Source organism: Camellia sinensis, chromosome 14 (genome assembly GCF_055761805.1).
Source record: "Camellia sinensis isolate YWXY chromosome 14, ASM5576180v1, whole genome shotgun sequence".
Classification (NCBI taxonomy): domain Eukaryota; kingdom Viridiplantae; phylum Streptophyta; class Magnoliopsida; order Ericales; family Theaceae; genus Camellia; species Camellia sinensis.
Genome location: NC_138974.1, coordinates 33,636,126 through 33,708,214, shown reverse-complemented (window position 1 = coordinate 33,708,214; position 72,089 = coordinate 33,636,126). Strand labels below are relative to the sequence as shown.

Sequence of the window (72,089 nt, the reverse complement as noted above, 5' to 3'; positions counted from 1 at the left end):
AAAACCCTACACGAGCATATATATACGGAAGGGCAAATTAGTAATTTTACATCGGGGATTATTCGGGGCGGGGATCGGGGTCGGGGTCGGGCCGGGTCCGGGACTGAAACACGTATCCCCGTCCCCGGCCCGAAGATCACCGGGGATACATTTTTTAATACCGTCCCCGGCCCGTCGGGGGTATTTTTCGGGGAATCACCACTTAATTCGGGACCGGGGGGTCGGGTCCTCGTCGGGCCGGGTTCCGATTTCCATCTCTATGCTCAAGTGCTTTTCTCATAAGCCCATGCATATTAATGGACCCAAGGATCCTCTGTCCAACTTTTTCACAACTTTGGAAGCTGTTAAACCCTTTTCATTAATAGTAGTGTTAGGAATATAGATGCTAAACACAAAATAAGACACAAATATGTGTGAAATTCATATGTGGGACGCACTCTTTGTACATCTGTGTCTGATTCTATATTTGGGCTATGTGTTTCTAGCATTATTGTTAATGAAACAATAAGTTTATATCTATACACAAAATGAGACACAAGTCTTACAAAAGGTGGGTCTTACATTTGGATCTCAAATCATATGGCCCTATCTCTTGTGAGACATTTGTGTGCTACTTCTGTGTATATAAACTTACTGTTTCATTAACAATAATGTTAGAAACATAAAGGTCAAATACAGAATGAGACACAAATATCTCACAAGGGGTGGTTCCCACATTTGGATCCCAAATCATGTGAGCTCCCCCCACTTTGTGAGACATTTGTGTGCTGCTTCTATACACATAAACTTTCTTTCTTTTTTTTGTTAGAAGATATGGTAGATCCTAATATGTCATATAGTGTAGGTTACTTTGAGAAGTGTCAAATAAATTGATTTTATTGTTTATTATGAAAAAAATGTTCAAAAAGTAAAAAGGTAATATGATTCAAATAAGCTAAAAAACAAATAAATTAACTTATAAGTCACTTCTCAAAAAAGACCTAAAATATCTCAAGAAAAATATATAATATTTATAAAAACACGACTTTAAATTTATTTAAAAACGGGAGTTATTGCATGTATTTATCAATTAAGATCAAATCATGCCAAGTCATTATGGATAGATTAGTAATCATGTTTTAAAATTTTTTAACATTACTCTATAAGGTTTGGGTCTATATTTGGTGGATTATTGGATATAGTAGCATAATATTTTATAGCTTTTAAATGATGCATTTTAGGTAAAATAACAAAATTTACATCAAACCATTTAAATTTTTTCCTAGTCTAGAGCAAGATAAGCGCGTAAAAAAAAATTATTAAATAATTCTTAACAAATATTATTGAGGCACTTATTAGAAAAAATTTAATAAATGCTCTCAAAATTGCTCTATATAAATAAATTATAGTGTGAAAAAAATGTAAACTACTAATAGATTCTAATAGTTGGACTTAATTCCCATCAAGTTCTATTAAAAATAAGTGCTACTAAAATCGCCGTTAATAATTATTTTTTCTGACGATTTTTTGCGTATGTCGCTAAAAATTAATAATATGTGACTTTTTTTGTCATGATTTTTAGAAATTGTCGCTAAAAATTATAATTAGTGACGTTTTTCTATGACGAATTTTTTAAACTGTCATTGAAAGTTGAAAATTATTAATTTTTTTGTGACAATTTTTTTAAATTGTTCATAAAATTTATAATTAGTGATATTTTTTGTAATAAAATTTTTAAACTCTCACTGAAAATTAATTATTAGCGACATTTTTTAATAATATTTGAAGAAATATATCAGTAATTATTATAAGATCTATTAAATAATAAGTTTACCTATTGAAACCTACACGTAAATTCCTATTTAAAAACTTGGAAAATTAGTAGTCAATAAATATGGCGAAACCTATAATCCGTTCAACTTTTTATTAATTTTTGTTGTTATGGTGTTGGGTCAATATTTCTTCCAATTATTTGTACCATAAAAAATAACTTCATATGAAAATTTTATTTCTGTAATAATCCTTGCTTGTTGTTTCGCATTGTCGTCGGTTATTATATTCTTGATAAATTATAAATACACTTCTTAAAATTTGATTAAAATATAAATCGCCCCTGTGATTCTGAAAATTATATTTCACCCTCTAAGGTTTCTAATTTCATAATAAATCGCCCTTTTTATTAATAAATCATTAAGTCGATTAACAGTTTTTAATGATGTTATAAATATGCTTCAATTAATAATTTAGGTAATTTTATTATGAGAGCAGCTTGCCTCCAGTCCGAGATCAGACTGGACGGTGTTATTCGGCGCATGGGAGCCCACCACGGATCCCATTTTGATAATTTGAACCATTCAATGTGTAGAATTTGTCAAGTACTATATGCTTATAAAAAATCATGTTGATCGGATATCGATAGCTATCTCATTGGATCAGTTTTTTGTCAACCGTTAATTTATTCACCGTACATTTTTTTATATACAAAACTGATTTGATCACATAGCTATTAATATCTGATGAACATGATTTTTTACAGACATATAGTGCTCGACGAGTTCTAAACATGAACGGTTCAAATTATCAAAATGGAACCAGGGGTGAGCCCCCATAGGCCGAATAGCAGCGTCTAGTCCGATCTCGGACTAGAGGCAAGCTGTATCATTTTATTATTGTATGGGAGAGCAATTATGCATTTCTTTTTTTTAGTTAATTCAGTTAAATAAAAAAATTTCACGAAGGGTATTTGTAATTTTTCAAAATACAGGTACAATCTGTACTTTAAGCAAACCTCAAGGGGTGTATTTGTAATTTACCCTGTATTTTTTGAATTCTTTGTTTGCTGTTGTTGTTGTATTTTTTTTTTTTTTTCATTTGACAGTTATGCCTATTGTAACCACCGCCGAGGCAAAGGAAGTGTGTTTCGACAGATTTGCATCTCCAAGCTCATTTGATTACAACAAAGACCACTTGATCAAAGTATTCCCTCCTAATTTCCCTGAGCATATTGTTGGACAATCTTCACTGTATTTAAATAGATTAATTCTGTTGTGTACTTAACAACAACTAGAATATAAAAAGAAATAAAGGAAATATGAGAATTTGTTTGACTACAAAAATCAAACTAGAAATTAAAAAAAATAAAAATAAAAACAGATTTTATTTTGTTACAAAAACAAAATGAGAATCGGATTTAAATAAACAAATAAAACAGAATAATAAATTAAATAACTTACTTGATTAATTCTTGAATATTATTCTGATCAAGTCCAGTGTTTGACACTGTGTCCTTAAGACAGATTCGTCCTCTCCACGGTGCTTTCAGAATGTAGACGTCTATCTCCTAGGATGAAATGATCAATTACAAACAATAGCAGCACTACAAATTGTTTGCCTAACGAACACACTAAGTGTTTATACTCTTTCTCACAAAAATTAAATGCAGCAAAATGAAGAATAAATTTGCAGAGGTGAAGTACGAAATTTCTGAATTGTAAAACATCAAATGAGGGCTGTCCTATTTATAGATGTATTGATGGCTGCAGGTTTTGAATTAAACAGGTGCAAACCTGTTTAAATAGGTACAGTACCTGTTGGGTTTTGAATTAAATAGATTTAAATCTGTTGGGTTCAAAATTCAAACAGATAAAAACGGGAAGGGCCCTGTTTGGGTGTACAGTAAAATCGGACCAGTTTATTTCCGGAATTAATTTGAATTCTGGATTTTATTTTACCAAAAAATAAAATTAAATTCAAATGTTTTTGACCCAAAAAGATAGGTATTGGGCCGGACAAGCCCAACCCAACCTCACACCACACACCACACACCTGCGTCCAAGCCTAGCCCAGCCCGCCCGACCGACCGGACGGACGGCGACGGCGGCGCACGCGCGTATGTGGTGATTTTTGGGTCCAATGGGTCTAGCCCATTTTGTCCATAATCTCCATCTCTAAAACACTTGGGTATCCCTTGAGGCACACCCCATGTTCCAATCTCATGCCTTATAAACCCATGCAAAACTTCCCACCAAATCAATGTGGGACAAGCCTTATTCAAACCTTTAAAGATTTTCCATCAAAACTCCATTTCCATGGAGAATACTTTGGCTTCAATTTTTCATTCACTCGGTAATGGTTTTGAGCAACCAAATATACCACGTGAATCACAACGCGGCATAGAATGCGTTACCACTTTGACCCGTGAAAATCGACGCACGGGTCCCACCTAAATATTATACCAAAGTTAGGAAAAAATCTGTTTTTTACCTAGATTTTCCAAACCATTTTCCAACAATCCCCCACATGAATGGAATTTGATGACAACGAAAATGCAACAATATGCAGACTGTATCGAAAGAGTATAAGTCGAAAATATCTTACATCAGGATAGATAGCTTTCGGCCTTGAACCTTCCCTAGTGATAACCTATCGGACGTACTGGCTAACCAATGGGCGTGATGTCTTGAATTGTTCAGCTGTTTGTGTAAGCCAAGACAATAGATTTCACACAAAATATCTTCTAACACATCGTGGTTCTCACTGTTGTGTTCATTTTGGCCTTGAACGCTCCTGATTTTCATAAGTGTTTATAGAGAATTTAGCCTCTTCATTTTCATAGAACTGATCCCAGTTGGACACTCATATAGGTGATTCGTATTGTGAGTATCTCCTTATACTCGTCTTGATTTTCATGTCTAAATCAAGATATAAGTAATCATTAAAAACTAAGCTTATCCTTCTACCCCTGCCGACAACACATGTTGCAGATATCACTTTCATCATAGGAATGGGTAGGAAATTTTAATCTCTTGGTGATTTCTGGCGAGCCACACATAATTTAGTTGTCCCTTTGAACTTAGTTCTTGCGATCTCCAGTCATATAAGTAGGGTTACCATTATGACGACTCTTATGTAATAGGCTTTAATCACATCCCCTTTGATGAACTATACACTAGCTCTTTTGTCAAACCTTTTGTTAACGGATCCGCAATATTCTCTTTAGATTTTATATAATCTATTGAGATTATTCCATTTGACAACAATTGCCTTACGGTATTATGTCGACGGCGAATATGTCGTGACTTACCGTTATACATATGATTTTATGCCCTGCCTATTGCAGATTGACTATCACAATGAATGCAAATAGCTGGCACAGGTTTTGGCCACATTGGAATGTCTTCTAAAAAGTGACAAAGCCATTCTGCTTCTTCTCCTGCTTTGTCTAAAGCAATAAACTCGGATTCCATTGTGGATCGCGTAATGCATGTTTGTTTCGTGGATTTCCAAGAAACAGCAGCGCCTCCCAGAGTAAAGACATATCCACTTGTGGATTTTGAATCTTTAGTATCCGATATCTAATTTGCATCACAATAACCTTCGAGTACTATTGGATATCGAGTAAAATTCAAACCATGATTATGGGTGAATCTTAGATATCTAAGAACCCGAATGATCGTCTTCCAATGGTCTTTTCCGAGGTTACTAGTGTACCTACTCAATTTGCTGATAGCATAAGCTATATCAGGACGAGTACAATTCATTAGGTACATTAGGCTTCCAATGATTTGGGAGTATTTTAATTGAGACACCGCATCACCTTTATTTTTTGATAAATAAAGATTAACGTCTACAGGTGTTCTAACTAAATTCATATCATCCTTGATAAATTTACCAAGAATTTTCCCAATATAATGAGATTAAGACAATGCATATCTGTCAGATGTTTTAGTAATTTTCATTCCTAATATAACATCTGCGACCCCCATATCTTTCATATCAAATCTTTTGTTAAGCATTTGCTTAGTTAATTTGATCATGTTTTGACTGCTTCCAATGATATGCATGTCATCCACATAAAGAGAAACTATGACATATCCTTGGTCAATGTTTTTAACATAGACGCATTTGTCACATCGTTTATCTTAAACCCATCAGTAAGCATGGCATGATCAAATTTTTCATGCCATTGCTTAGGTGCTTGTTTTAATTCATAAAGAGACTTTACAAGCCGACAAACTTTCTTTTCTTGCCCCGACACTACAAACCCTTCGGGTTGCTCTATATAGATCTCTTCATTTAGATCACCGTTTAAGAAAGCTGTCTTAACATCCATTTGATGTATTTCTAAATTTAACAACGCTGCTATAGAAATAAGCATGCAAATATATGTTATTCTTGTCACATGGGAATATGTGTCAAAATAGTCCAGACCTTCCTTTTGTCTGTAACCTTTAACTACAAGTCATGCTTTATACTTGTCAATTGAACCATCTGCTTTCATTTTTTTCTTGAATATCCATTTATATCCAAGAGGTTTAGAACCTGATGGAAGATCCACCAATTCCCAAGTATAATTTTGCATAATGGATTCAATTTCATTATTAACAGCCTCTTTCCACAAAGGTGCTTTAGGACCTGTCATTACTGTTTTAAAGCTTTAAGGTTTAACAGGTATGTCAGAAAATCTGGGCCGAAGGATTTTGATGTTCTTGCTCTCTTAGTTCTTCTTGGTTCATCATCAGTTAAATCTTGTTAGTCGAGACCATTACTAGTCTCTTGTGTTTGATTATCATTAGTCTCTTGACTTTGTGTAAAATCATAAGTTCTTTTTTGTGAACTTAATTCATGTCCTTTCTTGTAAGGAAAGACATGTTCAAAAAATACAGCATTCCTTTATTCTATAATAGTGTTCACATTTATATCACGTATTTCTGATTTATAAGTCAGAAACCGATATGCACTAATATTCCGAGCATAACCAATAAACACACAATCTACTGTTTTTTGTCCAATCTTAGTCTTTTTAGGAACAGGAACTTCAACTTTTGCCAAATACCCCTACACTTTTAAGTATTTGTAGGAAGGCGGTTGACGTTTCCACAATTCATAAGGAGTGCTGTTGGTTTTCTTGTGGGGTATTCTGTTAAGAACATAATTAGCAGACAATATTGCTTCCCCCCACAAGTTCTGTGGTAAGCCTGAACTTAGTAACATGGCATTCATCATTTCTTTTAGGGTTCTATTCTTCCTTTCAGAAATTCTATTTTGCTGTGAAGAATAAGGTGCTGTAGTTTGGTAAATAATGTCATGTTATGCACAAAATTCATTTAATGGTGCATCATATTCACCACTCCTATCACTTCTAACCATTTTAATGGTTTTACCAAATTGATTTTCAACTTCTGTTTTGTAGAGTTTTAACATTTCTAAGGCTTCATCTTTACTTCTAAGTAAATAAACATAACAATATCTTGTGCAATCATCGATAAATGTTATGAAATACTTTTTGTCCCCTCTAGTTTGAACAAATTTTAGATCACATACATCAGTATGAATTTATTCTAGAGGTTTGGTTTTTCTTTTAACCGATTTAAATGGAGCCTTAGTTAGTTTTGCTTCTACACAAACTTCACATTTATGATTAAGATTAATTTCAAACTTTGGTATATAATACAAACCAATTAATCTACGCAAGGCATCATAATCCACATGTCCTAATCTACCATGCCATAAATTCGACTCAAGAATATAAGCCAAAGATGTGTTATTCTTATTCATAGCAACTTTCGGTACAACTGTCATTACATTCAATTTAAAGAGACCATCACTCATGTATCCCTTACCAACATACATACCACTCTTTGTTAATACAAATTTATCAGACTCAAAAACAAGTCTAAAACCATTTTTACTTAACAAAGAACCAGAAACTACATTCTTCCAGATGTCAGGTACATGCAGTACGTTGTTGAGGGTCAGTTCTTTCCCTGATGTCATCTTCAAGATCACTTTTCCTTGTCCAACCACAGTATATGTAGAAAAATTTCCCATGAAAAGTTGTTCACCATTTGCAGCCTCAATGTAGATAGTGAACATCTTTTTGTTTGCACATATGTGACGAGTTGCTCCAGTGTCAACCCACCACTCTTTGGGATTTCCAACCAAGTTAGCCTCAGACACTACAGCAGAGAGGTTAATGTCATTCACCCCGTCAGAGATGTAATCTAATTTAGTTACATTGACCTGATTTGTAGTCTTCTTACTTGTACTTCCATGATCCTTCTTAGGGCGACGGCAGTCAGAAGCCCGATGTCCAGTCTTGCCACAATTATAGCATTTTCCTTTGAACTTCTTGTTGCCATCGTTGTTGCCTTGTTTAGGACCATCTCCAGTAAACTTCCTCTTTTTGTTATGTGGTTTTTTAACTTGTTAAACCACATTAGCCTTGGACTCAATGGGATTTTTCCCAATCTTCTTTTCAGCCTTTCGGTTATCTTCCTCAATTCTTAATCTTACAATCAATTCATCTATGGTCATCTCTTTGCGTTTATGTTTTAAATAATTTTTGAAATCTTTCCAAGCCGGCGGTAACTTTTCCACTAAAGCAGCGACTTGGAAAGACTCACTTAGAGACATACCCTCAGAATGAATATCATGTAAAATTAATTGAAAATTTGAACTTGAGAAATTACCGTTTGAGAGTCTATCATAACGAAGTCCAAAAATTTACCGACAACAAATTTCTTCGGGCTGGCATCCTCTGTCTTGTAATTCTTCTCCAAAGAATTCCATAATTCTTTTGCTGACTTCAGAGGACTGTAAACATTATACATCATGCTGTCAAGGCCATTAAGGATGTAGTTTCTGCACAGGAAATCTGAATGTTTCCAAGCATCTACAGCGGCAACAACTTCCCGATCACTTTCACCCTCTTTAAATGCTGGAGCCTCTTCATGGAGAAACCGGGCCAAATTAAGAGTTGTAAGATAGAACAGCATCTTCTGCTGCCATCTCTTAAACTCAGTACCGTTGAATTTTTTCAGTTTTTCTCCACGATTGATTGGTACTTGAACATGGTTCTGGATAGGGACCGGTGTTGGTGTAACAATCGGAGTACCACTTCCAGTTGCAGTAGCCATAATCTTTGATTACAAAAATCAGAAAAATTAAAATACAAATTAATTTTCTAGTTACTAAAATCAGAAAATAAATTATAACACAAAATAATTTTATTTTCCTTGTTACTTAAACTAGAAAAATAAAATACCATAATAATTTTCTGTAACACAAATTAATATTCTACAATTGTTAATAACACCAGTATATTACTACTAGTTGTCAAAGAAAAGAAACAGTATATTACTACTATCTGTCAAATAGCATAAACCACTATTTGTTTTTCTAACCAGAATATGTCTTTATGAAATTACAGAAAATTAAATACAATGAAGATACCAAAGCGACTTTGTCTTAAGATTGTTGGACAATCTTCACTGTATTTAAATAGACTAATTCTGTTGTGTACTTAACAACAACTAGAATATAAAAAGAAATAAAGGAAATAAGAGAATTTGTTTGATTACAAAATCAAACTAGAAATAAAAAATAAATAAATAAAAACAGATTTTATTTTGTTACAAAAACAAAATGAGAATCTGATTTAAATAAACAAATAAAACAGAATAATAAATTAAATAACTTACTTGATTAATTCTTGAATATTATTCTGATCAAGTCCAGTGTTTGACACTGTGTCCTTAAGACAGATTCGTCCTCTCCACGGTGCTTTTAGAATGTGGACGTCTATCTCCCAGGATGAAATGATCAACTACAAACAATAGCAGCACTACAAATTGTTTGTCTAACGAACACACTAAGTGTTTATACTCTTTCTCACAAAAATTAAATGCAGCAAAATGAAGAATAAATTTGCAGAGGTGAAGTATGAAATTTCTGAATTGTAAAACATCAAATGATGGTTATCCTATTTATAGATGTATTGGTAGCTGCAGGTTTTGAATTAAACAGGTGCAAACCCGTTTGAACAGGTACAATACCTGTTGGGTTTTGAATTAAACAGATTTAAATCTGTTGGGTTCAAAATTCAAACAGATAAAAACGGAACGGGAAGGGCCTTGTTTAGGTGTACAGTAAAACCGGACCAGTTTATTTCCGGAATTAATTTGAATTCTGGATTTTATTTTACCAAAAAATAAAATTAAATTCAAATGTTTTTGACCAAAAAAGATAGGTATTGGGCCGAACAAGCCCAACCCAACCTCACACCACGCACCCACGCCCAAGCCCAGTCCAGCCCGCCCGACTGACCGGACGGACGGACGGCCGCGAGTGTGGTGATTTTTGGGTCCAATGGGTCTAGCTCATTTTGCCCATAACCTCCATTTCTAAAACACTTGAGTACCTCTTGGGGCACACCCCAAGTTCCAATCCCATGCCTTATAAACCCATTCAAAACTTCCCACTAAATCAATGTGGGACAAGCCTTCTTCAAACCTTTAAGGATTTTCCACCAAAACTCCATTTCCATGGAGCATACTTTGGCTTCAATTTTCCATTCACTCGGTAATGGTTTTGAGCAACCAAATATACCACGTGAATCACAACGCGACATAGAACGCGTTACCACTTGACTCGCGAAAATCGACTCACAGGTCCCACTTAAATATTAGACCAAAGTTAGGAAAAAATCTGTTTTTTACCAAGATTTTCCAAACCATTTTCCAACACATATTACCAACTATGTTTGTGAATACAAATGTTTCCCGGTGAACGAGTCAAGTCAGTGCTTGTGCGCACCCTCCGATCAAGTATTTTAAGAGGGTACGAGATATTGTATTCCTATTCTTTTTAGTTGTATGGTCTCTTTAAATTTGAATTTGTAATAGAGAGGTCGTTTGAAATAAGAGAACTGTCACGCCCCAAAATTCAAACTTCTTTCTCCCAAAAGTGATACTTACTGAACTTAGCATATAACTGTTGCTCCCTTAAAGTCTGAAACACGACTTTCAAGTGTTCTTTGTGCTATTCCTTATTCTTAGAATACACTAGGATATCATCTATAAAGATAATCACAAACTTATCTAGATACGGTTGAAAAATTCTATTCATCAAGTCTATGAAATAGGCAGGAGCATTGGTCAATTCAAAAGGCATTACATGAAATTCGTAGAACCCATACTGGGTCTGAAAAACAGTAAGCGGTATACTTTTCTCTGACACACCCATCTGATGGTAACCCGTTCTAAGATCAAACTGAGAGAACATGGCTGCCCCCTTTAACTGATCAAACAAGTCATCAATTGTAGGTAGTGGATACTTGTTCTTGACAGTCACCTTGTTCAGCTGTCTGTAATCTATGCACATGCAAAGAGTGTTATCTTTCTTGGAGACAAAGATCGTAGGTGCTCCCCACGGGGCGTTACTTGAACGAATGAACCCTTTCTGAAGCATCTCTTCCGGCTGCTTCTTTATCTTCACAAGCTCTTTAGACGCCATTCTGTATGCCGCCTTAGAAATCAGTGCAATTCCTAGCATTAAGTCAATGCCAAATTCTACTATCCGTCGAGGTGGAGGTCCAGGTATCTCCAAAAATACATCCTCAAACTCACGCACCACATTTACCTCACTAATATCCTGCTTAGGGATTTCTGCCGAGCATAGAAAACTCGTCATCACCGACTCTTCTCCATCTCTAGAAGTGTGGGTAAGCTGTGGCATACCGGGAATATCTATATTTACAGTCCTTCCAGCACAATCTAGAGTCACAAAATGTTTTCACAGCCAATCCATACCCAAAATAATTGTAAACCCCTCAAACCCTAAAACAATTAGGTCCGCATTCAAGACTCTACCCACAAAGTCAATCTCAAAATCTTTACACACCTCATAAAGAGTAACTACCCCTCCTAAAGGGGCCTCAACACGGATAGGTCTAGATAAGGAGGTAGTTACAAGGTGTTCTCTTTCTAGATATGAAAGAATGAGAGGCACCAATATCAAAAAGTACTCTAATAGGTTCTTGAAAAAGATTAAAGATACCTTCCAGACATTACCTTAAAGTTAAACACACAAAAAGAATTTGTTCATAAATACTTAGAATAAACTCAACCACCAAGCTAAACCAGCTAACCCATGTTTCCACAATCTAAGGATCACCTAAACTCTCACAAGTCTAGGGTAACCTAGAGCTCTGATATCAAACTGTCACCCTCCAAAATTTGGACAATTAAATATTAAATTAGGACTAAACCCCAATCAATATTCCATCATCCACATCCTAGGAGTAAAACAAAAAAAAAAAAAACTAAACGCCAACCAAACCTTCCATCATAATTTCATAACTAACCAATACCTCCAACATTAAAGTAACAATAAATAGTCAAAATAACTTAAATGATGTACGATTACAAACCATGCCAAATTATCCCAATACTAAAATCATAAAAAAATAATAAATATATAAACTAATATCAACCCTAAGCTCAAGAAAACCAAAAGAAATCCAAGAGATATGTCCAAAAACTATAGTTACTCCACGTCACCACCGTAGCCTCAACTAATCCTGCAAAGAAAGCTCGGCTGCGCTCAAACAGAACGCACCCGAGTTGCCAAGAGACAAAACGGGTCAAAATACAAGTATACTGGTATGAGTACAAGATTTAACACCCACGTGTCCACCAGACACAAACAAAAATACATTTAATTCTTGTTTTGGTGGCTCCATTAGTTCTTTAAATAATTCTTTGATCTTCAAAAAATATTGTGATTACAAAACCACTTCCCTTGATTTAGTTTTAATTCATTGTTTTTATTTATTTATTTTTATTTATTTGATGTTGAATTGATTTCATATTTGCATGTAGATGATTGATCGATTTTAATTATTTTGATTAGTTGTGTATGTAAGGTTTAGGGTTTTTAGATGATTGATTGATTTTAATTATTTTGTTTAGTTGTGTATGTAAGGTTTAGGGTTATTAGTTGATTGATTGATTTTAATTATTTTGATTAGTTGTGTATGCCATGTTTAGGGTTTTTATCTGGATTTATTTTATGGTTGTAATCACACTCATGGTTATATGAAATTAAAATAAATTAGGAACTCATAGATAAATTCCTTATACTCCATCATGACTCCATAGATTTTTGTTTTATTTGAGTGATTGTGAGAAAGAGTGTATAAAAAAAAGTGAAGATTATGAGATTTATTTGAATGCTTTAGGCTTGGCATTGTTATGTTGTTCTCATGAGTGGGATGTTTTGTATATGTACATTGTTGCCTCATTCTCATGAGTAGACAAGTTTGATTTACGCGCGTACGTATATGCTAACCATCCGGGGAGTGTAGGTCAAACTCGGGATGATACCCCCATGCAAGTTTGGCTTCGGAGCGGTGTTAGGTATACGAGAGGCACATGGGATATATGTGTAGGCCGGAAGTGAAGGCTGAAGTGATGGAGTTAAGGTACAAAGAATTTAATTACGAGTTTATTAGTATGATGTGAATTGTATTGATTTGTTCATCTTGAAAAAAAGTAAATGACCTCGATAAATTATGAAATTTGAGCAGAGGCATATATACGTGATTCTAGACAATTTTTGTATTTTAACTTTTTATTAAAAAGATCAATTAGAACTTATAATCGGATGATCTTAGTTATTGTAATTTTGATTCATTTTAGCAATGCAGATTTTAGAGGCTGTTTTAACCCACGGAACGAGCTCATTTTATTGGTTTTGCGTAAACTGAAGTAAAACATTATTCAGAACGTATTTGGAACTTTTCTGAAAAAAATCATCTTAGGGTTGTTTCTTTTCGTTTTCAGCTTCAGAATTTTCAGGTGAATTCCGTTTAGGTTCTTCTATCAAGTTTTTCTCTCAACCTATTCAGTTTCTTTTAAATTCGTTCGCATAGTCTTGTAAGAAATTTGATTCTGTACAACTTTTGTTTTTTGAGTTTTGGTCAATTCAAATTATTTAAGTATGAAACGGTGCATTTTCATACTTCTTCAGCAAGTTAGTTATAATTAAATTATATTAACTTTATTTTTTTGCAGGATGGTGGGTCTTACTAACTTTTTTTTTTTATGCAGGGCTAACCCACCATATTTTTATTTCTATTTTGATTATTTTATAATCAATTTATATTTTGTGGTGTACGGGCAAGAAACTAAATGCTATCGTATCTCGGAAAACTACCTATTCGTCTCAGTGTAGTTGGAACTACTTGTCTTGTCCCGTAACAAGAATTAAATGTATTTTTGTTTGTGTCTGGTGGACACGTGGGTGTTAAATCTTGTACTCATACCAGTATACCTGTATACTGACCCGTTTTGTCTCTTGGCAACTCGGGTGCATTCTGTTTGAGTGCAGCCGAGCTTCCTTTGCAGGATTAGTTGGGGCTACGATGATGACGTGGAGTAACTGTAGTTTTTGGACATATCTCTTGAATTTCTTTTTGTTTTCTTGAGCTTAGGGTTGATATTAGTTTATGTATTTATTATTTTTTTATAACTTTAGTATTTGGATAATTTGGCATGGTTTGTAACCATACATTATTTAAATTATTTTGACTATTTATTGTTACTTTAATGTTGGAGATATTGATTAGTTATGGAATTATGGTAGATGGTTTGGTTGGCATTTAGTTTTTTTGTTTCACTCCTATGATTTGGATGATGGAACATTGATTGGGGTTTAGTCCTAATTTAATATTTAATTGTCTAAATTTTGGACGTGACAAGAATATGTGAGATGAGGACTGAAGATCTCGTCAAACACTTCATTTAACAAAAATAAATACGAATAAATGTTTCTGAGGGAGATTTGTAGAAGATATGGACGTGAATTTTTTTACCACAAATTGAATCTCAATCATTTGATCGCTCTACATTCTTTTTGGTTCTAATTCCTTAAATTTTCCTAGAGATTGGCTTTTTTTTTGGATAAGTAAGTCATATTATAACCAAAAAAGAAAAATATATAATGAAGTTCAACACACAGCTTTTGATGGGAGCACAAAAATAAACAAAATAAACTACTCCATCAAAAAAAACAAACTGAGCTTATAGAAACAAGCACAACATTCCCAACAAAACAAGGATTCAGAATTTCCTTCTAGCATACTTCAAGTCATGAAGTTTCGCTTTAAGTTTTCTTCTGTTATCCTCTTTTGAAGTCTCCCCATAACTAGGATCACTTGGAGATGGACTCCCTCTATTTCTCAACTCTTGACTTGAATCTCCATTTCCTAACTCGTCCATATCACACGATTCAAGGACATCAAAGGCATTAGATGTTGAAGGGATAGAAGACTGCGTCTCTCTCTCTTTGTTGATCAATGGCGTTGAACCTTGCCCACCATCTCTCCCCTTTTTCTTCACCACTTCCCATTTAGTCGGAATTTGTGTTTTAGTGTCCTTGACTCTCCACTCATGTTTGAAGGAGGGAGGGTTCAAAGACTTTGGCTTTTGAGGGCACAAATTAGTGGTATGGCCAAAAGTCTTACAACCATCACACCTTTGGGGCTTCCATGGTACCTCAACTTGAATCTAATATAGGTCACCATAACCAAGATTTATTTTGAAAGACTTAGGGATCTCTTTATTTGCTGGTACTTCAATACAAATTCTCGCAAACGTAAGTCTGCTTCTCTTGAAAGTTGGCTCATCCAAATAAAGAGGAGTTCCCAAGATGCTAGCTATGTAACCCAAACCCTCTTCACTCCAAAGTTCCAAAGGAACATTGTACAACTTCACCCACAATGGCACACTTGAAAATTCACACTTTGTTAGTTTTAGTCCAGGTTGCCATTTTTTAATAACAATCAATCTAGCCCCAACATAATAGGGGCCATCTTCCAAGATTGTGTCCATAGCCTCTTCACTTTTTACTTTAAAAATAAAAAAACCATTGTCAATGGAGACAACGTCCTCAAGCAAATTTCCCCAAAGTTTTTCCGCCCAAGTTTTCACATAATGGAAAGAGAATTTTTTATCAATGAAGTATCCAACCAAAGCATTTTCCCAATGAGAAAAGCCTTTTTTTGAGATCTCAATAGGGACATTTTAAATGCCATCTACTTGGTTCTCAATCTTATAGGCACTTATTTTATACTTCAATTTTGACACCTTGTTAATCTCTTCTTTAATTAAAGAGCTCCCAACTTGTAGAGGTTTACCTGATATAGCAAGTGTATCCAGACCTTCACTACCATCTTCCATATGTAGATCAACCGAATCCTCATTTCGACAAGCTCGCACGGGCTTATCACTCTCTCGTTGCTTGGAACCCATTACTTCTTTCCTTTGATCAGTACTAAGTGAGCCAAATTTATTTGACAACATCATTTCGTTTGCCACCAATGGGGACACAGTGGTCAATTTTGGCCACTGCTCAACATCAGTTAGCACTCTAGTTGGTGTGTTCCATGCATTAGGTGTTTGATGCTGCTTTGGTGATTGCTCAGGTGAGGCTTGCATTTCCACAGTCCAGCGAAACTGTGTTGTACCAAGATCACAATCACACTCAATTGAGCTATCCTCCGAATCTACGTCCCTCAATCCCCTCTTGTTTACATTTGAGGGCCCTTGCCACGGTCCCACAAAATCTACAAGTGAAAGAGATTTGGGGGGGCCTCGAATGCGTGTAGACCGGCAGGGAAGTACATTAGGCATATCATCAGTAGATAGTTGATCCACCTGATTTACAAACTCCTTCAAAGATACCTTAGTCGAAGATTTGCTTTTTGATTTACTCTTGGCTAGTTTGCTCTTGGCTAGTTTGCCCTTCTTCAATGATAGTTTACTACCCTCTCTGTCCCTCTCATTGTCTTTCTCTTTCTCTTTCTCTTTCTCCTTAATCATCATTTGACAGCACAGTGACAAGGTTTCACTGGGGCATTTTGTCGAACAGGTAAAGGGCACTTCTGTGTTGTTCCTCTCTCTGCGATGCAAACAGGGGTATTTGGCCCAGCCATCGAGCAAAACCCAGCTGCGGGCTTCCACTCCACTGTGAATGGTGCCTAGACTGTGTGGTGGTCTCTCTCTGTGATGGTTCTTTGATTTCAGCGAGACTAGTTCTTTGTATAGTAGCTACCTGCTATCTAGCCCAACAAGCACTTCTGCACTTCTCAAGAAATTGAGCTCCTAAGCAGTTTCACTTCTGGCATCTTGGTAAGGGTATTACGATCACATTCCCTTAGGACCAGAAGGAGTATAGATAAGATATTTGAGGGGAGGGAAGAGGGAGAAGAGTCTCTTGGGGATGAGCTCGAAGTTGCAGTGACCTAAGTTGTTAAGCCTAGATTGGCTTGTCTCCAACTGATAAAATCATATGACTATAAGTATCATATATTAATTTTATGGTAACTCATGTTTTTCTAAAATAGAATAAAAAATGGCATAAATTAGAATGAAAGGACATGACTACAGATTTACTGATAGCAGCAAAACTCAACGCCCAACGCATGAACAGAAAAACACAAAGAAGCATAAGATGACGCTTTTTTTATTTTTATTATCAAGAGAAAAATTAATAGCACTTAAAAACCATATATGATTCCGATGAATACAAGCAGGACAAATGGTGAGGGGATGTAGGATGGATTAGAAGCTGAGGTCGAGGTTGGAGTCACGACTGGTCGAATACCAGGTGTTGCTTTTGGAGCTACCAAACTCACCGGCGGAGATGCTGGTGTTGTTGTGTCATCAACTGGTGGTGAAGCCATTTCTGCTGCTTTTGAAGCTGCTCACAAAACAAGGGAATTAAATCAAGAAAATTAATGCCTTAATTACATTAATTAGAGCTACGATCATTAACTTTAGAGTCTTAAAATTAGTCAAGGTAAATTGGCATAGACACCCGATTATTATAAAAATAAAATTAAAATATAATAAATTGAAAATTGCGACAAGTATTTGTGTACATTACCTGTGGGACTAAAAGGAGCAGAAGCATCAGGTGAAAGAGGTGAGCTAGTCGGACCAAATTGAACTGGACCTGCCAATTTTCAAATCTTTTTTAGCAGACTTTTTCATTTTAATACTCTATTATATTACGTAACCGGACCATTTATCACTCGTTTGGAAAGTTGAGTTAGACTTGGTTGGAGCTAAAATAATCATAAAAAGGCAAAATAAGTTTTTTAGTCTCAGGTTAAAAAATTTCACATCTAAATCATAATCATTTTATTTTTTTTCTCATAAAAGTCAACAAAGCCAAAAAGCCTATCCTAAACAAAATTTTTTAATCTCAGGCTAAAATAATCAAAATGTCAAACGAAGGTTCTGTGTTTTGGGCCAACTTTAATAATTTGATCTATTTATTTTTATAATTTTTTTTTAAAATTTTCAATTTAAAAAATTAAATTAATTTAATAATGATAAAATGGATGACAAAAATGATTTTTTAAAATATATTGCTCATTTTTTAAAAAATAAATATTATCAAATCATGTGGGTGCATTTATAGGATAAATTTGAAAATTTTCACAAGTAATCTAACGGACGGGACCATTGAGCCCAGTAGATTGAACGTGATGGAAGTATGGATATGTGATATTTTATAATATTATGATTGGTAGAGAATGTAGGTAGGTGAGTATTATGTTGCGTGATTGAAAAATCTGAGAAAGCATATTTAATAATGATTGATTAGAAAGTACAGATACGTGATACTGTGAAAATATTGAATAATTTTCTGAACTTCACGGATGTGATTTTTTTTTATCTCGAAACTAGCGCACTCCTTATGTAATTCAGGATATTCAATTATTTACGAAAAAGTTAAGGAGCGGAAAAAATTATCAAAATACATCGTATACAGATATGTACATATATATACTTCAGATTAGAAGTGGAAAGTAACCACAGATTTCGTTAACTTCCCGGTGGTACCTGGAGCTGGTAGCGGAACACCACTAGCTGCAAAATATAAAGAAATACATGATCAGAAATTAAACAAGTCTCAATATGATCACTAAATTAACAAATTAATCATTGACAGAGGATGCAAGGCAAAAAATGTTGCACAAAATATCCCTTAACTAACACAAAATTTTCACCTTTGCATTGAAGTGGTAAACCACCAGAACTTTTACATGCTTGCGGGAGTGAGATTGCCAGTGTTCGATTAATGGGCAGTGAGAAAGGGACATTCCCGGTTACAATGAGACAAGCGCAATCCATGCTACCGCTCATGAGAGATTTCACTGCATCGCAACACCCAGTTGCCGGTGAAACCCCGCTGCTGCTGCTTCCAGTGATGTAATTCAAGCATGGGGTGAAGCTGCTGACCATTGAGGTTGTGCATGGAGTGCCAAGCTGCCCCTTAACTGAAATAACTAACATTGCTGCAGATATTATTGCAATGAGTGAGAGGAAATTTTTGGACCCTTCCATGAGTTTTGAGGAAAAAGACCAAACAAATGGTGTTGAAGGAAAATTGGATGGTATTTCCTGGAGGGTTTGAGATGGATTTGGGATTGATGGAAATGTAGATGATATATAGGAGGAGGGGTTTTAGAGATTTGGAGGGAAACAGTAAGGTAGATTTGAAGTGGTTTTTGGAGCTGAACTACTTTAACTAACCTGAACAAGTAAGGGAATTTTTGTGGACTGATTTGAGTTTATAAAAATATAGGTGTTCCAAGTTAGGTGTGTTTGGCATGACAGTTATAGATTTTAATTTGTCATCTACAAGTATGTTATTAATTTAATGATTCAGTCATTGTCCCCTGGTTTAGGTTGATTCATGACATAATTTGGTATGTCATTCCTGTCCTAACACATAACTTTTCTTATTTACAATACTAATTAGGAAAATGTTACAATATTATGGATTTGATATCAAGAAAGATTTATTTGGATCAATCAAACATGTATCTTGTTTGTTTACAAAACAACCCTTGTTGAACCCAATGAAAGAAAGGAAAAGAAAAGAAAAAAAAATAAAAAAAGGCAACCTGTAATTTTTGTAGTTTGTCTTTTATGTTAATTGGCCCTTATAAATCTAATTGCATTAATTTGACTCTTAAATTTTTCACACTGTTAATTTAATCAAATTGATAACTCTCTTTAGAAATTGGACTAAAATCAATAGGCGAAATTGCTGAAGATTAGCTCTGATTTACCAAAATCAACAATAACTGCTAATTGACAAATGAAGGAGCTGAAGTTTTGGGCTAAAGATTCAGCCACGCTACTCCATGGTAGGGTGGCTGATCTTCAGATCTTCTTGTTGGCTATTGTAAATGCTATCAGTGGCCTGTCGGTGGCCTGTTGATGGCTATGGAGACTTTGGCTCTCCTATTGTATCTATAAAAAGGTAGTAAATGGAAGAGGTTCAAGTGTAGTGAGTTAAAGAAATAATACAGAGAGCAGAGAGAGAACAAGAGAGTTTGTAATTCTTTGTTCCAATGTTAGTGGATTTCGCTGCCCGTGAATGTAGGCGATTTGCCGAACCACATAAATACTTGTGTGTTCTTTGCTTGTGTGTTTGTGTGTGATTATTTTCTAACTCCTAGGCACAACAAATTGGTATCAAAGTATTGTTGTGCAAAAAACAGAGCAATTTTCTGTAATTGAAAATTTCGAAGTTGTTAAAATAGAGTTTTTAGCTGACCAAAACGACTACCTCAATGAGAGGAGTTCAGACTCGGAAAGCTCAACCCAAGAGGACGCTTTACGCGCTTTCCAGAATTATGCCAGAGACTTGCCCAGAAAGTTCAGACTGGTGAAGAAATAGAGGTTGAAGAAAGCAACCTATTCAAGGCTTTAAGTATTCACTTGTGCAACAATACAACACGAGTTCCCACATGGCAGAGTGATTAGAGCTTTCGTCCCAAACCTTGAGATCAAGGGTTCAAAACCCTTCACAAACAAACAAATTTCCAAATTATTTTTAGAAGCTACCACGTCACTATCACATCAGTGCCACGCACTGTCACATGATTCGCCACATCATCAACCCATCAGCACACGTGTCCGCCACGTCATCATCCCAGTCAGCCGAAAAATTTAAAATTGGGAGGCCCTAAAGTTTTGGGAAATTTTGTTTCAGTCCCTGATCTTGCTAAAATTGGAATTTAGCCCCTGAAACTTCTATAAATTACAAAAAGGTCCCTGAAGTTCTATAAACAAATTTCCAAATTATTTTTGGAAGCTACCACGTCACTGTCACATCAACGCCACGCACTATCACATGATCCGCCACATCATCAACCCATCAGCACACGTGTCTGCCACATCATCATCCCAGTCAGCTGAAAATTTTGAAATTAGGAAGGCCCCTAAAGTTTTGGGAAATTTCATTTCAGTCCCTGATCTTGCTAAAATTGGAATTTAGCCCCTGAAACTTCTATAAACTGCAAAAAGGTCCCTGGAGTTCTAGGAAATTGTAATTTTGGCCCCCAGATTTGGAGAAATTTCATTAAGGTTCTTAGAGAGGTGGAGAAATTGCTTTCCTAGCTAAATCAATCATTCCTGACACTAGAATTGGGCATAGGGTAATCCGAACTGCCCAATCCGAACAGGTCTGCATACAAATGGGCTGTTTCGCAAACACAATGCAGCGAATGCGATTTGGAATATGACATTATTGCGGATTGCAGGTTTAACCCGCCCGCACTTAGACTTTCTTTTTCTTTTTTTTCAAAAACCTGAACCATTGATTTTATTCATCCTATCCTAGATGGGGTTTGTGAGTTTGCAAATATTTTTATTTTATTTAATGGGTTTGAATTGGAAGAAGTTTGACAATAATTTATTGTTATTTTATTATTACATTTTGGATGAATATAAAAGTTAATGAAGAATTATTTTTAGGTAAGTTTAGGATTTTAAATGATTTTACTTTTATTGTATTGTTGGGTAGTGAATGATTTTGATTACTATTTAGTCTAGGATTTAGAAAGATGTGCTTGTATTAGTTTATGATTTTATTTAAAAGTTTAGGATCTTAAATGATTTGCTAGTGTTAGAAATTGATTTTGTTGTGTTTTTAATTTTATAAGTTTTAATTCATTAATTATTAATGTTGAGCATTTTAGAAAATGGGGGTAAAAGGGACAAAAATAAATATTTACAAAACAGGAAGAAAAAAAAAAGGCTCACAAATAAATTTTTAAAGAAAAAAGTCCAATCCGCAAGCCGTCCGCACATCCGCGAATCATATCCGCACAAACTGCAAACCGCATTGCGACCTGTTACGAGTTCAATTTTTCCCAAACCACACATATACGGTAGGTCCAAACTGTAAACCGAACCGTCCAAAACCGAACCGCGAACACCCCTACCGGACACAATCACAGATTCTATTTTTTGAGATTCAGACTAAAAGTTTGAGCGAAGTCTTCGAGAGCTTAGAATTTGTCGTGTTCCAGGCATTTCAAGCATTCGTTATTGTTTGTAGTGGAGATTATTGAGAAGAAATGATAGAATCTACAGAGATGAGATCAACCGAGTCCACAAATAACCCAGCAACTACAAACAGCTCTAGGCATTGGACCCCAGTGTCCCATACTAAGTTCGAGATAGAAAAGGTTGATGGAAGCAGCAACTTCGATATTTGGAAATGCGAATTAAAGACATGCTTGTCCAGATAAACCTGCATTTCACTCTAGGAGACAAACCAGAGAGCTTGAACGAGTTTGAGTGGGAGAAAGTTAATCTCTGGCTTGCAGTTCCATCCAACTTTGCCTTGCAAATGAGAAGAAATACGCCTTCACAGAATATGACACTGCAAATGAGCTTTGGAAGGCACTCAAAGACAAGTTCATGACAAAGAGCATTGAGAACCGGCTTTACTTGAAGAAGAGGTTGTTTCATTTCGACTACAAGAAATTTATTTCGATGAATGTTCACCTAAACAATTTCAACAAAATTCTTGCCGATTTGAAAAACCTGGATATTCAAATTGATGATGAAGATAAAACACTATTATTGTTGAATTTCTTGCCTAACACATATGATCATCTCACCACCACTTTACTGTATGGTAAAGAAAAGATCAAGTATGTTGATATTTCAAACGCCTTGGTAAATACTGAGTTCAGAAGGAAAGATAAGTCTGGAAACAGGGACTCAGCATTAGAGGCATTGACAGTCAGAGGCAAGACGAATATATAGGGCGAGGAAAGTCTCGCTCAAAATCCAGAGGGAGATCATCAGACAGAAGACGTCTTGCAGAAGACGAGTATGCTTCTTGTCGCCAAAAGGGACAATGGGCAAAAGATTGTCCCAACTAAGATAAAAAAGAAGAAAAGATGAACATTGCACTAGATAGAGATAATAGTGAAAGATCAGCTTTCACAGTTTCATCACTTGGCTATTCTGATGAATGAATTCTAGATTCTGGATGTTCATACCACATGTGTCCTAACAAGCAGTGGTTCTCGAGCTTACAAGAGTTCGATAGAGAAGTTGTGCTGATGGGTAACAACCAAGCTTGCCAGACAAAGGGGGTTGGAACAATTCGACTGAAGATGCATGATGGAACAATCAGAATTCCCGAAGATGTTCGGTATGTACTGGATTTGATGAAAAATCTCATTTCAGTAGGAGTTTTAGACTCTAAAGGTTATAGAGTAACTGTGGAAGGTGGAGTCCTCAAAGTTGTACGATGAGCATTTGTTGCAATTAAGGATACTCGGAAGGGAAATTTATATTTTCTAAATGGCTCTATAATCATAGGGAGAGTGGTTGTCTCCACCAGCTCAGATGATGATGCGTCAGACACTTCCAGACTTTGGCACATACGCTTAGGGCATACTGGAGAAAAGGCTTTACAAGGGTCAATAAAGCAAAGCCTGTTGAAAGGCACCAAGACAAGGAAGCTTGAGTTCTGTGAGCATTGTATATTGGGCAAACAAACAAGAATCAAGTTTAGTACTACTATTCATCATACCAAAGGGATTCTAGATTACATTCACACCGATGTATGGGATCCTTTCAAAAATGCTTCTTTGGGAGGTAAACACTACTTTGTGTCGTTCATTGATGATTTCTCAAGGAGAGTATGGGTTTACACAATGAAGCACAAAGATGGGATGTTAGACATATTCCTTATATGGAAGAAAATGATTGTAACCCAGACAGGCAAGAAAATCAAGAAGCTCAGATCCGACAATGGCAGCAAATACACATCATATCCTTTCTTTAAGGTTTGCCAAAGCGAAGGGATAGTGAGGCATTTCATAGTTAGTGGAACACCACAGCAAAATGGAGTTGCAGAACGAGATAGTGAACATTTCATAGTTAGTGGAACGCTACAGCAAAATGGAGTTGCATAACGCATTAGTGGAGAAAGTTTGGTGTATGCTGTCACATTCAGGATTGAGCAAGGCTTTTTGGGCAAGGCATTGAACTATGCTCGTTATCTTATCAATAGACTACCTACTATAGCATCAGATGACAAGACTCCCATGGAGGTATGGTCAAGAGCGCCAGCTACTGATTATGATCAGCTACGTATCTTCAGATGTCCAGCTTATTTTTATGTTACAGAATCTAAGTTGGATCCTAGAGCCAAGAAAGTTATCTTATTGGGCTTTAGTGACAGTGTCAAGGGATACAGACTCTAGTGCCCTAAATCAAAGAAAGTTGTCACTAGAAGAGACGTTACCTTTGATGAGTCTACAATATTAAAGCAGCTAAATCCTCAAGAGAATGGAGAAGCGTTGAAGAAGTCAATCTAAGTGGAGTTTGAGACTCCGGCAAAGACTATTTAGACAGTCAACAATTCTGAAGCAGTTTCAGCTGATAGCTTTGAAGAAGATCCTGAAGAGAGTTCAGATGAGAATGAAGATCCATTTCAAGAAGCCCCACAATAGTCAGAACCCATTACAATCAGAAAAAGAAAAAGGGTTGCTAAGCGACCCGGTTGGATGGCTGATATGGTAGCTTATGCATTTCCAATCATTGATGACAATATTCCGTGCACTTTTAAAGAAGTCGTGTAGAATACAGAAAGCATCAAGTGGAAGGAGGCTATGGATGAAGAGATCAGGGTCACTTCACAAGAACCAGACTTGGGAGTTGTTGTAACTTTTAAGAGACAAGAAAGTAATTGGGTGTAAGTGGGTTTACACCAAGAAATAAAGCATTCCAGGTAGAGACAACATCAGATTCAAAGTTAGATTGTTAGGTAAAAGCTATGCCCAAAAGGAAGGAACAGACTACAATAAGATATTCTCACATGTTATGAAGCACACGTCTATTTATATCTTGCTAGCTTTGGTTGCATAGTTTGTTCTCGAGCTCGCTCAACTCGATGTCAAAATTGCCCTTTTACAAGGAGATCTTGAAGAGGAGATATACATGTCCCAACTAGATGGTTTCAAAGTTGCTGAAAAAGAGAATTGGGCCTGTAAGCTAAACAAATCGTTATACAGGTTGAAACAATCCCTGAGATAGTGGTACAAGCGATTTGATCGGTTCATGACAGAGAAAGAATACATGAGAAGTCAATTTGATCATTGTGTATATTTCCGAAAGCTTCCCGATGGTTCCTTCATCTATTTGCTCTTCTATGTAGATGATATGTTGATTGCATCTAAGAGCAAGGTAGAGATTGACAAACTCAAGGCATAGTTAACAAGAGAGTTCGAAATGAAGGATCTTAACGAAACAAAGAAAATTCTTGGCATGGAGAACAAAAGAGATAGGACGAAGGGCACAATTCATTTGACACAAACTCAATACTTGAAACAGGTGTTAGAAAGGTTTGGAATTGAGTGGAAAACAAAAGCTGTGAGTACACCATTGGCCCCTCATTTCAAGCTTAGTGCTTCAATGTCTCCGCACACAAAAGAAAAGCACAAACATATGACCCGAGGAAAGGTCACTGGCAGGCAGTGAAATGGATCCTAAGATACATACATGGTAGTTAATCTAAATTGAAGTTCGAGAGAGATAATCGACTCGGATAGAATTTGGTTAGATATGTGCACTCAGATTATGCTGGTGACTTGGACAAACGTCGTTCAACAACAAGGTATTTATTTACGCTTGCTAAAGGGCTGGTGAGTTGGAGGTCAACGGTGGCTTTATCTACTATAGAGGCAGAGTACATGGTAGTGATGAAAGCCTTTAAGGAAACTATTTGGCTACATGGGTTGATTGAGGACTTGGATATTGTTCAGAAGCACATTGAGGTGTACTGCGATAGTCAAAGTGTCATTTGTTTAGCAAAGAACCAGGTTCATCATTCTTACACCAAGTACATTGACATCCAATTCCACTTCGTTCGAGAAATAGTAAATAAAGGGGATGTTCTACTTCAAAAGATTAGTACTACAGATAATTAGGCCATTATGCTCACAAAAGTGTTTTCTGGGATCAAGTTCCAACACTGTTTGGACTTGGTCAACATTTCTCGGAATTGAGCACCTTCGGGTGCATAGTAGTGTTGATTAATCACTATGTTGGATGGAGAATCCTCGCCAAGGTGGAGATTTGTTGAAGATTGGCTCTGATTCACCAAAGTCAACAATAGCTGCTAATTGAAGACAAATGAAGGAGCTAAAGTTTTGGGCTAAAGATTTAGCTGAGCTACTCCATGGTAGGGTGGCTGATCTTCAAATCTTATTGGTGGCTGCTGTAAATGCTGTCGGTGGCCTGTCGATAGCTATGGAGACTTTGGCTCTCCCATTGTATCAATAAAAGGGTAGTGAATGGGAGAGGTTCAAGTGTGGCGAGTTAAAGAAAGAATACAGAGAGCAAAGAGAGAATAAGAGAGTGTGTAATTCTTTGTTCCAAATTTAGTGAATTCCGCTGCCAGTGGACGTAGGTGATTTGCCGAACCACGTAAAAACTTGTGTGTTCTAGCTTGCGTGTTTGTGTGTGAGTATTTTCTAACTCCTAGGCACAACACAAATAGTCCATCCACTTCTCTTAAAGTAATTGAGAGATTGGTATTTAATTTGAAATTATCAATTCCCTTTTGAATGTAGACCGAATTGACATAAGAAATACAAAATAAATAAGTGCAAGTATTAAAAAAATAAAAAAATAAATAAGTTATTGACACACAACGTACTAGTAGTTTGAGAGTTGGCCGCCCAAAGCAACCTATCAATTTTTGTATCTTCAAACCAGAACTATCATATTTTAAACACTAATCCCCACTTTCCCTCCTCACCAAAATTTGTAATTTCCAACCCACAACAAGCAAAAGAGATCTTCTCTCTTCCACACATAGTCCCATCTCTTCTCCCCAAAGTCACATTTCACTTAGCCATGAACATCCAACAACATCAATTCTGTAAATGGCTTCCAAGGGGATTAAAATGGGACTAGCCCTGATCCTTGTTATCATGCTATGGAACGGTGCACCAGCTCAATCACGCTGCACAAGTGTGCTTTTAGGCTTGGCACCATGTCTCAACTATATTATTGGTAATTCATAAACTCATCTTCTTGCTGCTCTCAACTTAGTAGTGTCATTCAAACGTAGCCTTTGCTCAAGGACGGAACAAGGATTTTATTATTGAAGGAGCCAAAAGAACAAACAATTTTTTGCACCATATACACAAACACATGTATGTACAATATGATATATAAATTGTATATATATATAAAGTATATACCATAGAAGGAATCTCTAATAAGATAAACAAGTTTTTTTTTGTACAAAATAGAAAGAGAATGCAAGATGGAAAAAAAATGAGATATGCATTTTTTTTTATACTAGGATATTTTATATATAAAATGGTATATATGTTTTTAAAATACTATGACAAACAATATTTTTCACAATAATAGGTAGCATGACTCCCTATAGTCTTCTCCTAATCTCATCCATGCGTTTGCTTATTGCTTATTGCTTAGTGGTGGTGCTTCCCTCGGCATTGATATAAATCAAACTCTAGCTCTAGCACTCCTTGCTACTTGTAATGTGCATACTCTAACAGTTAGCCACTGTAATGGTAAGCTCTCAATTACTAGTTTTGCTGCTTATCCTTATCAGCTTTGAAAACATCAACTCTCTTTGGTTTCCCAAACCAGCCCTCAAAATCTCATATATCCAAATCAGTTATACTACACAAATTAGCGTTGTGTTTGCTTGAGGGATTTGGGAAGGGATTTGGAAGAGAAAAAGGAAAAAAGTGTGTGAAACTAGGCGAAATATAAGCATATTTTATTCACATTTCACCTTTCTTTTCTATTTTCCTTTCCAAATCCTTTCTTAAATCCCCCAACCAAACACAACATAAAACAAAAGTACCTACAAACAGTCAAGGCTGTCAAGATCGTGATCCGAATCGTAGGATCCTACGATCCTACGATCCAATATACATCATTCAATCCAACTTGTGCTTTGGATCTACCCCAGATCAAGATTGTGGTGGGATCGTTTTGGGATCATTAGGATCGTATCTGGATCGCGACTCCGTGCGATCCAAATTTAAAGGGTTTTTTTTGGCAACTTAAAAGCAAAATCATGAGCAAAAAAGAAGAGAAGTAGAGAAGCAAAGCAACCAGAGAAGCCTTACCTGTGATTAGGGCAATACGAATTGGCGAAATAGAGATTCAACATCAAATTTCAGAATTTGCATCCACAAACAACCAGGTACGCTTCTTCTTCTTCCTCCTCTCTCTTCTTCGCTGATGTTCTTCAAGTCTGCCTGCTCTTTTTTTTTTTTTTTTCTTCGCTGTTCTTCCTCTCTGCTGTTCTTCGATCTTTTTTTTTTTCTTTTTTCTTCACTACTCGACTCTTCTTTGTTCACTAATCTTTTTTTTTCTCTTATTTATTTATTTATTAGATATATATTTTTGTATGTTTCTCTTATATATAAATTATATATTTTATATATATTTATTTATTTATTTATTTTTGGTCTGTAAATATTGTTGTTCTGTTAGTATATATTAGATATATATTTATTTATTTTTGCTCTGTAAATATTGTTGTTTTATTTTTCTCTTATTTATTTATATTAGATATATATTGTTGTTTTGTTTCTCTTTTTTCTTTTTCTTTTTTCCTCCTTCAACTTTCCTTGTTCTTCTTTGCTACTATGCTACTGATGTTCTTTGTTGCTGCTTTTTCCCTAAACCTTGCTGAAAAAATGTCTTTTAATTTTCACAATTTGCAATTTTGCAGTACACAAACACAATGTCAGCCTCTGGTTCAGGAAGAGGAAAGAAGAGGAAAAATGTTGCTGGTCACAGATCTGATCCTGGTTGGGAACACGGCATTGAAGTGGATGCTACAAGCAAAAAGGTAAAATGCAAATACTGTCATGTTACTCATTTTGGAGGAATATATAGATTAAAACACCATTTGGCATGCACTCATCAAAATGTCGAACCATGTCCCCAAGTTTCGGAAGATGTTAGAGAAAAATTTATTAGTCTTTTAAGAACTCAAACATTTGAGTCTCAAAATAAGAAAATGAGGATGCTTGATATTGGTGATGATAATTCTGATGAAGAAGTGGAATTATTGCATGCTGGCCATGAAAACAAACAAAAACATTATGGGCGTTTGGATAAATTTGTGGTGAATAAGTCTCGGCACCAAAATCAAAAAACTATCAATCAATTATTTAAGAAAGAAGAGAGAGATGATGTTTGTCAAACAATTGCTCGATTTTTTTACACTAGTGCAATTCCTTTTAATTGTGTCAACAACCCTATATTTCCACTTATGGTTAAGAAAATTGAAGATTATGGAAAAGGCCTTGCGCCACCATCTTACCGTGAAATTAGGGTGACATTTTTTGAAAAAAAAGTGCGTGAGAAATTGCAATTACTTGACGAGTTCAAGGAACAATGGAAAAAGATCAAGTGTACAATTATGTCCGATGGATGATCGGATAGAAAGAGAAGATCAATTTGTAATTTTTTGTCAATAGCCCTAATGGAACTATCTTTCTATCATCATTGGATACATCTGACATTTCAAATATCGATGAAAAGGTTTTTGAGATGTTGGATGAGGTTGTTGAGAAGGTTAGAGTGGAGCATGTTGTGCAAGTGGTGACCGACAATGCTTCTAATTATAAGTTGGCGGGAGAAATGTTAATGGATAAGAGAAAGAGCTTGTTTTGGACGCCTTGTGCCGCTCATTGTATAGATTTGATGTTAGAGGACTTTAAGAAGCAAATCCAACTTCATCGAGTTACAATTAAAAAGGGGAAAAGAATTGTGGCATACATTTATTCAAGAACAAATCTTATTCATTGGATGAAGGAGTTCACCAAAGGTATTGAACTTATTAGGCCCGCGGTAACTCAGTTTGCCACATCTTACTTGACCTTGAAGCGCCTTTATGAGCAAAAGGGTGCATTGTTCTCTTTGTTTACATCACCCAAGTGGAGAAATAGTCAATTTGCAAGGTCTAAAAAGGGTAAAAAATATTAAAGATAATGTTTTAGATAATTGTATTTTTTGGAATGACGTTTCTATTTGCTTGAAGGCTGCGGTAGCTCTCATTAAAGTACTTAGATTGGTGGATTCGGATGAGCATCCAGCGATGGGATTTATTTACGAGGCAATAGATCGTGCGAAAAAGGAAATTGAAAGCAATTTCAATAATGTTTTCTCATAGTAAACTTTTATTTAGTTAAATTTATTTACTTTACTACTATATTTCCCTAAACTTTTATTTATTCATTAATACTCTTTATTCACTGGTGTTAGCTATGATCCTATATGGACCACCATTGATAAAAGATGGGAATCCCTACTCCATCACCCATTGCATGCTGCAGCATACTTCTTGAACCCTCAATTTCATTACAGTCCCAATTTTCAGCCTGATGCTGAGGTTAAAATTGGGCTGTACAAATGTCTTGAAAGAATGGTTCCTGATGCTAATGAGTGGGTGAAGATAGATTTGCAAATTGATGCATTCAAGAGTGCAAGAGGACTCTTTGACATACAAAATGCAATAATAACTAGAAAAAAGAAATCTCCAGATGCCTTTTTTTTATTTTTACTATAAGTTGATTTGTATCATTTTTAATATTTTATTATTTGTTTTCATTTCATCAATTTTAAATTTATAACTAAAATTTCATGTAGCTGATTGGTGGGACTCTTTTGGTAATGAATGTCGTGAGTTGAAGAGGTTTGCAATTAGGATATTAAGTTTAACATGCAGTTCATCAAGATGTAAGCGCAATTAGAGTGCTTTTGAGATGGTACACTCAAAATGGAGGAATCATTTGTACCAAAAGAGAATGAATGACTTGGTGTTTGTCATGTACAATTTGAAATTGAGACAACGACACATGAATAGACAAGCAATCGTGAATCCATTATGTTTGGATGATGTCCAATTAGATGATGAATGGATAACAGAGAGAGAGAGACTTAGACTCTTCCAAGAGAAGAAAATTAGTTGAGTGTGCTTGATAAGAATGCTCGACATGGATGTGATTCGGATGAAGATGAAGTGGTGGCCCTTGCAAGGAATTTGGAACAAGCTTGTAAGTTTATGTACACATGTTTTAGTTTTAATTAGAAATTATAACTTTAATTTTACTTTTAATTTTTTTTGTTTACTCCAACTTAGGTTGTGATCCTATTGGTAGAGAACATGATGAAGTTCATGAAGTAAGTGATGATGATGCTATGGATCAAAACATGGATGCTCGAAGGGATTTTGATCATGACTTTGAAGATGCTACTATTGGTGAAGGCATTGAGGACTTGGATAACACCGTGTGTGGTGATGATGATGATGATGATGATAATGATGATGATGTGGCAATGATTAATGTTGATTGTGGCAATAATGATGATAATTTCGGCGACAATGATGACTTATTTTAGTCTTTTATTTGTTCTTCCTTTATTTAGTTTGTCTTGTTTTCATTAAGAAATAATGACAATGGTGTGCAAATGTTGGTATTTACTTTTATTATGTTTTTGACTTTTTTTTTTTTGAAAAAAAATGTTTGAATGCTACCTAGAATTGCTATATTTCTTTTTTGGGGGCTTATTCTATATATATTTTGATAGTATTACCTAGTCCTATAAAAATTAGTGCATTTTTTTTATCATTTTAGTTGGATCTTACGATTTTCGATTCGATCTTACGATTCAATCCGATAAACCCCCAAATCAATCCTATGTAGGATCCCGAACTTAACAACCTTGCAAATAGTGTGGCGACACTCCGTGGTAGAGTGTGAGCCTCATCTAGTACTCAATTATTCTGTGTGATTTCTAGAAAATTTTACGCAATCCTATACTTACTGTATCCAAATTAACATTGAATATGTTTCGGAAAAAAACAGTTGCAAGTGGACCCACAGCTTTAGTACCTAGTCCAATGAATGCACCAGTGGGCTCTCCAGCACCTGCTCCAGTGGATTCTAACCCCCCACCCCCTTTCCCCAGCTGATTCTTCCAATGGAACTCCTCAAACTCCAATTACACCATCTTAATCAAATACTCCATCAGCAAGTATAATATATCTATGTATATATGAGATGTTGAACTATATTAAACTGAGTAGATTTAATCTTGTACATATACATATATTGGACACACAAAATTAATTTCATGCTAATGCATAATTAAATAAATTAAACCAATTCAGGAGTAGGTTCTAAAACAGTTCCTTTGACAACTGGTGCCTCGTTCAGTGGAAGCAGCATCAAGTCATCATCACCCTTTCAAATTGCAGTGTTGCTTTTCTTCATCATCATGTGCTTCGACCGCCACCAATTCTGAGCTCTTCACAGTGTTAAAAAGCAATTGTGTTATAGTTTTCATTCTTATGCTCACAAGAATGATTTTAATCATTGTCACATTAATTTTCTTTTCTTTTCTTTGTTGTCATTGAAGTGAAATGCAATTGGTTGTGAGAGTTTGATTGTAATTTGTATCATATGTTTTTTAGTCATTTAATGAAAATTGTGTTATAGTTTTCATTCTTATGCCTTTTTCCAACTTGTACAAGAGTGATTTTAATCATGAGCAATGCTAAAGACCCTAAATGTTTTACCAAATGTCTCACATGGGTGTAAAACCTATACCATTTCAACTTCTACAAGAATGATTTTAATCATTGTCACATTAATTTTATTTTATTCTCTTTGTTGTTATTGAAGTGAAATGCAATTGGTTGTGAGAGTTTGATTGTAATTTGTATCATATATTTTTTAGTCATTTAATGAAAATTGTGTTATAGTTTTCATTCTTATGCCTTTTTCCAACTTGTACAAGAGTGATTTTAATCGTAAGTAATGCTAGAGACCCCCAAATGTTTTATCAAATATCTCACATGGGTGTGGAACTCACACCATGTGAGTCTCATGTAGGTCTCACACGCATGTGAGGTATTTAGTAGAACATTTAGTAAAACATTTGGACCTCTAACATTTTTCTTTAATCATTGTTACATTCAGTTTCTTTTTTTTCCTTCTGTGTTGTCATTTGAAGTGAAATGAAATTGGTTGTGAGAGTTTGATTGTATCATATATTTTTTGAGTCATTTAATGAAAAACAACAATAGTCCACAAATAATCTCATTGGACTTTAGAGCAGGCCCAACTGAATGCAAACCCGGCCCATCAGTTGAGTTTGGTTTGACACCCAATCCAATTATTCCATACATTAAACAGTTATAATTATTATTATTTTAAATGTAAAAACACAATGATGTTTATGTTGGATTTGTTTGTGGAAAATACTTTGATACAGACATGTGGAGTTGTGGATGCTTCGAATATGCTTTGTCAAGTGTTATAATAGATGCTGTGAGAGAGACAAATGACAAACAATGTCAAAAATATTATTTTGAAATATATTTTTGTTCAAATTAATAAAATTATTAATTAACTTAAAAATTAATTATTGATTGTAATGTGACTCGAATCATCATGGAATGGGAAACCTTAATTTCAACAAAACTTAACAGAGTCTTGTGTAACTTATCTTAAAAATACCATTTGATAAAAAATATCACAATAACAATTTTGAGTATAAAATAATTGCAGGTTAAACTCATTTATATAACTTTAAAAATAAGTTACTCGAGCTCAATTTGAGTGTCTTTATTAAAAACTTGAGTAAAAATTTAAATATATTTTAAAATTCAATAAATTTTTTTAACTCAATTGAAAGACTAACTTGTATAATTATAAAAATTTAAGATAACTCATAATATATTCATTTTAAATTGATTTGAAAATAAACAAATTAAGTTTTTAATCATATCTTTTAATTTTAAAACTAACTTTAAATAATTTATTATTTAATTTAATTCAGTTATTTATAATTCTATACACATAAAGATATTATTTATATTACTCATCAATTTTTACATAAAATAAATGTACATAATAATCATATAAAAAAATTATACACGTCTCCACATAACATAACCCTTTTATTTATAATAAAGAGATATCAAAAATATCAATGAAGGAAGATACTTTAGTAAACTCACGTATTACTTTAATTTTAAGTGATTTAATATAAAATTTAATTTTGCCCCTGTATATATTTTTTACTAATTCCAGTGGACCATATGTCTACTAAAAAAAAGATTAAAAAAAGATGGGGAATAGGGTTTCCTATAATTCATTTATTTTTGTACATCGAAATTGAAGACCCTCCACTTGCGTCTTACTTGGGCAATCCAACGCTACTTCTGCTTCTTTGCCCCTTTCCTCTCTCTCTCTATCTCTCTTTCTCTCTCTCTCTCTAGAAATCTTTCAGAACAGGGCGCAAATCTTTGTTATCTTCATCGGTCTCGGAATCTCGGCTTTAAGGTTACAACCTCTCTCAGCTCATACAACAATACTTGTCTTTTGCTTGTAATCGGTGGAAAAATGACTTTTTTATCTAAATAATTTTCGAATTACTCCGAACCCAACTTCCATTGTGTTGAATTCATTGTGGGTTTTGACCAAAACTGTTGAAATTGTGATGTAGTTGCGATTTCTGTTTCATTTTGGATTTGAATTTCGATTTTGTACCTACTTCTTGCAGTTATTTGTGCATGAATTGATAATCTGTTTGTTTATATGTGAGGGTGTTAATTTCAATGAATTTGGTATTTGGTACATACATATAAAGTTTTGCTTGTTTATTGCCTGTGAAGTTTTATTGATTTGGGTATTCTAAATTTGACATGCATTTCAATTTAATTGAGAGTTTGAGCTCTGATGGCAATTTGGGTATGCCAAGCGTGGATTGTGCGTAGACTGTGGTGACTGCTAATGTACAATGGTGGTTTTGATTTCCTGCTCTATGTCAATTCAAAACAATGAAAATCTGTCATATCAGTATCTCTCTCATCACCTGTTTGATATATACTTCTCTTCTGTTTGCCTGTTTGTGATGTTTCTTATGTCAATCACACTGCAGCCAATTCTTTTGGGGCCTACTGTTGACTCTTCTAAGGGCTTAGTCCCAAGGGGCGGTCATGGGTTCAACTCTGCCTAAAAGGGAGTTGAATTAGGAGGCAAACACTTTGTACTTTGCAAGGGTGGAGAGGCTAACTCCCATAAGTGCTAATCTAACTACTAACAACTGACTTTTGCCGATCAAATATATATATATATATGACATCGCAGCCAATTCTTTTGGGCCTTACTGTTGCGAGAAATTAACAAATATCTGGCATCAAATTGCAATTTGAATAATGGAACTTTGAATGCATGTGGATGCTCGAGAGTTTTGCATCCTGCCTAAGTTTTGTTATGATTTGTTTGGAGTTCTAGAAATTCTTCCCATAGCAGTTATCCTAGAATTAAATTTAGTCTCAGAAATAATTTTATTACCAACATCTTGTTTGTTGTTCAATTCAGCCCAGTTGTGTTCACTTTTTGTTTTTCTTATTTAACCAGAGTGTGATACCTTCGTTGGCTAAATTTTCTTTTAGCTGGCCCTATATTTGACATGAATCTATTCTCTCTCTCTCTCTCAATAATAATAAACATATTTTCTGTGTTAGCTTTTTAAGTGAAAAAAAAAAACTCTTTGGATTTCACTTATTCATTGGGCTTTCAACCTGTAAATATACACTGGTAGCATATGTAACAGCCTAATTCTTCTTCTTCTTTTTTTAATGTTCTACTTCCTAGTTCTTGGAAGTTTTATGGAGACATGGACTTTCAGATGTCTTGAATAATTGGATTTGTGAAGGAGATTGATCCCCTAGCTACTTGAAGTGCTGGAACTGTAGAGCTTTTTTCATTTTAGGTTTTTGCCCTTTTATTTGTTTTTCCCATTTAAGAAGTAACAAAGGTATGAACTGTACAGGTATATGCTTGTTAGGACTTGCTGACTATTGTCGGTGATGATCTCCTTAGATTTTCACCTTTTTGAGGTGCATCGAAGTTGGTCATTATTGTTGAATTTGCATTCTATTTGATCAGTGGCATTTGGACATATAGGTTAGGATTCTATCTTTGTTTTTTCTGTGATCATGAATGAGTGATTTTTGGACAATTCATCATCTTTTTTTGTGTCATCATTCATTATTGATAATTATGGACCCCTTAAAAACCTTTTTTTAGTGATGAGTAATGTGTACTCTATGAATGAAATAAAATGGTGCCTTTGGAGTCCATGATCATTCCCAATCCTTGTAGCCTTAAATGTTATCATACTATTGTTTCATCATCTGAACTGTGGAGATTAGAATTTAATCATAAACCATTAATGTTTGGCATTATAATGGTCAGTTCCTTTTTAGAAGAAAAAAAAAAAATGAGACTTGTGACTTTGATACATAATCTGCGGACAGTGGAGCAGATTTCCCTTTTGCCATGGATATGATTTTCAAGCTAGAATTTGTAAATTTCAGTTGATTTGACTTTTAAGATTGCAAATATGACTATGATAGTGGATTTCTTGAATATTTTTTTAGGTGAGCTAAGGTAACCATCAGTTCTGGGATTCTTTTGCTTAAAAAAACATATATATATATATATATATGTATGTATATAATTGATCATAAATTGTTGCCACTAGGGAAAAGAAAAAATAAATTGCATGTACACTGAGATATAGCTTTTTCCTAGATAAGCACAGCACACTCTAGAGGCACTCTCAAAATTATGATATTTTGAGAATTGTGTTGGCGCTCTTCCTAAATGGGTGTTGTATCCTAGCTTGTGAGTTGTGACATATTGTAGATCAGACATAAACAATTCTTAATTACAAAACAAATTTTAAATCCAAGTCCAACTCGAAGATAATAAAAGTTAACGAATTGTGTATCAGGTATCGTAAATGGTTACGGGAGGAACTTCTATTTCTGATCATGGCAGTATGAACAAGAGTTGTGCCTTGTTTCGCACGTTAATGTGGTGTGTTCATCTATGAAGAAAAAAAAAAAAAAAAAAAGTAGAGAGGGAAATGGATGTAACATTCATCACTAATGTCTTCTGTGCAGTGCTTAGCTGCAAATTAGAATAATAATCCTTTGGCATGAAGCTTTACAGGAAAAAAATTCCCTAATGATGTCTTGAATGATCAAGTCTAGATGAGATTTGTTTTATTAAAATGTCTGAATTTATTGACAAAATATTGGATGTTTCATTGTCATGAACTTGTGGATGTCCCAATTAGTCATTTCTATTATTCAATTTGAAATTCAACATTATTAATGTACTCATACATCATACATTAGCTTGACTTCATGTGCTGATGGTATTTTTTTCCTCCTTTTGATATTTCAGATATTTCTATTCTATCACTTCTTAATGGAGAAACAATCTAAACAAATCCACCAGTAACCATTATGTCTGAGCTGATTGAAGGTCTCCCTGACGCAGTTGCATTTAGGTGCCTTGCACGGGTCCCCCTCTACCTTCATCCCAAGTTGGAGCTCGTATCTCGTTCCTGGCAAGCTGCCGTCCGCAGCCCCGAGCTATTCAAAGCCCGACAAGAAGTCCATTCATCGGAGGACTTTTTATGTGTGTGTGCATTTTACCCTGGAAATACGTGGCAGCTTTATGATCCTCTCCGAGACCTTTGGATTACTCTCCCCATTCTCCCCTCGAAAAGCAGACACCTTGCCCACTTTGGTGTTGTCTCCACTGATGGAAAGCTGTTTGTGCTCGGTGGTGGCAGTGACGCTGTTGACCCATCGACTGGTGACCACGATGGTAGTTTTGCAACTAATGAGGTCTGGTCATATGACCCTCTTACCCGGCAGTGGTCCCCACGAGCTTCCATGCTTGTGCCTCGGTCCATGTTTGCATGTTGTGTGTTGGACGGAAAGATTGTTGTTGCTGGTGGTTTCACTAGCTGCCGGAATTCAATATCTAAAGCAGAAATTTATGATCCCGAGAAGGATGTCTGGGTTTCAATACCTGATCTCCACCACACTCACAAGACAGCATGTTCAGGAGTAGTTATCAGGGGTAAGGTACATGTCTTGCACAAAGGTTTGTCAACCGTGCAGGTCTTGGATGGCGTGAAGCTCGGTTGGACTGTTCAAGATTATGGTTGGCTTCAGGGTCCAATGGCAGTCATCCGGGGAGAACTCTATGTGATGAGTCATGGCCATATTTTCAAGCAGGAAACAGAAGCAAGCAAGGTAGTGGTTTCAGCATCTGAGTTCCGGAGGAGAATTGGGTTTGCAATGGTTGGGTTGGGCGACGATATTTATGTGATTGGAGGGGTGATAGGGCCAGAACGATTGAATTTGGACATCAAGAAGCTATCTGATGTCAATGTTTTGACTATTGGGAGTGAAAGACCCGTTTGGCGCCACGTGGCTCCTATGACAAGGTGCCATGGAACTATCATGGGTTGTACACAGCTGAGAATTTAAGGTCTTTTTTGCTTATTTTGACGGTGGATTTTGTTGCTCTGTTGTGAGAATTGTGCTCTTCTTTGTAACTTTGGTTAGGTTTTCAGCGGCTACCTTGTTTTGTTTGTAAACCCCTTAGCCTCTGGCCTTGTGTTCTAATGGTGGAGTTTTTTGGGAACATGATAGCTTAAACAAGTCAAACTTACTTCCTTTTATTTATTTTATTTAGAGGGTAATTGAAATAAAATACATATCAATTTGTTTGTGGTGTTCATTCTTTTACTTTTGATGGGCCTAGAGTAGGGCCCCCAATATGAAAGGCGCAAAAATATGAAAGATAGTGGTTGGAGAGGATTATTTTCATTTGCTAGGTTTCAGGAAAGGGTTTCAGGAAAATCTTCAGAAAAAGGTGGGTCTCACCTGGTAAGGAAATAAAAAAAAGAAAAAAAATGAAATGTGATGGAAGAAGTCGATGGTTGAACCTTCCTATTATATCAACAACAAATAGGGTGGGTCCCACCTAAGAAATAAATAAAATAATAAATAATAAAAAGAAAAGAAAAATCAACAACAAATAGGGTGGGTCCCACCTAAGAAAATAAAAAAAATAATAAAATAATAAATAATAAAAAGAAAAGAAAAGTAAAGGAAAGGAAGAAAATGTTGGCTGGAACCTCCATGTTATATCAACAACAAATATTGTAGGGTAGCAATTCAAGTGAATTCTTTTTAGTGAAAACTCACAAAGAATATAATCTAAGGAATAACAAAAGGAATTTATATATTGCCAATATATAATAGTTCAATAACATAAACCTACATCAAAATGACAATACTTCAACATAAGCTTATACCAAAATGACAATGCTTCAACAACTCAACAACATAAGCCTCCACAAAATGACAATGCTTCAACATCGGCTTGCCTAGAAGTCATACAAATATTGTCAATGGTAAATTAAAAATAAATTAATATAGGTCCAAGAAACATTGTTATTGTTGACATCTTCAACTTCTTTCATCTTTGTCTCGTTCGAGATTTTCAGATTGTGACTGCGCCATATCATTCAACATTTTCGTGAAACTTGAATTGCCCAACATTCAAGATTGAGATGGATGATGATGTCCCTACCAAAAAAATAAAATAAAATAAATGACATAAATATTAAATTTTTGTTTAAGCCACATTAATAAAATACAAAATGGAATATTATGTACTTGGGATGACAAGTGTCCTTGGAGCATGTTTTGTTGCCCGAAACTTGGAGCCAACATTTCAGATTCCTGCAATATAACAAGCACCCATAGAATTATAAATACAACAATAAACTAACAAAATCTAGCTATAAAAGAAATCAATAAATCCAACAAGTTTCTTACATTGATTTTAATACTCTCGTGTACCAAGATCAACAAATCCCATATGTGAAGGCGCACTAAATTCAGATTGCTACAAAATATAAAACTTGAAAGTTAACAAAATAATAGCTTATCAGTTAATGGTAAATTCATGCATGAGATATTTTTCACACCTCTATATTTCCTTGGCTGCTGGTGCTAGTGGTCTTTGTCTTTGTCTTGGTCTTCACTCTTTGCTTCTTTTTAATAGTTTTTTCAAGCATAGACTGTTTCCTTTTACATGGTGGCCTCCCTTTTTGACGGACAACGATTGGATCAAGTATGGTTGTGCTCTCCTTTGAATTTAAGACACCATCCCCATATGAGCTTGAAGCATTCTGAGTACTCATAGAACCAAACTTGTTACTTCCACTAACAACATCAACTTCTTCTTTCAACTCCCCTTTTAGTTCACGTAACTGTTCAACCACCTTATCACACTTATTGTCACAACTAGTTGCCAAATCAGCCACCTCATTGAAGACATTGAACATTTTATCATAGCGACATGCTTCAGGCTTAATAGAAGAGTTGTCATAACTAATATGCACTTTAGTGTGACATCTTTTCACATTTTTGTTCCATCTTCTTAAAATATACTTGTCTGGCATTTGATGAGTCCTTTTTTTCATGAGCACTGCAATTTGATGCCTACACACTATTCCCCTAAACTCAAACAACCGACAACTACAATTTGTTTCAGAGTTGTCCTCTTTCAAATATACTGTGAAAGTTACAAGTCTAAGGGTTTCTCTAAAGGGAACATCTTCACTTACTTCATACACAGAAAAATTAAGATCTTCTGAACACAGAGACAAATTGCAATAAATCTTTCCTACAACCTCCTGTTGGAACTCTTTGAATTTTGCAATTGTGTAAGCATTTTGAAATTGCTTTTCAAATGGATATTGAGTTATGCATGGGATGTATGAGTTGAGAGAATTGAATTCTTCACCATTTTCATTTTCAACCTTCTTTGCCATAGCATTTTCATATTGCTCCACAAATTGTTTCAAAGTGGTTTTCGAGTTAATGTACCCATCAAAGAATGCGTGCATGCTTTCACTACGCTGTGTGGTTGACGTTCCTGCCCAAAAAATGTCTTTGACAAACGCAGGTACCCATCGATGTCTTTCCTCATACAACCTAAGTAACCAATCATTGCTATGAAGTTGATACTCCTCAATGAACTTACCCCAATTTTCTTCAAATTCTTCTGTAGTTAATGAATCATAAACTGCATTCTGAATACCAAATTTTATTGCTTCATATTCCTTGTATCCTCTCAATTTTTCAGGCAATTTTTTCATAATATGCCACAAACACTATCGGTGACGCGCATTAGGGAAAACAATCTCTGTGGCTTTTTTCATGGCTTTGTCTTGATCTGTAATAATAGCATTGAGAGGGCATCCAGACATGCATGCAAGCCAAGACTGAAATAGCCATGTAAATGTCTCTGTGTCTTCATGTGAAATGAGTCCACAACCCAACAATGTCGACTGTCCATGATGGTTCACACCAACAAATGGGGCAAATGGCATATCATATTTATTTACCAAGTATGTTGTGTCAAATGTGACCACATCCCCAAACTCTTTAAATGCTGCTCTACTCCTCGCATCGGCCCAAAATACATTTTGTAATCGACCATTTCCATCCAAATCCATGACATAAAAAAAGTCTGAATTATCACCTTGCATTTTCACAAAATAATTATACATTGCAGTGGCATCTCCTTCCTCAAGTCGTAAACGATGAACTTTGTCTATATGATTCCTACAATCTTTCTCTAAATATGATAACTTCTCACGCCCTCCAGCTTCCAACACAAGTGAAGTGAAATTTTTGTTCATCCTAATCCCCGCTCTATCATTTAATTCAAGTCTCCTCATCACATGCGGCTCAAGTATCCTATTTTGCTTGAAAAAATGAGATTTGGTTGGACTCATTTTATGGTTATGCTCAAGTACTAAAGATCGCAATAGCCACATTCCATCGGGTTGTAGAATTGCATTAATGCAAGCTTTGCATCCCGTTCTTGTTTGTGTCCGTAATTTAACTGGATTGCTTGTTTTGATTATTGCCTTCCCAGCACGAGTACAAGCAAGAGTTATATATTTTTTCTCCCCATCGCCTCCCTTTTTACAATTTTTCTTAGACACCGCAAAACCATTTTTCTTCCCATATGTTGCATAATATTCATAAATTTCATCACTTGACTTAAACATCATTCCCACCTTAGGATCCTCAGTTTCAACTTCTACATTTTCAGTTTCGACTTCTACATTTTCTGTTTCCTCCATTTCATTCTCAATATTAATTTCATTAATGCCCTCACTTAAAGAACCACTCCATATTTCTTCATCCATATCTCTACAATATATATATATATATATATATATATATATATAACCTATGCAATTTCTAGGCTTTCATACATGAAACAAAGTAAATCCACAAAATCTCATTGAAAGATTCAAATTTAGAGATAACAGAAATTAAAACGAAAATTGAGTTATATAACCTATGCAATCCACAACATCTCTTTCATTGAAAGATTCAGAGACAACAAAAATTTTCAAAAGCCCCAAAATTCAAAATTCTAGGGTTTGAAAAAAATAATCCCAAAATCGCACAAAGAAGGTAGGTTACAAAATCAAGCTTGGTAAAACAACTACAAACACTCAGATTTTGGTTGCAAATCTTACCTTCGATGTTCTTGCAAGAATGGTGGGATTAGCGACTGAAATCGCAGCAAAAATCTGAGAGTGACGGAGAAATCAAACGGAAATCTTAGCAGTTACGGAGACGCCGGCGGTAGTGACCGGCGGCAGCAAGCTTGCGGGTGAGAGCTGAGCGAGAGAGTGGTGAGAAAGTTGAAACGTGAGCTAGAGTGGTGAGAGAGTTAAAACGTGAAAGAGTTGAAACATGAGACTCAGAACTTTTTTTTATTTCTTAAACTAACAATTTCCTTGCCATGTGGGACCCACCTTTTCCTGCAGGTTTTCCTGAAACCTTTTCCTGAAGACTAGCATTACTGGTAAAGCGTTGTCACGCAATTTTAATTTCTTAAAATGTTTACAAAGCATATAATTTTTTAAATTATTTGAGTTTTGTCTAGTAATAATATATATAAAAAGATTTATACATAAATATTTTATTTTAAAATAAAATATTATTAAAAGATGAATTTATAAAAATTTTATATAGGAATAAAATTTTCCATTAATAAATATAAATTGGGCTTAAGAAAAGCCCAAACAATAACAAACCAAAAAGAAGAAAGAGCAAGCCCTGAAACGCTCAAAAACCCAAGAAACGAATTCCGAGTGGAAGACAAGAAATGGAGGAGACGACTATGGAAGAAGGAGACTACAACAGAGACACGGAGGTCTCTCCAGCCCTAATTGCAGTTCACCCTTCCCAATTTTCCGTTGCAGTCGCCGTTGGCTCGGACCTCCGCGTCTTCGATCTCCAGTAACTTCTTCGTCTTCTTCTTCTGAGCATATGATCGAGTTTCAACTTCTAATTAGGTCGCTCCGACTAGTCTCTGATTGTTTCTGAGGAAATTCTGGAAAAGAGAATTAAAATTTTCACTTAACTCATCCTAGAAGTTGAAGTCATTATTTTGATTACTTAATAATATCTATCTCCATCTTCAATTATGAACTTTGAACACAATATTCTGCACACGGTGTTTTGTTTTCAGGGGTGGTTGTCCAGTTTCATTGGTGGATGATACTAGTGAGCCTCTTCATAAGGATTCAATTAGAGCAATCCATTATGGTGCAAAAAAGGGCAACCTTTTCGTATCGGCTGGTGATGACAAACTAGTTAAGATTTGGAACACCGATTCTTGGCGCTGTATATGTACTGTGTAAGTCTTCCATTGTTTTGAATTGGGTTTTAGCACTTGTTTCATTGGGTAAGATCCAAATTTTTTTAATGGCATTGTTAAGATATTCTAGACTGATGGGTTAAACTTCGAATTCAAATTGCGTGATTGTTGTAAATGTAACAGGTCATCAGAGAAGAGAGTAAGCGCTGTTGCCATAAGCAATGATGGTCTGTTTGTTTGTTTTGCCGACAAATTTGGGGTTGTTTGGGGTGTGGATTTGGATGGATTACATGAAAATCAAACTTCACCCAGTATGAAGAAGGCAGTGCCAATTCTTGCCCACTACTGTAGCATCATTACTAGCCTGGTTTGTCATTTGTTATCTTTATTCTTTTCTCTTCTTCATTGCTCTGTTCTATAGATGGGCATTTGTTAAGGCCTACCTATTTCCATCATAATAATATCAAAAAACAGATCATAACATTAATAATACATCTAAGACTTGGCAATGCAGATTTATGCTTAGCAATTATGGGTAATTTGTTTCAGTATGTTATCATAGACATTTCTACCATTCAAAGTCCGTTTTTTTTTTTTTTTTTTGAATCAGTTCCGCTGATTTCCCCTTAATGACAGAAACAAAAATGGGATGGATTATTCTAAGCAGTTGTATCTTCTTACAGGAATACTCACCAGATGGACGATTCATTGTTAGTGCTGATCGGGATTTTAAAATTCGTGTAACTCATTTTCCTCCCCATTGAAACAAATAATTATTTAGTCAATTCCATTTTATTTCTTTATCCAATAATGTTAATCTTATGACAGGTTACTGTGTTTCCCAAGAAGCCTTTGGATGGAGCTCATGAGATACAGAGTTTTTGCCTTGGGCATACCAAGTGAGTGATTTTTTTTGTTATCACATGTTTATATCACATCAGTGGTAGGAGAAAACGAAGTTGACAGCAGACAGGAATTGGGGTTTTGGCTTAAGTCTCTGAGAATTTTGCTGCTTGAGCTAAAAATGAAGATTTTTTTTTGGAAAAGTTATTAACATAGTGACATTGAGAATCCGATTGTAGCATCTATCTGACATAATGGTCCAGATTAACTTAATGCATTTTGTTATAACAGAGGGATGTTTTTTTGCTGATGTTGTTTAGTTAACTTAACTCAATACTTGTCAATTATAAAGTTCTGAACTTCATTCATTGTTGCCTATGTGATTGAAGCTCTTCCTCTTTCTGCCTCTCTTGGTATGTACATATATAGGCTAAGAAGCACGGATACTTCTAAGAAGGTGATGTATCCGTGTCGTGTCCGTGTTAGACACCGACACTCTTTGGACACTTTCCTGACACGTGTCCGACACTCTTCAAAACATGTCCTATTTTTTAATTTTTTTTCAAAGACCCGGATACTCTTTGGACACTTAGAGGACACACATATCTATCACTTAAACACACGTGTCTATTGATTAGACACAGGTGAAACTAATTATAAGTTTGAACCAAACTAATTATAAGTTTGAACAAAACAACTTAAGATACAATAATAAAACAAAAATCATATAAATTTATAGGAATTTGTGTCATATTGCATTTTTTATTATAATATTTATATATATATATAACATATAATAAATATGTAAAATTATATATTTCATGTGTGCCCCTCACGTGTCGTGTCTTGTATTTTTTGAAAATTAGCATGTCGGCATTTCTGTGTCATATCCGTGTTGTGTCACGAGACCGTGTCCATGCTTCTTAGTATATAGGTTTGTGTATCCAAAAAAAAGTTATGTTGTTGTGTACAGTGTTGTGAAAGGCGCGCCTAGGCGCGAGGCGAGGCGAGGCGCAGTCGGCGCGACTTGAGGGGGCCAAGGCGAGGTGCAGTATAACAGTCGCGCGCCTTGGATGCGACTGGAAGCGGCGCAAAGAGGCGCAAGTCGCGCGCCTAGTCGGGCTTCTCTATTTATGCGTAATTCAGATCTGACGGCTGGAAATTGTGTTCCAATAGCCTCCAACACATACGATTACAACTCATATACAATGCAATACAACTCAAATCCCTAATCTGTGTTGTCTTCTTTGACTGGGTTCTTCGACTCCTTCGATTGGGCTCCTCTCTCTCTCGAACTAGGTACTCCTCCTCCTCTTCTTCTTCTTCTTCTTCTTCTTCTTCTTCTTCTTCTTCTTCTTCGAATCTCGAAGCTCTATCGAAGCTTCTTCTTCTTCTTCTTCGAACCTCGAAGCTCTATCGAAGCTTCTTCTTCTTTGAACCTCGAAGCTCTGTCGAAGCTCTGTCAGCAATTTTTTTTCTTTCGCCGACTTCTTCTCGATTTCACCGACCTCCCGTCAACTTCATCTTCTCAACTTCGACGACTTGACCTCCTTCGACTTCGATCGCTCTCTCTATCTCTCTCGCCTTCGCCTCTCTCTCTCGCAAGCTCACGATCTCTCTCTCTCCTCTCTTTCTCTCTCTCAGTTTCTCTCTCTGTCTTATCTATCTAGCCTCTGTTTGGTTTTTATCTATACGTATTAGTATATATATACTTATATATATATAAGTATAAAATAATTTTACCTATATCTTATATAATATATAGAAGTATATATTGTCTTATATCTTATATAATATATATTTATACATATTAATAAAAAGAACATATTATTTAGTGCAAACTGGGTTGGGTATGTAAAATAAAAATAAAGCCATCTTGGATATGGATATGTATGTAAAAAAATAAGAACATATTATTTATTTAGTGCAAACTGGGTTGGCAAATTTAGTCATCTGCGCCTCGCCTTAGCCATCTGGGTTGGGTATGTAAAATAAAAATAAAAAAATTAATAAGAACATATTATTTAAAAAATATAATAAATAAATGGTTAACAAGAGCATATTATTTTAAAAAATTTATCTTAGTACTATGAATGATTAGTCTATATTAATTTATTTATTTTTTACCAAGACTGTGCGCCTTGCTTCAATAAAGCCCGCGTCTCGCCTTGCGCCTAGTCCCCGAGAGACCTTTAGCGCCTTAGTGCTCCTTGAGCCTTTAAAAACACTGGTTGTGTACTTGCCTGTAAGGAAAGTCCAATTACATAGCACATATGCTTTCAATATGAGATATATGTGGCCCTAAAAATAATGTGTTTTGAGAGCCGAAATCCATCTTAGATGGCACTTTTGAAGACGGGTCCATGATAGCGATTTGGTATATATATGAAGCACCAAACATACATAATTCTTGAATTTTATTCCATTGTTCATGTTGTCCAAGTTATTAATTGATTTTTTTCCTATTAAACTCTTTGCACCGAGGTTTTCTACGTGTGTGGCGGATGCTAATTTCCATGTCCATGTGTCTCTCTTTGCAGGTTTGTGTCCTGCCTTGCCTTCGTTTGTGCTTCAGATTATCCTGAGGGATTTCTTCTCTCTGGAAGTGGTGATTCAACAGTGAGTAATCATAAATTGGATAGCTTACATGGCTTGCATCTTACCTGTAACTTCTTTCAAGTTAAAAGTATGACACAAATCTGACTGCACTTTCAGGTTCGATTGTGGGATATAACTTCCGGATCTCTTCTTGATACCTGTGAAGTTGGAGCAGAGGTAGCTCTGTTGTTGATCTGACCTCGCCTTTGTTTCTGATCTATCATATACTTCCTCTGTCTGGATGCCTTTTTTAGAACAATTATGAAACTATCATACTGTCATCATAAAACTTACCCTGAAAAAAAAAAAAAAAAAAAAAAAAAAAAAAAAAAAAACTCATTGTAAAATTAGAACAAAATTCAGACCACAGGTGGAGGATGGTCCTTTTTGTGTTATCAAGGTGGTCAATTTTTTTTTAGTGAAAGTAGTGTTGAAAACATAATCAGAGTGAGGTCAGTGATATTTCAAGTGAATTGAAGGGATGGATTCCCTTTCCCACTCCAACAAGCTTAATGCTATGTTTGGTTGGAGGATTTGGGGAGGGATTTGGAAAAGGAAATGGAAAAAGCAGGTGAAAGGTGAATATATCGTGTCTATATTTCACATAGTTTCACACACCTTTTCCCTTTCCCTTTCCAAATCCCTTCCCAAATCCCCCACCCAAACACAACATAAGAGTTTTGAATTCCTTTACTTTTTTGAATTATTATTTTCCCACAAGGTCACTGGTTAGCTTTTGATGAAGGCCCACTTGTTTCATTGTTTGTTACTTCTGTTTTGGCCAACTCTTGCTTCGTGAAGGCAGCATATCTAGAGTCTAATGGAAAAGAAGAGGAATGCTGCCCTGCCATTACCAATCTCTGTGCCATTCCTAACAGTTCATTAGTTGCAGTGGCCATTCAGAGGCAAGTCTCTGGGCATTCCTTAATCTAACTTCTTTGCCACTTTGAAGAGCCTGTATTGTCTTAAACTTTTCTGACATGGGTTTTCCACGCCTTTGCAGCCTCTCAGGAATAGTGTTTTTGCGCTGCAACCTTTCTGACAAAACTCTTTCCATTGCCAAGGTAAATACCTTATAAATCATTAAAAGTAGAGCAATTTGTGAAAGGATAAATCTAGTCTGTAAATAGATGATGCATCAGAAGAATTTAAAAACAGTCGAGAATACACCATTCCACGTGTCACTCTTCCTTTTCTTTCTTTTTTCTTTTTCTTTTTCTTTTTCTTTTCCCACTTTAATTTTCCCCAACTGTTTATTGCAGGTGATTTCCATCATGGAAGAGGCCTTCATTCCGACAAGCTTAGGAACTAGCTCCTCTACAAAGTTATTTTGGATGGTCACCGGTATCTCCAACTTACAAGGTTCTGATTTCACTTCTTTAGCCCGTGTGAAGGTTGTATCTGGTTTTGACAAAACGAACCCTGATTCTGGCGAGCTTGATCCAATTGTGTTGGAAGATAATGATATTCCACACGGAATGCAACTGCTTGAAAAGTTGCAGGGAAGCACGTCCATTGAGAAGGCAGTGATCTCAGCAGCTGCGGAAACTGTGAAAACAACAATGCGTAATACATTGATTAAAAAGCAATATTCTGCGGATAAGCGAGAGTTCAGAAAGAGGGGCAGAAATGATAGAAAAATTAAAAAGTAGCAAAGAATTTTTTTTTTTTTTTTTTTTTTTAACATTGGTAAAAGCTTTTCTTCCTCTTGAAATTTTGCTAGCAACTGTGTAGTGTGCTATATTCAGCATTTCACTGTGTTGTTTATGTACTCTGGAGCATTCTGTATTTGCATTTTATTAATTTATAATTTTTTTTTATTTTAAATTTCACACTTATTTGATACTCCCCTAATATCAATTATTGTTTACTCTTCTTTTTTTCAAAACCATCTCTTTGGAAAATTGTAGGCATATATAATTTTCTTATAAATTTTAAAATAAAAATGATGTATAATTATAAATTAGAGTATGGATTTTTTAGATGAGATAATTCTGTATGAATTGCTTATATACAAATAAAATTTTGTTTATATAGTAGTACCGGGCTATGTATTGATGCATTTTCTAGTCAAAGTTGTAAAATTCCAAGTTGCATTCTTTTTTCTTATGCGGGTTTCTCTTAAATGAAAGCTCAAAAAAAAAAAGTTTATCTTAAATGATGATGTGAAAGGACAATTAGTGTTGCAAATTTGTAAAAATAAGTTGCGGTCCATTTAAGTAATTGATGAGGTTTCGGTATGCAATACTTTAAAAATATGGGCCCTTCCCATTAAATAGAATCAAATTTGGGTGTTTGACTAATGCATAATCGTAAGGTCTCATGTTTTTTTCTGTAATTAACTAAGAGCCCCTTTTTTTTTTTTTGGAAGGATAATTAACTAAGAGCTTTAAAATGCTCTTACTGGAGAATCTTAGCGGTAAGTGACGGATTTATATATTGTTGGAGATTCAAATACGCACTCTTAACATTGGATATAGTTTATTTAAATTTGGAAGGCTTGTCTTATTAATCTTATATGATGTCGCTCGAATGACAAATTTCAAAGAAAATAAAATCTGAAACCTTGGTTACATCACCTGAATAAGTGACTTCGAAAAAAATCCAACTTAAAATTTTAAATATATCACTCATTATCTTTTCAATTGACCAAACCCCTTGTATTTTTCTAACATATATTTAGTAGCACGCCAATTTAAGAATTTCTTGTCAAAATTACTAAAATCTATTTTGACAACATGAAATTTTAGTCAAAAAATTACTATAAAAAAAAAATCAATTTTGCTCTTTACTTATTTACATGTCTTCCCATAATAAATTAAAAAAGTATAAAAAAAAATTAATTTCCAAGACAATCCTAAACAGTAAATACCAAAATTATGCAAAACAACCTATGATAATTGTGGATATCGCATTGTTAGCCCCAATTATTACTCTACGCTACAAACGTATATAAACATGATATATATAGTGGTATTTTGAAAAATTAATAAAAAATTAATTTTTTAATTTTTGTTAACTTTTTAAATTCTTTTAAATAAAAAATTAAAAAATAATATAATTTTAAAAAATTAAAAAAATCAAAAAACTAACTTCTTATCCACTTATCAAAGTAGCGCATAGTTTTAGATCATCATCACCTCCATTATGTTATGTCGCAGTCGGCCACTCACTATATTAATAAACAATAGGGTCCGTATCTCCAATCAAAAAGTCTTTGCCTACTTTGGCTTCTTTTCTTTTCTTTTCTTTTCTTTTTTTTTTCTCTCAAACATCATCTCCTCTCTGATTTATTTATTTATACCAATCTTTTCAATGATCAAATAATACGGTTTTATTTATTTATTATTTATTTTATTAATTTTATTGTCAAAACAATGTGGTTTTTTATTATGAGATTCAATGGTAAGTAAAATTATAAGACTTTTTAGTTTCGCTTGTTATTTGTGTTTGTTACGAATAATTGTGATATAATAATAATAATAGATGTTTACAATTTGAATCTCACAAAACAAGACAATTGGATTAAATTTATGACAAATTAGAAGTTAAAACCTAGCATGTCATGTGATCAAATTGAAATGTAATTTTTGAGGGGTAGGTAAAAGATATTGGCTTAGGTAACATGCACAAACAAAGGAGTTGTTGGATTTTTCTGTACTTGATCGATATTCCACACATTAATGGGTCTATTTTATCTTACGTGGAAGTAACAACTGAAATATCAAGGCATTCACTAGAGGACAAAAAAAAGGGTAAGTAGAAAAATTCAATCAAAATGATTGAGAATCTAATTATTTTTTTAAAATTTGTTGTTAAAAAATAATATCATTTATTAACATAATATGTAATACAAATTGCTAAATTTATAATTTACTTTGACTCTGTATGCAACTCTGGATTGTTTTGAGAAGTTGGTAAAAATTTGACTTTTAGTTTTTTATCAAGTTTTTTGATTTTTTTGGAAGTAATTTGAGAAATTGGTAAAAAGTTGGCTTTTTACTTTTTAGTTTAATATTTATTTATAGTGTCAAATCAAATTGAAATAACTAAAATACCCTTACCCAACATAAAAGATTTATTTTTTTATTTTTTTTTATAAACCCTAATTTGTAATTTTACAGCTGCGTTTTTTGCACTTGCCAAATGGCTTTTCTGGCGTTTTTGGCAGCCACGTTTTTGGACATTTTATCCAAAAACGTAACTTTTTACCATGTTCCCAAAATGGCACCCTGTCTTGCATAAATTTCTTAGAGAAACTGTCTTTTCAAATAAGTCTAAATTTAATCATCTTTTTTATACTACATGTTTTGAATTTAATTGTATAATATTTATTTTGATAAAAGGTAAGCAATAATTTACTTTTACCCAAACAAAACTGTATCATATAAACAAAACTGTATCATATAAGTTATTAATAAATACTTTTGAGTTTTTTGACTTTGGCAAAAAGAGCCATTCTAGTTCTAGAAGTCACTGTTAACATTTTAATCAAAACGTTAAAAAATTATTAAAAAAATTAAAAAATTTATAACTTATATCAAAAAGTCAAAAAAAAAAATTCTCTCTACTTTTTGTATATATTTTTATAAAAAGTCAAAAAGTCATCCCAAACATACTAGTTTTTTTTATCTCATATTTTATGTGATTGATTACCCAGAAAATTTGATAATGTATTTATATAATGGAGATTAAATTGCTATTATGTTTGGTTTAGATATGAGTGAATCTGAGTTATAAATTAAAATTTTTAAATTTGTAGTCTTAATATTCATTGATTCTTAAAGGGTCATGTTTCTTATTTTTTATTAACTAAAAAATAAGTTTGTTGTATTAAAATATTATAAAAACAGAAAAAAAAAATATATATATATATATATATATGGTAGGTGAGTTATTAAAAATGATGAACGATGGACGGATATAATATCGGGTTGTGGGAGTGGTTGAAGGTAGCCATTGGAGTAGTGGTTTGATGGTGGATAAAAGTGAAAAGAAATAATGAAAATTTATTTTGAAAATAAGTAATAGTTTTTTTCAAAAAAATTAAAATTTTTGAACTACTTTCCATATTTTTTTATAAAATAAATAATATATCAAAATAATTTATGTTCAATTTAAAAATAAAAATAAAAATAAAAACGAAAACAAAACTCTTCGGCATGTCCTTTCCTTTTCTTTTTTTTCTTCGTTTTGTGAACTCGGACATGTCCTTTCTTTGATGTTGCACCGTGACACCATTGACAAGTAGGAGTGTAACTTGGACGGGCTCAATCCGAGCAATTCGAGCTTAGTTTGAATTTTTTTCGGGTTTGGACAAAATATTTTTAAATTTGGTACGGGCTTGGGCAAAAATTTAGAAGCCCGAATTAAATTTGGGCGGGTTTGGACAAAGACGTCAAACAACCCGAGCAACCCAAAACCCGAATTATACATATATAGATATATAGAAATATTAAATATACATATAAATTATTAGCCATTATATGATATTAAATCATATTGAATGTATATTATATATATAAATAACATAAAATCTTACTTTTTTTTCTTTCTATTTTCACTCATAAATTGTAAGGACTACTATAGTGGAATCACTCTTACATTATAAAAATTATTTGTTTTGATGGTATTAATGATTTTCTATAAAAAAAATAATAATAATAATAATTGCAAATAGAGTCAAATTTTAATAATTTCATAGTGTAGTTGCAAAAAAAAATTGAAATTCATTTACAATTCGGGTTTAACTCGAGTCGGGTTTGGGCAGACAACCTCGGGTTACAATTCGAGCTTGGGCGGGCTTAGGCAAGTCTCACCACAACTTGGGCTGGGCTTGGACAACCTCCCAATCCGACCGAACCGGCCCGAGTTGCACCCCTATTGACAAGGGGTGACCCCGCCGCAACGTGTTTGTAATTCCTTTTTCTTTTTCTTTTCTTATAGATATATTTATCTTGCATTTAGGGATTGTTTAGGAAGTGTCAAATTAGTATATTTTTTAATTTTTTATGGAAAAATATAAAATATGAGTTAGATTTAAAGTAATGTGATAGAGAGATGCTATGATTCAAATAAAAAATGATATAACCTAAATAAAACGATTATGACTCAAATAAAATGATATGTTAAAATAACATATATTATTTTAACGCATACCAAACAACTACTCAGATATAGGGTTGGTTTGGGAAGTGGGTTAACTTTTGACTTTTTGAATTTTTTGACTATTTTAGTCTGGGTTAAAAAGCTTGGTTTGGGAATAATTTTTTGACTTTTTGACTTTTTTTGTGAGAGAATGGTGTAATGATTATAGATTGAATGTAATATTTTATTTTTTATAGTTAAAATAATTTATTTTATCTTTTATAATTAAAATAACCAAAAAAATCCCTAACCCAACTTGTGAAACGGAGGCTATAATGTTTGTGATTCCTGATGATGATGTCTTCGCATCTATAAAGGATTTTTTTTTTATTTATTGTGCCGGTTGCGTGAGCAAATTCATATTTCAAAATAACATGAGGAAATGTTTGAGTCTCAATTTTTTTTTTTATAATTTAATTTATAAAAATATAATTTGATAAGTGTCAACTTTTAATTGATTATATACTTAATTCAAAAATGCTAGAGGCCCTAAAAATTTTATCAAAAGTTTTACCAAATGTCTCACATGGGTCCCACACCCATGTGAGACATTTGGTAAAATTTTTGGTAGAATATTTAGGGTCTCTAACATTACTCTACTTAATTATATAGAATTCATCACTTTTTTCACGTCATTATAAATGCATTTGTGAGTGCAAAGTTGAATAGTACATTGCCAGAGTTAAAAAAATAAAATAAAAATAAAAAAAGTGGGGACATTTACACATAAGTTCCAATTTATAAGTTTATATTCCATTAAGTCTTATATATGATTTTTTAAATCTTCAAGTCTCATTAAATTTTTAATGTCGGTATTACTTTTCAAACAATGATTGTTCATCATTTATAAAGAAATATAATAATTCAACATTTATTTTTATTTTCAAAATTTTAAAACATAAACTTTCAAATTAAAAAATTTTTAAAAAAAATTACATGCAAAAAAAAAAAAAAACACTAGTCAGGCTGTTTGGTTTTGATTTTCAAAAAACATTTTTCAAAAAATTTTACTTTTTTATTTCCCGTATCTTTTTGTTTTCAATGATTTTTTAAAATATTTTAAGTAATTTTTTAAATTTTTAGACACACCTAACATAAATATACTTAAAAAGTATAATATTTGTGAAAAAAAATCTTTAAAAAATTCACTAAATACCAAAAATACAAAATAAAAATAAAAATAAAAATTTAGTACAATTTTGTTTTGTGTATTTATTATTTTTTAAAATATTTTTCACAAATATTGTAGTATATAGATACATCTAGATAAGATGCATCTTAAAAAAAAAAAAAAAAAAAAGCTTAAAATTTTAAAATTATTTGCTATAAAAAAAAAACTCAATTTTCAACAAACTAAATTCAAAAAACTTAAAATAAACATACTTTTTTTTTTAAATATTGATTTTTTTTTTTTTTTTACAAAATTAAAAATTTTATGTTTATAAAGGAGTATGATGATGGAATATTGATGTGTAAAATTAGAAGAAGAAGAAAAAAAAACCTTTAAAAATGAAAAAATTGATAATATTCCCAATTTTAAAATTAAAAAAAAAAACTAATAATGTTCTCGATTTTATTAGATAGTTAAATCAAACTAATAAGTAGAAGGGTAAAAAATTTAATCTCATGCTCTCTTTTTTTATCAGTTAGTGAAACGATTATATGAAATATTACTATGCAAAATTAATAATGTTCTTAGTTTTAAAATTTAGAAAAAACGATAATATTTTTAGTTTTAAATAGAACTTATTGGTTAAAAAAATTTTAGATAGGACTTGAACTACCATAACATTTGTAAATAGAACTGTTACGTAATTAGCTCAAAAAATAAATAAAACACTCCATCATATTTATCATTTAAAATAGTTAAAAAGTCACTATATGTCACGACCCACTACCCGTACTTAAGGATTAATTATCGTGATGGCCAGTAACTGAAATTACCTCCAGCCAATTCTTACATAAAGTACTTAACACGAGTAGGAAAAAAATATTTAAGTGAGAGTACCAAAGCAATCATTGGAACTTTATAGGGGGTTCAAAATTAGATAGGTAATTAAAGAGGCAAAACTATGTTAATGGTCCAATGATGGTAGAAGTGGCTGAAGAATGAGTAGCAACAACTATCTGGAAGTTGGAGAGTGTGTAGCTGGGTGAGGATGAAGCAAGTGGCTCAAGAAGAAGACAATGACAGTTCCAAAATGGGCAACATCTCCCTCAAATCCTCAAAATTCTTCTTGTTGAACCTTGGGAAATGGGTCTTATTTATATTTTTTTCTTTAGTGCCAAGAGGACACCAAGTGACCAAATAGAGAGAAGACATGTGTCCCAAAAGATCACATAGAATATTCTTCCTTGAGCCACCAGGCTGAAGGTGCCATGTGTCCCTCTGTATGTACTGTGTACTATCTATTTGCCTTTGCAACTACCTTTTTGAGCCTTAGCAAGTGCAGTTGCAACAGGAGTGTTTGCCTCTACACTTGCCTTTTCAGCTTGAACCTCAGCAAGTGCACTTGCATTGGTGAACCTTACCGCTGCACTTGCCTTCTCAATTATAGTTGGCCAGTACATGCATTCTTAGGACTTCATTAGCTTGCTATCGACTATGTTCGTGCTCACCTCAGCGAAACCTCCACTCTTAGCCACCTAACCACAAATTCCCTAGCTTTCCAGGGTGAAGGCCACAGCCAGACCTACTATTAGCCATGCTGTGCCTTAGTACTAAGCCCAAGGGGGCTTCCTTAGTCATGCCTGTGCGACTAAGGCAGGTCTCAAACTTGGGCAATGGAAAGAGAATCCCTTATGTGTCGGGCTACCCTGCTCCCATCTTTGCGAGATTGCCGCAGTAAACTGGTATCTCTGGGCCTACTATCAGCTCTAACCAATAAGTCTTGGGGCCTGCTATCAACGCCAAGTTAAATGAACTTAGAGAGAGAGAGGGGGGCCTGTTATCAGCCTTGGGCTAGTAATGCCTTGGGACCTGCTATCAGCGCCAAGCTTTAGCCTCTAATTGCAGAGAGAAGCCTCTCTCAAAGGTTGCTATCACCTTGGTAGGGTATCCCCTCTGCAACTTAGTTGCTGTGGTAGTAGTTGCTTCGATAGTCGTTTCTCGCGACAAGTTCAGGCGGCAGGACCGAAGATATTAGAGATGGCGGCACCGACAAAATGCCTCCGCAACTTGGACGCTGCAAGTATTGCCTCTGCAACTTAGTTGCTTTGGTTTTCTCTTTTTCTCAGCAACTCCAGATAGTTGTGATACCGACATTACTTGCAATGGCGGTAGCACTGAAGATACTTGAAATGGCGGCGTTAAGACAAAGTGCCTCTGCAACTTGGTCGTTGCAAGTATTGCCTCTGCAACTTAGTTGCGGCGGCTTTCTCTTTCCCTCGGCAACTTCAAATGGCAGCGGAACCAAAGATATTAGGAATGGTGGTACTAAGGCAAAGTGCCTCAGCAACTTTCCCGCTGCACATGTTTAGGAATGGCAACGGGGCGGGGCGGGGCCGGGGATCACACTCCCCGTCCCCGATCCCCGATGGTAGGAATTTCCCCGTCCCCGGCCCCGATCCCCGACGGGGAGCCTATTACCACCCCCGCCCCCGTCACCCAACGGAGATCGGGTTTCCCCGACCCCGATAATTCCCCGGCTAAAATTAAAAAAAAAAAAAAAAAAACAACATCATAAGCATCCATCAACATGTTGACAACAACAAGAACTTCATCAACAGATCTGCATAAAAAATAAAAATAAAAAATCTGCCTTTTTTTTATTTATTTTTGGATGAAAGGCAGATCTGATCTGAGCTATGTAAAAAATAAAAATAAAAAATAAAATACATAACACATCATTTTCTTCATCTTGATCTTCATCAGATCCGAGCTCTGATGGATGAGGCGGTAGAAGCGACGGAATGGAGGGCAATCTGAGGGAGGCAGAGAGTTGGTGTGAGGCAGATCGGAGGGAGGGAGAGAGATCGGCGTGAGATCGGAGGAAGGGAGAGAGATCGGGGCGTGGAGCAGTGAGGTTGGAAGGAGGGAGGTCGGCGTGGGAGGGAGGGAGATCGGCGTCGGACGGAGGTCGTCGTGGAAGGGAGGGAGATCGGCGCGGGACGGGGAAGCTGCTGCCAACACCATCGGTGAGCTCAGAGGGAACACCATTGATCTTCAATCTACACAGGAGAGAGAGAGAGAGGGAGAGAGGCTGAGACCTGAGAGTGTGATTTGAGTGAGAGAGAACACCTAAACAAATAATATAATACATATATATATTATAATATATATATATAGTAACCCTAAACAAATAATATAATATATATATATATATTATAATTACTCAGCGGGGACAGAGTCGGGGATTAGTCGGGCCGGGGCCGGGGTTGGAGAATTGATCCCCGTCCCCGGCCCGAATCTGTTCGGGGATTAAGTTTTAAATACCATTCCCGTCCCTGCGGGGATATTTTTTGGGGAAAACCCGCTTAAATCGGGGTCGGGATCGGAGATCCCCGTCGGGCCGGTTTCAAATTGCCATCCCTACACATGTTCCCTCCGCAACTTCACCACTGCAGGTATTGTCTCTGCAATTTGACTTGTGCATTTTTCTTCATGGAGTCCATTTGGAGCCCTGATGGGTCGGACTTGCTTCGGCCCACTGTTGGCCCACTTCCCTTGGGCTTTGGCCCATGCTTCTTTTTTATTCCCAGTCGCCTTTTTGGGGCGACCTCAGTGCTTAAGCCCATACTTCGTTTAGAGTTTAACTTCTGACCTTCTACAAACTTTTATTTTTATAACGAAATTTATTGACCAAAAAGACTGATATTTACATATGAAGAATAGAATTATAAATACTATAAAAGTGTTGTGTGCAGTGGAGTAGCTAGGAATTCAGTGAAGAGGGAGCACAAATTAATGACAATATTAATTTTATTTTATTTTTCATAATAAATAACAATGAGATATTACTAAACTTAAATCTTAAGAGTTCATTTAGATAAATGTGAATTTTAAATTAAACGATTTGAGATTAAATTTTTTACAAATATAGGGGAGTAACTATTTTATAGGTGGATTGAAAAATTAAAAAAAAAAGATACACTGAGACAGAAATGATATATTTTAATAGAGAAATTCTATAAAACATACTACAAAAAAAATGTCTATCATATGTCGCAATTATGATTTTCATGGTCATTAGTTATAACTTCTTGTGGTTGTTATTTTGGTTATGACTATTTATGAAGTAATAGTTAGTTATGACTCACTCTGATGTTAGTTATGACTTATTGTAATTTATTTATTTATTTATTTTTTATAATTGAAGATGTGTTGCTTGATTATAATTTATATAATGATCATTTTAGTTATGAATGGAAAGAAATACATGAAGGATAAACTTCAAATGTCAAATGTAACTAACAATCCAATAAATTTTATATCTTCATCGAAATTAATGAAGATATCACCATTATATTGAAATTTTCATAGATAATAAAATGACTTATCATAGTCTCTTTATTTTCAATTAAAATAACCATTATTGTTTTCATAATTTTAAAAATGTCATTGACATTTCACTTTAAATAATATTTTTATAAATTTTTTTTATTTAACATATTTTCTTTATGTTTAAAAAAAAAATTGCCAAAACTCAGGGGGCACGTGACCTCCAGAGCCTTATGTGGCTCCGCCACCGATTGTGTGTGTCTATTCCGCAGCCCCACATCTAAAACTCTCCAAAAGTTATTTCTGAATTGCATCGTTCCCTAAAAATTGGTAAACAGGTATAAACACATGGCAGAGTAAGAAATATTATACTAAAAACATAAGAGCATAAAATTCGCCATGGACAATTATTGGCTAAACAAACCTTGATATTAAAATACAAAGTATATAATACAGAGATAATTTAACATATAATACAGAAATCATATAAATAAAATAATTATAACCACGGTGCAAAACGGAACGGAACAGATATATGGACTTAAGAGGTGACTGGTACAAATTTTAGAGGTGGCTCCCACCATAATGTAGTACGTAGCTCCATACAACACTTTGTTCCACACCAGAAATCATAATCACGGTATAGAACAGAACAGATATATGGACTCAAGAAGTGGCTCCACAATAATGTAGCACTTAACTCCGTACAACACTTTGTTTCACTCTAGAAATCAGAATGTCAGTGGATCCATGACAGACAGAAGGTCACAAAATAACTAATTAGAGAGCCAATAATTATTTAAATCCCTCAAGACATGGGACATCCACGGTGATATTTAATAAACAGTTATATCCATAGGTTTTCCTTATTATATAAAATAAGTTTCATAAATTAAAAATGTTAATATAATTTATAAAAGACAATTTATATAAAATAAACCATTGTAACTCAAAATATACGTAAAGCATATAATGATAAATCAAAATATAATATAACTAATCTTAAAATTAATACCTCACTCTTTTTTCTTTCCTTCTAATACTTTTTTTTTTTTTTTTTTGCCCTCAACTCCGGATAAGGGGTCACTGCTGTGCGTGAGGCACAGCAGTGACTGTGGTGCATTTATTTGAGGTGTATTATAAATTTATTTTTATGATCCAAACCGTCTATTTTGTAGGGTTTGTTGAGTACTTCATGCCTACCAAAAATCATATTAATCGGATATCAACAACTATATGATCGAATTGCATATTATTTATGTTATTTCTCAAAATAAAATTTATTATTTATTTTTTTGGTTATCGATCATATAATTGTTGATATCCAATTAATATGATTTTTGATAGGCATGAATTACTCAACAAACTTTACAAAATAGACGGTTTGAATCATAAAAATAAATTTATAATACGCTTCAAATAAATCCACCACAATTACTGCTGTGCCTCACGCACAGCAGTGACCCTTATCCCTCAACTCCGCATCTCCTCCCTATTTATCAGGAGGCAACTTGTGAGCCCCAACACACGTGGCTCTTCCAAATGCTCCTCTCTCAATCCAAGCTTATCCAACAATGACTCACTAGTCTACGCCTATGCATGCCTAGTTATCATCATGGCTACGTGTTGCTTCGTTTATTCTTTTTATCTTATTTTATTTTTTTTATTTAATTTTAATTTAACTCAATTCTTAAACTAATTATATATTATTTTTTTATAATATATAATCCATAATTAAATTTCATTTTATCACATGTAACAATATCATTTAATATTTTACTTTTACTTTTATGAAATATTTGATTAAACATTTAAGGTATTTTTCATTTATAATTAAATCATACTAACATAAAATTTAACAACTTAAATTTTCGAATTATTATACTATAAAAGATTAATTATTTTCTTTATTTTTTTACATGTCTTTTGTAAAAAGTTAACTAAAATAGTTAGCTGTCAAAATAATCTTTATATAAAAGGTTGAAATCCGATCCAATTAAATTTGGAGGGTCCTGTAACATTTATCACAAGTTTCGTTTTAATAATTCAAATAATTCATTTTGTAAAACTCGTATTATCTATATAAAGAAAGAAATTGATTTATCCAATAATCATAATTTTTTTATTTTACCATATTTATCTTAAAAAAATAAACAAGTATATATACATTTATAATCTATTTTTTAAACAAATACAATAAAATAAAAAAAAATTATGATTATCAATTTAATTTAATAATAATATATATATAAGTTCTTACAAAATAAACAAATTCAAATCAATAAAACCGAATGACTAGTTATATTTAGTTGACAAAAATATAATGGAATTAGTAGTTTGATGGAACTATAAACCCCAATCTTTTCAATGAGAGAGGTGGGATCGTTAATCTAATACTATGGGAGGGATTGAATGTGTTCCCCACATTACAAAAATAACAAAATTAATTTCTATTGTACTGTAATGTAATTTTATAAATTTAATCTTAATTAATTAATACCATTATATTAGAAGTGTATAAGCAAACATATTTTATCTTATATCTCTAATCTAATATTAATAATCTGCTCACTCAGTCACACTGTATTTATAATCACATATTACTTAATTCACTAAACCAACGAGAGCTAAGTTCAAATGCAAGTTTGGCATGACTTAAATAATACAAAAAGTCAAAAAGTCACTATTCTATTTAAGTCACATCATCTTATTTAAATCACATCACCTCTCTAACACATCACATCAAACCCAACCCAAACCCAATCCAAATAAGCCAATAAGTCAAAAAGTGCACTTTTTTAGAACATATCTTGTTTAAAAATTGACTATTTTAATTAATATTTTAGATTTTTAAAAAAAATAAAAAAGATGATATACATTGTGTTTGATTTAAGTTTTTTGAATTTAATTTTTGACAATTGAGTTTTTTATTTTTTATTTTTTTTATTTTTAGTGAATATTTTTAATTTTTTTTTTTCTTTTTTAGATACATCTTATTTAGATGTAACTAAATAATAAAATATTTATGACAAATATTTTAAAAAATTAATAAATACACAAAAATATTAAAAAATATATTAAATTTCATTTTTTTGTATTTTTGGTATTTAATGAATTTTTTAAAGATTTTTTTCCACAAATTTTATACTTTTAAAATGTATTTATATTATGGGTGCCTAAAAATAAAATTAAAAGATTGCTTAAAATATTAAAAAAATTCACTAAAAATAAAAAAAAAATGAAAAATGAAAAAAAAAATTAAATTTTTTTTTTTTTATAAAAATTGAAACCAAACAGATTAATAACAACTCATAATAATGTTTTTACTCATATCACACTCCTCAAAGCCTATTCATTCTATTTGATTTTTATTTTCATAATTCATTTTTAAGAAGAAAAAAAATTCACATAATTTTTTTAATATTTTAAGCAATTTTAAAAATTTTTAAACACCTAACATAAATACACTAAAAAGATAATATTTGTAATTTTTTTTAAAAAAAAATCACTAAATACCAAAAATATAACAAAAAACTAAAATTCAATATATTTTTCATATTTTTGTATATTTATTAATTTTTTTTTAAAAAAATTTCACAAATATTTTACTTTTAGATATATATAAATAAGATATATCTAAAAAAATAAAAAATTATTTAAAAATTTTAAAATATTTACTAAAAATAAAAAATACAAAAAAGTAAAAATTTTAATTTTTGAAAAATCAAAGATGAGACAGAAGTTAACACTAGCAGTGAGTGGGATGGGGCCCCTAGATGTCAGATCATCCGTTTCTTTACTCGGCTCATCAATGGGCCCGTTTTCCACTCACATCTGAAATTAATAACTAAAAAATATTTTTAAAATGGGCTTGGCTTCCCTCCAGTCGGTGTATTACTAGTTTTATGGGGATGTATTGTGGATCTCATTTTAATAATTTAAATCGTTTAATATGTAGAATTTATTGAATAATATATGTCCGTAAAAAATAGATTAATCGGATATCGATAGTTATCTTAAACAATCAAATTTCTGCCAACCATTTATTTTTTTATCATCTATTTTTTTATACAAAACTGATTTGATTACATAACTATCAATATCCGAGTAACGTGATATTTTATAAGCTTATAGTACTTGACGAGTTCTACACATTAAACAGTTCAAATTATCGAAAAGAGACCCGTGACGGACTCCCACGGACTCAACAGTATCCTCCAAATTCAACGGGAGAGAAACCGGCCCCTTTTAGAATAATTACACATATTAAAATTACAGTAAGGCTCAGTTTGACATAAATTAAAAAAGTTAAAAAATCAAAAAATTATTACAAAAATAAAAAAATCCACACTATTTGGGAAAAGCATGTGGGGGAAGCCTAGAGGTTTTAAATTATTATTTTGAAAGCTTGTGGGGGAAGTCTATAGGATAAAATTATTATTTTACCATTTGAATTCAACAACCCAAAAATTAAAAAGTCAAAAGTCAAAAAATCAATAAGGATAGAATAGCCATTTCGATTCTATTACAATATTTTATTACACATCTTTTTATAAAAAGTCAAAATATTATCTCAAACATACATATTTTTTTCTCTACTTTTTTAATCAAAAAATCAAAAAATATACTAATTTAGAACGTCCCAAACCAAGCCTAAGTTTTAAAATTTTAATAGAATTTTATTAAATATTTTTAATTTATATAATAAATTATAGGAATTTGGTTCAAAAGCTAAACAAATTAACCCATTAAATTAAAATAATTTATTAATTCGTTCGTTTACAACTTGGTGTCCGTCTCTCTAAATTTTTCATTGATAAATAATTAAAATTCTACAAATAATAATGCGATTTTTTTAGGGAGATTTATTTAAATTTTTTTTTTAATGTTTGTATCCTAATTAGGTTATAAGATATTCTTGTATTTCAATAAATCTTATTATTTGAACATTTGATCTACCAAATCCTAATTCTCATGTTTGAAGTATTTTATGAACATTTCTACCTTTATAAATATTTTTTGAACGGTTAGTAATTTAGTTATATGAATATTCATAGTTTACAATGTGAATATTCACATTGATATGTGTGAAGATTCACATTGACATGTTAATATTCACATTACGGAACATTCGCATTATAAATGTGAATATTATTAAAAATATTTTGATAATTATATTACTCATAGAACTTAATGGAATATAAAAAAATAATACAAACTGAATGAAACATAAATAGATAAAAATAAATTTATGAAGAAATGTCCCATTTTTTCATAGTAGAATAATTATTTTGGCTATCATAAAAATTTAAAAAAAAAATAAAAAATACTCTTAATGGTTATTTGGATAAGACCTGGCCTTTTTAATGCAAGTAAAAACAGTTATCTCTGATGATAATTTTAGGAGTTATAAACCTGGCAAGTGGGTACTATTGTCAGACACGTTTTGACAATGCACCAAAAAGAAATGAAAAAAATTATGTAGTGGTGTCACAATCCAAACTCGTTTTTATAGGTTCAGTACCGTAATCAGTCAGTAATTCGTAAATTATCAAAAGTTTTTGAATAGATTAACAAATAATAAGGGGCTGCAGAAGCAATAATACAAAATAGACAAGGTCCAATGAGCTGTGATGACATATTTCCCTCGCTCGAGCATGCATTCCCTCGCTTGAGCGGACTGCAAAATACACAAACTTCTGGGTATACACATTTCACGCTTGAGCGTGACTCTCGCTGCTCGAGCGGAAGTGCATGTACTCAGGCTTCACGCTCGAGCGTGAAAATCCTTGCTCGAGCGTGGGTCAAATTTCTGGAAAATCCAGATTGACCTCCAAACATGAAACTCGACCTCCAACCATCTAAAACTCATTTTTCTGTGCCAAATCTTTGGAAATCACTTAGTAACCCATAAAACAACATGTTTAAAGCTTCAATTCAAGAAATCATGGCCCAAGAGCAACCAAATTTGTGCAAAATCAACATGAACTCCATGAATATGCTATGAATCCAACATGCAAGGACCCCCTTGAAATCAAACCTCCCAAAACATAACCAAACTTAATAATTTAATGGAAAACAAGTTGAATGACCACAATGTGAGTGAAATTAACACATGCATAAAAGAAATCTTAGAATTCCAACTCAAAACATGGAAATGTATGCATGCATGCATGAATTACTACTCAATTCAATATTTAGAACCAAAACTTGACTCTAAACTCTAGTTCACCATGAACCGTGCAAGAAGTAACTCAAAATCACAATGGAGAAGATGAATTCTCTACCTTTTGTCTTCAATTTCAAGTTTAGAAGCTCAATTTCACAATCCACTCTTCAATTTTCCAAGCAAATCTCAAGATGAACTCAACTTTTCTTCCAACTCTCTAGCTCCCTCTCTCGTACGGTTTGTTCTAAGGAAAATGGCTGAAGAAAATGTGCCTCAAATGTATACATTAAGTCCTCAAACAATGACCCTAAGGTGGCCTAATCAATGGCAATTTCGTAAATAATTAGACTAATGTAATTTAACGTTATTTAATCTAATTTAGTCACTCCGAACCGAATTTTAATTAAACTTACTATAAAATTCTATAAATCCTAACTAGCACATAAATCAAGTCAATTTCTGATTCGGACGCCGATAAGGCTTTCAATTCGCAATTTAAAGTCAAAGACATGTACAGATCATTTTATGGCGAACAGATAGAAACACATAAATAATGCAATACACATGCAAATAAATCCCATATCCTTCCTAAATTACTGTTAAACATAATTAATCATGAATTAGCATTAATCGGAGGTCGGGGTCATTACAGTCTCCCCAGGTTAAAAAGTTTGGTCCTCCAAACTCAAGTTATCTTAAAGGAAACGATATTCAATAGAAATATAATTTTCAACTCTTTACAAAACAGAACGTAACCATGTACAGAGATTAAGGTTCCTATCAAAGCAGAGTCTTATACACACTCAGGTTTTAGTCCAGAGCAGATTCAGACACATGTTCATTTCCATATTCTTGTCCAGATCATACACAGATGTCACAATTCTAGCTTAAACATACGTGGTGCATTTATTAGCACAACAGAGCAGATACAGAATAGATGCAGACATAGCAGATACAGAACAGATACAGACACGTGATGGTTATAAATAACCAGTTCCATAAAGGAACCTCCGAATCCAGGTAACAGAACAGAACAGAAGCTGAGCCCTCGTGACAGGGCCTCCGGTACGGGTAACAGAGTGTAGACAGAAATAAGTTCCATAAAGGAACTTCCGATACCGGGTAACAGCTAACAGATATCACATAATACCAAGAGTCACACGAATACATATCAGGGTTAGACAATTATTCATTGCACAACACATAATATTCCCGAAAACAGATCCCCTTAAGACATACAGAAAAAAATATAGTTGAACACAACTTTACTACATTATGAATCACATTACTTATCTCAAGTACTTATCGGAGTCATAAATTCACACTGTTTCCATTTTCATAGGTAATTTCCCCCGTTAAGTTATAGAGATTTGATTATTCATTTCCGAATCATTCATCCGGTCTTTGTTCAACTTGGTTTTCAATTCGGTAATCCATTACAGTTAGTCCAGGTCACCCAAAGTATCGCAGAAATACAAGGCAATTTTGTACATTAACCCCATAGCAGTAAACGAAATTCATAAGTAATCATTCATATACTATTCATCAGCCTCAGTTTCCACAGATTCAATCATACTATGTGTCAACACAAAAGCAGTCATACTGATTACATATTCTCCCAGGTAGTCAGAGTTTATAATCAACCAGTCTGTTGCCACAAATCACGTTAGTTTGAAGTACAGTAACACCAAAACAATCATTCTCTAGTCAACCAAGTTCATGGTAGTAACGGTAATACCAGAGTAATTAACCACGTGTCATGTATACGGTACTCCCATATTCCCCAAGCACAAGTTACCAAATTTCGTAATCTCATTCACGTGTTTTCCCCAATCGGTTACAGGCATATAGTAAGAAGCTATTCGTAATCACATAGTCTGCTGTTGACAGTTCACATTCTTCCTAAGGGTTCAAGATTGATTCTAATTCTCATTCGGTTAGTTCCTTTAGCAACACGGCCCTGTTATTCGATCATAAGCAATTCACAATCCCCCATAATGTAATCAAATCAGATAGTATCTCTCAATAAGTGTCTCCTCAGATCAAATCAATAAAAGTTCAATCAGGTCATATCAGATGAAAGTTCCACCCGGTCATATCAAATAAAAGTTCAAAGCGTGAGTCATCTAACAAAAGTTTCATCAGTTAAACAAAGGTCTCATCAAACCACGGTTCTATCAGGTTAGATCAGGTGGAAGTTCTATCCTTACTATTTCCAAGCGAAGCACATTAGGTTCTATAGTTCATACTCCATTCGCTTAGGTGCATAGTCAGTAGTTCTACAGTTGTTCTAAGTTCCTCGGTTCTCAAATCACATCAGAGTTATGAATCACAATAGTTCATATCGAAGAGTTCAGGTCATATACAATGTTACATTCCCCAAGTAAGTTCACATGTGGGTGCACAGGTGTGTAATTGTTCATATCACGAGGTAAGCATCACAGTCAATATAACAAGTTCCCAAATGAGTTTTCATGTAAGCATAAGGTACACAACGGTGTATCACATAAAGTTTCTCGATGGTACACAATAGCAGATCGTTATACAAAAGTTTCAAATCGATCGTACAGTCGCTAAAGTATAGGCTCACTAGTCAAGTCAAACAGTCTTATCAAGTTGCAACAATCGTGGTTCACAATTTAGAGTTTATCGCTTGGAGTCTTTACTTAATCACACAATCCCAGAGTCATAATCCCAACGGTCAAGTTATCAAAGCAAATAACATATCGATCATTCTGAGCAAAAGTACAGTCATCTAGGTGCATGTTCGAAATCTAATAACATTCCCAATACGAATTCACGAGTTCAATGTACAGATGAACACAAAAGAGTTTCTCCAAATACGATAGTTAAGGCAAGTCCACTCAGTCTAGGTACAAAGAGCGTGTTAAGTTTGAATCAATCAACATCCCAAGCAAAGGTATAAACATATATAAGTCCAAACATTCTCCATAGTATAGGTAGTTGTTACGCAAAAGAGTCTAAAGCATTACACATATAGTTCACATCAGACAGTAGGTCTTAAAGTGTACAAGCAAGGTCATATGTGTACGAATACGAGTGTAGAATCAATTATCATTTAGGCATTCGTTCATAATTCACAAGCAAAAGTTCGTTCTTCTAAACTGACATAGGTTCTCAATTATAGTCAATCATAACGTATTCTCGTGTTCGATAGTTCTAGCATAGTCCAAAAGTCATACCTAACAGTTCACATTGAATTATTACACTACGGTACAAAGATCTAATCCAGCAAGTTCTCGTCGTTCACAAGTCCCAACAATTCTCATAGCACAGGTAATTCGTTATAGGACTTCGGGCATCTCACATAAAATTAGCAAGTTTTTCGAGGCAGTTAATAACTAGGGATTCATAATTTTTTTTTTTTTTTAATGATTCAATTGGTCTAATCAACATGTCTACAATCTATATCAGGTTAAGGAATGTACACTTTCCACACAAATTTCTATATAAACAATTGCACATAGTTAAGGTAATACCTGCGTCAGTTGTTTCAGTACTTCGAGCATTTTCTGGAACTAGGGTGTAAACCCTTCCTTGTCTCTAGGTGTCGTTCGGATGAGTTCGCGAGCAAGATTTAGCCAAGTGTCCTTTCTGACCACATCTAAAACAAGCCCCTGATAGGTGGCGACAAATGCCCCAATGTTGTTTCCCACATTCTTTACAAGTAGGTATACCATTGTTCACATTGCTTCCCTGGCTCTCTTTGTTCACAGTTATTGCCCTAGATTTTTCATTCGTAGAGGTCATCGAATTACTAGTCATTTCGATTTTATTTTTCTTTTTTTTTTCTGTTTCGTTCTTTCGGATTCGGTTGATGATGTTGATTTTGATATTTTCAAGGCTGCTATGTTTGCCTCAGACATTAAGGCCCTATCAAGAACATCCACATATTTTGGCAACTTTAAGACGCCAACTCGATCAAACACATCTAAGTCAAGCCCACCTTCAAATTTTCTAGCCTTTTTGTAGTCAATGTTTATCATGTGGGGTGCATAACGGGCTAACTCAGTAAATTTTGTTTCATATTCAGTCACAGTCGTTTTGCCTTGTTTAAGTTGTAGTCATCTTGCCTTTTTTATCTCGGATGCATTGGGAAAAAGTATTTTTCAAAGAAAATTTCTTTAAACCTATCCCATGTCACACCTTCATTATCATTTCGTACTAACATCCACCATCTCCTAACTGCTTCTTTAAGCGTGAATGTTGCCAACAAAACTTTCTGTGCCTCAGTACACGGAAATACTTCAAATATTTTCTCAGTTTCTAAAACTCAAGCCTCGGCTTTCAACGGTTCAATACCCCCCTGAAATTCCGGTGGTTTCATCTTATTGTATTTCTGTGTCAGTGTTATCATATCATAATTAGCTGGTTCAGGTACATGTATTTGCCCTTGTTGTCGTTGTTTCAGATTTTTGGTTAAGGCCTCGACCATTCTTTCTAACCGGCTAATTCTAGTGTCAGAAGATTCAGATTCGTCTATATTCCTTGTCCTTTCCATTGGCTACACACAAATAGAGTGCTTATTAATATAATGAAAGTTTTCACATTTCATTTCATATCAGACGCGTTTATACTTTTATCTTAATTCAGTTACAATCACATGATCCTTACTTTCATACGTTCACGTTCACAAGATTCCACATTCGATATTGAAATTAACATTACATGTTATTCCACTTAACTTCTTCGATCATGCACAAAGTTTCATTTTCAATAGGGATGTGTTCATAATAGTTCATACACTTAAACATGGTAATGCAATGTCCCTATTTCATTTCTAGGACATCCTATAACTCATATGGGCACGTGTGTGCGGTATAACTCGTGCTTTGATACCACTCTGTTACGACCCAAACCCGCCCCTATAGGTTCAGCACCGTAACCAGCCAATAATCCGTGAATTACCAAAGGCCTCTGAACAGATTAACAAATAATAAGGGGCTGCGGAAGCAATAATACAAAATAGACAAGGTCCAATGAGCTGTGATGACGTGCATGGGACAGAACATTTCAAAACTTACTTATAGATATATAAACATGCCAGTCCAGATACACAATATTTACAAAATATTTACAGAAGTGAACTTCCCAAGATCTGACTTTACAAACAGTTACAAAGACTAGCATGAAAATAAAAACAGCCTTGGCATTAAACTTCGATCGGAACCTCCCCGGGAGGCACAAAGGTTGGTTAACAAAACAGTACAAAAGGCCGTCAACTCTGGCCCTGGTCATGTGCCGGCTTACCTACATACATAATATAAACTGTGAACGAAAGTCCAGTGAATAATAACAGAGTAAAGGGGTTATATGAATGATGTCCATCACAAGTTAGAATCCAGTATTTAAATCAGAACATAATCAGACTTCAAAACAGAAACAGATTCATATACATTTTCATATTCAGATTTTGCATAAGATCATACGTGATACACCCATTAACTATCAGAAAAGATTGGTCCAGAGACCCACATACATAGTTGGTACCAACGACCACAAAGGTCCATAACTTGCGCGCAAGTAGCCATGGTATTGTTACCCCTAGGCAAGGGGCACGTGCAGATTGGTCGCGGTATTGTTACCCCTGGTCGAGGGCCACATGCAGATTGGCCGTGGTATTGTTACCCCCGGACGAGGGCCACGTGAACTAAGGGTACCACAAATACTTTTCAAAAAATTGGGCATTCATTCATCATTCGTAAGATAGTATTTCAAAAAACAGATTATACCGTACCAGTAAGAAAATACATAGGTTAAACATAACTTTACAGAGTTATTACTCACAGTGGGCTTGGAGACAGACAGACAGAGCAGATCGATCAGACAGGACGTGGCACGTGACCTACACGACACATAACAGATACACACTTGAAGCACACGTTATAATTGTACAAAACTTATTTCATTGGCTCTTAGTGTGTTTCTAATCTCTTTCCCTCACTATAGAGTCTTAAACATGGCCTAGGAATGCCTAGGATGGAATAAGGATGCAAAGATGCGATCGATCCACGCTCGAGCGTAAGACACAAGTCCTCGCTCGAGCGTGCATTCCCTCGCTCGAGCGGACTGCAAAACACACAAACTTCTGGGTATACGCATTTCACGCTCGAGCGTGACTCTCGCCGCTCGAGCAGAAGTGCATGTACTTAGGCTTCATTCTCGAGCGTGAAAGTCCTCGCTCGAGCGTGGGTTAAATTTCTAGAAAATTCAGATTGACCTCCAAACATGAAACTTAACCTCTAACCATCCAAAACTCATTTTGCTGGGCCAAATCTTTGGAAAACACTAAGTAACCCATAAAACAACATGTTTAAAGCTTCAATTCAAGAAATCATGGCCCAAGAGCAACCCAAATTGTGCAAAATCAACATGAACTCCATGAATATGCTATGAATCCAACATGCAAAGACCTGTAGACGTCCTCGAACGTCCCGGGAGGGAATCCTGTTTTGTTCATTTGGGCTCACTATAGTTCGAACTCAAATTGTCACGGTTCTTAATCTGATCTCACAATGTGCGATGTGAGATTGATAAATCACCAAAGAGTCCAAATTCGACAAATCGTTTTGAAAAACAGATTTTTTGAAAGAAGTGCCAAACATGGACTGCTTTGCCAGATATAGAGTCGCCACGTAAATGTTTTATTTTTGCGAAATTTAGGAAACCTTGACTCGTTGCCTAAGGCCACATGTCCGTCATCACCAAAGTTGTCTCGGCTTGGGAACTTGGGTACGATTGGGGAAGGTCAGCTATGAGCACCCCCGCTCGCCCGATCAAAGATCGGCCACTACTAAACATGATATCTCGTTTTTGAAAACACATGCGTTCTTATTCCAATTAATTAGCTAGAATTACTATGTGATGCGCGCAGCAAAACAAGTATAGACTAGATCACCTAATTTGGAACAAAGTATCGCATATCCGTTTGTTTGGAAAATAATTTAAAGTTTGCTACTCGTAAGTAGGCTAAAACACGGATTTCAATGAATTATCCCAATTCAAGCAATCTAACCTTCACCCACAGGCATTCAGGCAGTTATATCCACAGGCATTCAGGCAGTTATATCACCTAAGCAATTAGCCTCATGGAAAGCACGCTGTCATGTTAACACTCACATACA

At 34.3% G+C, this 72,089-nt stretch overlaps 5 protein-coding genes across 6 annotated transcripts; 2 read left to right on the top strand and 3 right to left on the bottom strand.

The window, feature by feature from the left end:
• Window positions 1-17,270: 17,270 nt before the first annotated feature.
• On the bottom strand, window positions 17,271-19,426 carry LOC114317640 (non-specific lipid transfer protein GPI-anchored 16). Its single transcript, XM_028264406.2, has 4 exons — window positions 18,842-19,426; window positions 18,675-18,701; window positions 17,710-17,778; window positions 17,271-17,523 (listed from the first exon to the last, which is right to left on the bottom strand). The coding sequence occupies exons 1-4, from the start codon at window positions 19,176-19,178 to the stop codon at window positions 17,321-17,323; spliced, it is 636 nt and encodes a 211-aa protein (XP_028120207.2). The 5' UTR covers window positions 19,179-19,426; the 3' UTR covers window positions 17,271-17,320.
• Window positions 19,427-34,314: 14,888 nt separating this feature from the next.
• Window positions 34,315-38,782, top strand: LOC114317641 (F-box/kelch-repeat protein SKIP30). 2 transcript variants are annotated; one of them, XM_082906248.1, is made up of 3 exons: window positions 34,346-34,510; window positions 35,109-36,139; window positions 37,430-38,782. In XM_082906248.1, the coding sequence occupies exon 3, from the start codon at window positions 37,492-37,494 to the stop codon at window positions 38,527-38,529; it is 1,038 nt and encodes a 345-aa protein (XP_082762374.1). In that variant the 5' UTR covers window positions 34,346-34,510; window positions 35,109-36,139; window positions 37,430-37,491; the 3' UTR covers window positions 38,530-38,782. The 2 variants fall into 2 exon arrangements, with proteins under 2 accessions (XP_028120208.1, XP_082762374.1); XM_028264407.2 differs by lacking the exon at window positions 35,109-36,139 and having other exon boundaries at window positions 34,315-34,510.
• Window positions 38,783-39,784: 1,002 nt separating this feature from the next.
• On the bottom strand, window positions 39,785-41,216 carry LOC145806890 (protein FAR-RED IMPAIRED RESPONSE 1-like). The gene is made up of 3 exons (XM_082904742.1): window positions 40,041-41,216; window positions 39,913-39,958; window positions 39,785-39,792 (listed from the first exon to the last, which is right to left on the bottom strand). Exons 1-3 carry the CDS (start codon window positions 41,214-41,216, stop codon window positions 39,785-39,787), a joined length of 1,230 nt encoding a protein of 409 aa, XP_082760868.1.
• A 15-nt stretch (window positions 41,217-41,231) lies between these two features.
• On the bottom strand, window positions 41,232-42,278 carry LOC114317696 (protein FAR-RED IMPAIRED RESPONSE 1-like). Its single transcript, XM_082904741.1, has one exon. It carries the CDS (start codon window positions 42,276-42,278, stop codon window positions 41,232-41,234), a length of 1,047 nt encoding a protein of 348 aa, XP_082760867.1.
• Window positions 42,279-43,167: 889 nt separating this feature from the next.
• Window positions 43,168-49,015, top strand: LOC114317642 (uncharacterized). The gene is made up of 10 exons (XM_028264409.2): window positions 43,168-43,386; window positions 43,619-43,786; window positions 43,931-44,114; window positions 44,431-44,487; window positions 44,576-44,646; window positions 47,131-47,209; window positions 47,306-47,365; window positions 47,990-48,093; window positions 48,192-48,252; window positions 48,451-49,015. Exons 1-10 carry the CDS (start codon window positions 43,253-43,255, stop codon window positions 48,838-48,840), a joined length of 1,308 nt encoding a protein of 435 aa, XP_028120210.2. The 5' UTR covers window positions 43,168-43,252; the 3' UTR covers window positions 48,841-49,015.
• The last annotated feature ends 23,074 nt before the right edge of the window (window positions 49,016-72,089 follow it).

Coding starts and splice junctions, on each gene's coding strand:
- LOC114317640 (XM_028264406.2), bottom strand. CDS start 19,178: ATGGAAGGGTCCAAAAATTTCCTCTCACTCATTGCAATAATATCTGCA. Junction 18,702..18,841: donor TTTACCACTTCAATGCAAAG/GTGAAAATTTTG, acceptor TATATTTTGCAG/CTAGTGGTGTTCCGCTACCA. Junction 17,524..17,709: donor TGCTCCTTTTAGTCCCACAG/GTAATGTACACA, acceptor TTTTGTGAGCAG/CTTCAAAAGCAGCAGAAATG.
- LOC145806890 (XM_082904742.1), bottom strand. CDS start 41,216: ATGAAAAAATTGCCTGAAAAATTGAGAGGATACAAGGAATATGAAGCA. Junction 39,959..40,040: donor GCAGCCAAGGAAATATAGAG/GTGTGAAAAATA, acceptor TATATTTTGTAG/CAATCTGAATTTAGTGCGCC.
- LOC114317696 (XM_082904741.1), bottom strand. CDS start 42,278: ATGGATGAAGAAATATGGAGTGGTTCTTTAAGTGAGGGCATTAATGAA.
- LOC114317642 (XM_028264409.2), top strand. CDS start 43,253: ATGGAGGAGACGACTATGGAAGAAGGAGACTACAACAGAGACACGGAG. Junction 47,210..47,305: donor CTGGAAGTGGTGATTCAACA/GTGAGTAATCAT, acceptor CTGCACTTTCAG/GTTCGATTGTGGGATATAAC. Junction 48,253..48,450: donor AAACTCTTTCCATTGCCAAG/GTAAATACCTTA, acceptor TGTTTATTGCAG/GTGATTTCCATCATGGAAGA.
- LOC114317641 (XM_028264407.2), top strand. CDS start 37,492: ATGTCTGAGCTGATTGAAGGTCTCCCTGACGCAGTTGCATTTAGGTGC.